This window comes from Lytechinus variegatus, chromosome 15 (genome assembly GCF_018143015.1).
Source record: "Lytechinus variegatus isolate NC3 chromosome 15, Lvar_3.0, whole genome shotgun sequence".
Lineage (NCBI taxonomy): Eukaryota > Metazoa > Echinodermata > Echinoidea > Temnopleuroida > Toxopneustidae > Lytechinus > Lytechinus variegatus.
In genome coordinates, this window is record NC_054754.1 from 31958895 (window position 1) to 32030983 (window position 72089).

The window sequence follows — 72089 nt, forward strand, 5'->3', positions numbered from 1 at the left end:
TCGCCTACCTTGACTTTGTCTGATGTGACAGTTACGCCTACCTTGACTTTGCCCGATGTGACAACTTTGCCTGACGTGACGGTATTGCCTAACCTGACTTTGCCTAACATGTCGCCTGATATGCTACTTGATCGTTGCATTGGTAGCAACCGTGGAGGTATCGTGCTGCCTCATGATCAAAGGTTTGACACTCCTGGATGTGTTGATAGCATGTCCGTTACCGTTACACCATCGGTGTTACCCTTCGTCGCGAGTCACGGCCACAGAGCAAACACTGGGGTAACCGCTATGCCTCTGTGCCCGGCTAACGTCAGCAGCAGTAGCTCTACTTCGCAAGCTATCTATCTTGCAAGGGTACCATTTGTCGTGGAAGGGTTGATTTCGCAGAACTTTCAGTCGTTCACCCTGCAAGCGTCACTTTCAACTGAATGTCCAGACTCGGCCAGCATCTCGATCGCTAGTAAGCAAGTTCAGTCCATCTGGACGGATGTCGCTTGCCATACTCGTCCTCCAGATCAGCCCATTGCTGCCTTAGAGCTTGGCCCTGCTGAACTGTCCACTCCTGAAGGATGTCATCATGCTCGTCCGCCAGATCAGCCCCATGCTATTCCAGGGCATGGTCCTGCTGATCTGTCTGTCCCTGAAGGATGTGCTCGTCCGCCAGATCAGCCCCATGCTAGTCCAGGGCATGGTCCTGCTGGTCTGTCTGCCCTGGTCCCTGGAGGTTGTCGTCACACTCGTCCACCAGACCGGCCCCATGCTAACCTAGGGCATGGTCCTGCTGGTCTGTCTCTCCCAGTGGAAGCTCTTCGCGGTTTAGGCCATCTTCGCCTGAATATCAACGGTTCAAAGACTTGTTACATTAGTCCATTTCCGCTTGGCTAGCCCTCCCAAGAATTGACAGAGTGATGTGTTGGATAATGACCATTACAGATGTGAACAATATGTGTTTATTTTGATTGGACTCCCAATTTTACCATGTGATCATGAGGAATGGACTAACAGGAGTTTTATCGCTTTATTTGGATTTATCTTTTTGAATTGTCAACTGATGCCTAATTGATTTTATATACAGATTACCATGTTGATTTGTTTTATGTTTATTTGCAGGTATATTTCGCTGCGATCAACTGGCTTTAAAATGCTTTTTTTATATTATTGGTAGTGATTTTGATTGTGATTTTATGTCGAAATGTTTCATTTTCAGGTATTTTTATGTTACAGGATTGCATTATGATAAGTGATTTTGGTTGATCACAATAAACAGCTTTATGATGTTTGTCGTTGATTTGTGTGGTGTATTTTGGGTGAGTGATTTTGCCAGTTGTGAGTTTTGTTGATTTCATGAATGTATGTTCTTATGATTTTATGCTGGTGATGATTATTTGACATTTGCTAATATAATCCTTTCATATATACAGTATACATGTGCCTCAGTGATATTTGAGAAAATGATTTCTGTTTCGTTCTGATATTTCTGTACTTTTGTTTTACATAAAGATTTATATGCTTGACAGACATTGTGTATACATATGTGTATCATGCGTTATGCCTAGTAATGTTGAACAATCATAAACTGTGGGTAAGTCGCTGTTTTTTGTATTTGGTTTATCTCCTTTTTTTTGCGAGCTTTTTGAATTCATTGAGATGGTATGAGACTGCTTATAATTTAGTATTTTTTGTCTTTTTGTGCCATCCTTTTTGATGATCCACAAAATAATGTCATTGCTATTAGGGTGAGACTGTCGAACTGTGCACTTAATTGTTATGTGGACATGTTATTCTGAGGTTCCTATATTGCTCTTGTTTCATTACTTGAAGTATGTTTTCTTTTTTTGTGGCAGGATTATGGTCGATTGATTTGTGTATATAATTGTTTTTAGTGCACAACCTTAATTGCGCCTTGTATTTTTGAGTGGATTTGGGTCGGATTTTTGCTGCCTAGATAGGGATGATGTTGTTAGCCACTTTTTCAGCCCATTAATGTGTTTTTCCCCATTCTGGATGATGGAGGGAGATGGGAAGTGGTGATGCCATGTAGTGTTATTTGAATTGTGACCTTTGATCTATTAATATGTTCGTTTAGTATTCAACTCGTTATGATACATTGGTGTCTAGATTTATCAGAGTCTTACACCAACGGAGATCTAACCCTTTTTATTTAATAGTGAGCTAGTTACGAATCATCATGATTTTGTTATACAGATTATATTGTAAAAGAGGAGAGAAAAGTAAAAGGCAGTCACGCCAGTATGTTGTATTAGTAAATAATGATGATTCGATGTTGCAACCGCAAATTGTAAGCGCGCCACCTTGTGTTGGTCTCTTGGCCATGGTCATTAAAGACAGTCACACGTAACCTCAAAGTTGTCTAGTTTATTTACTTAAGTCTTACTATATTAACCCTTGGCGCCAGATCACATTATTGACATCTCAACAACTATAGGGACAGTCGAATGTAAGTTGCTGTATGCGTGATCAAATTATTTCCAAACAACCCCTATACGAGCCCTGAACAAGTTTTTCGCGGGCTTCATTTTGGCACCTAAATAAGTGTCGCCAGAATGACCCCTAAACAAGTTTTGGACCCGAATACCGTTTCAGAAATTAGGAGGAAAAAGCCCCGGCCGTCGGGAAAAAGCTTGGGGGAAAAATTATACCTTAAGCACTTTTGCATGGCTCCCCAAAAAAGCTTTGAAAAAACACCCCTGAATAAGTTTGACCCCGCGATTGATCATTGACAATTTCAAAACACCCCCTTTTTTTGAAAAAAATCGGTGTTTTTTATACCCTTAACAAGTGCACGCGCGGCCCGCGTCCAAAACTGAAAAACACCCCCTTTAAACGCGTTTTTTTTGTCACGCATATTGTACAATAGTATATTCGACCTCCCCCCGGCAACTCTTGAGTGACTTTTCAGGACCTTCTTCATGTTATGTTTGGTGTTATAGGCCTATATTGACCCAACACAAACACCAAAAGGTTAACGCTGAACTTGAAACCGTGCCTTTTATATATAATTATATCTGGCGCAGATAACTCGGGGGGCACTTACATTGGCGAGTACATGCGCTACCCAAAAAACACGTAAAAAGGATGTCTTTTTCACGATAGGGCACGTTACGTACGTTACGTGATAAGGGTGTCAAAAACACAAAAATAATGAAAAAAGGGTATCTATTTCGCTAGGAAAATTACGTGTTTAGGGTCGAATTTGCGAGGATGATAAAACAAAATTAAAATGTTTTATAAAGGATGTCCTTTTACTAGATTGAAGAGCGCCAACTTAACTCCAACACCAACCAACATACCCAGTGAGAACGCTTTTGATTGAATCTCAATAAGTTGCAACATTTAGGCCCGAATTCACAAAGGTGTTTTTTTTAAATCATGGTTTCTAAAACCCACGGTTTCTAAAAACCACGGTTTTAAATGAAACTACCTTTATGAATTCGGGTCATAAGGGCAATTCCACAGGTTCAGGGTGATATTGTTTCACGTACATTTTGCCGAATGAAAATAAAACAAATTAAGATGGCTAATTCATGAATGAATTAAAAAGAATTAGTGTTAATGTCATACTGTGACATAATATTGGCTCCCTCATTTTTCTGTTTTTGCGAAATAATATTCAATGAAATTTTATTTTTTTGCCAATTTTCACTCTCTTTTATCAAATATTGTGCTCATTGGCACATGCAATTTTGCGTTGTAAAGCACAAAATCTCTGTCCGTCCAATCGCTTACTTGATCTTACTCAAGTAATTAGAAAATGATGTTTAACCCCAAATATACGACGTACCTCATGTTAAAGGTTTTGTATAGAAATATAACTGAATATGGTTATAACATATCGCTCCATGGTTATATAAACTACCAGGGGTTGTTTTATATGATATGGCGTTCCAATGATTTTCAACTATTGGTCATTATTACAGTCGATTATTGAGGGGTGGTCCGTATGTGAGGGACGTTCAGGGGTAGTTTGAGCCGCTGTCACCCCATCAAATGCTCCTGCAGGTGACTAAAGCTACACACTCAGTGGCTCCTTGATGCCCGAACTCAGTATCATTTACTGTACACTGAAAAAAAATATAGGGTAAAATATTTACCACCACGAGGGTAATTATGCGTCCAACCAATTTGGGGCAGTATTTTACACAATGCTGGAAGCATATTGCCAAGTAAGGTTAACCCTAAAAGGACTGGGCTATATTTATTGAGGACTGCCGGGGGGCATAATGGCACCCCTTCTGATTTCGGCCGCCGTTCACGCGATCGTGCCGAAATTTGACATGCACATTTGTTTACTACATAAAATACAAGCTAGTATATTAAAAAAATATTCTGAAAATATTTTTTTATTTATTATGAATTAAATATGCAAAGTTGTTCATGAAAAATATCATTTGCATATTTAACACCAAATTTCACTTCAAATTTTCTTCTTTTTTTGCAGATGTCATCTTTGTAATCTAATTTAAAGGTTTCCACAAAGAAAAATGGCGAAAGTCAAAATTTTCATTCATGTATTTTTTTTTAATCTTTTGTTTTTCATTGTTTTTTTTTCAATGGAAATTATTACAGACCATTTAACAACTAAATTAAACCGTAAATTTACTAAGCAGACAAATTAGAACGAAAAAATAATCACCCTTTTATGAATTTCATCTCCCATAGACTTTGTACACAAAGTATAAAAATGAGCCATTTTCGGCATGACATTGTCTCGTAAAAAGTCTTGTGACGTCGCGATGCTATAGCCTTATGTTGCGAATTTGGTCTCAAAAGTTGCGCGAGAAAAGTCATAAAATTTTGCGGCACAATCTTTTTGCGTATCGGAAATATCGTGCAAAGCGTCGAGGGGGGGGGGCATCATGCCCCAGTCCTTTTAGGGTTAAACAATAAGCAGCAATGAGAATGGGCAAAATTTTCATCACACTGGATAATGCCCAAAAGAAATGCCCGATGTTGGTTGGACACATAATTACCCTCATGGAGCACTTTTACCCAATATTTCTTAGAGTGTACGCTCATGCCCTTTCCTTCCTTCATGCAACCCAATACCTCAGGGCTATCAAAATTTCGGTCCCAATCCCCCCCCCCCCTCCTCCCCGCTCTCGACGTTCTATACGCGTGACATTCATCTCTTGCATTTTATTAAACTAGATACGAAATCGTTTTACAGGAAAGCGCGACGAATCGTTATGATCGGATGAATCGAAGCCTTATGTACTGAAAATAATAAAGTAATATAATTTTTATATAACAAAATAACTTGATTGGTGCATATATCCTTCTTTATTAATGAGAGCTCCGTTAATTAAAAACCAATCAACAACAACAACAACAATAACTGTACAGCGTTTTCTTTGGAATATACCACTCGTATTCCTCGAGATAATTCTAATTCATTTATGTGTTTTTTTCCAAAATCATATAATAGGAACACTTGTTCCATGGGAAACACTACGCCAAAAGAAGAGACTGAAAATTTGAACAAACTAGAAGAAAGAAAAGGGACATTTATCAAAAGTAAATAAGGGAATATAATGAACATCGGGTATTTAATTAAAGGCTAAAAGGGGTGAATTTCATTATCGAAAGAAAAATAAGTAGCGAAAGGGATAATCATTTTGAAACTGAGAGAGATTATGCGATTAAAATAAAGCAGAACGAAAATCGGTCATGAAAAAAAATATATAGCGACCTACAAGAGGACCTTGTAGATGTAGATTCCGTAGCTCTCTTTCCTTTCCTTTCTTGAGGATAACACAGGCACTTATGAGAAGGCAAATGGGCTCTCGTTAACACATAAATCGAGTCCTTCTCTTGTGAAAGGAGCACAGCTCATGGTATTTTTTCTTTCCTGAGTAAAAAGGGGCACTAATTCGAGAAAGGTTGCTCGAGAGGGGGCATTTTGGGGGGGTAAACTTGGCACTTGTATATTGAAATCATTTTACCCAATATAAAGGGAACATGCATGCTAATTGCTGGGTTATTTTTCCCCAATTTGGGCAAAATGCATGTTTGGAGGTTTATTTCAATACAAAATTGCGTAAAATTTACAAAATATTCGGTATCTTTTTAGCCATCAAATATGCATGTTCCCATGTGAGTGTACGAGAAGGCACCTGGTAACACATAACACGGGTCCTCTTCATGTAATAGGGGCACACTTTCGTGAAGGGGCACTTTTGCTTGCGTAAAAAGGGCACATTTTCAGTGCTTCATAAAGTGGGTGGGGCACTGTGCCCCCCGTTCCCCAGGATCACCGCCCTTAGGTGTTGACCACTCTACATGAATGCATATGGTCTAAAACTGGTGTTAGGTGCTTATGATAATTATGAAATAATGAAAAAAGAGAAAATTTGAAGAAAAAAAATAATAGTAAGCACTCGAGCAATTCATATGAAATACGATTCGTTGATGATTTAACTCCTCCAGAGCTTATCGCGATCTTTCGCCCTCTTGATTCACACGGAGCCAACATCACGATCTTTCTGGAACCGTAGAAATATCGCGGTCTTTTGAAATCTAGGATCGTATTTGTGTAGTCAGCATGGGTTTCTTCCCCCCTTTCATTTCGACGCCTCCATCAAGTTAAAACCTCAAAGCTTGAAAGTTGGCTGTCTCCCATGTTTTTTATATTAATATTTTAATTTATATCAATATTTTTATTTAAATAATGTTATGTATGTTCATTCATGTTATATGCATTTTGTTATGTCATGTTGAAAAATGATTATACTTTTGTTATTGGACTGAGGAAATAAAAAAAATAATACGCCAGGAACGCCACATTAAAAAATTGCATTGGCTGCTGACCCATGTTCAATCGGAAACTATCATACATTACCAGAATCATGATAATATTTGTGTCTATACGGCTCAAATGAACCGTATTTTCACATTAGACACCAACATTATATTGATTATCTTATTATGGTAATGTGTGTTAATAGTACCGATGGAACATGGGTCAGCAGCCAATTAGAATCACTGGCGCTCAGATGGGATGCAGGGGCTGATTCAGCATTCGCAATAGGGAGGGGGTATTTTATTTTTGCCATAATTTTATTTCGGCCGCTCGAAGAGGATTTTTGTTTACAAGGGGCAGTCCTTACAGTAATTTTTTAGCTTTATTCTTATAAATCAACATAAATATATCATGTCATAATCCTTTTTAAAAAACTTTGATAAAGTTTTTTTTTATTTTTTTTTTATTTCTGGACAAAATATATAATATGTATTTTGTCCTAAAATTTGAACATTCTGTGCAATGTTTGTTATCTTAAAAAAAATGTTTAAGCAACTAGATAATTATTACGAACGCGAAGCGCGATCAGACATTGTTAATGACACGTTTTTAACTCATTGCAGGTACCTACCTGTTAAGGAGTGCTTAATCGAGGAAAAAAATCGAGATTTAGACCTACAAACGGGACACAGTCTCTATTCATGTTTTGTTTATCATGAAAAGGATTAGTAATAGGGGATTTTCCTACATTAATAATGTGAGCACAAAGCGCGAGCAGAATTTTTTATATTGTGATCCGAAACTGAATATGATTTAAATAGAGAAAAGGTTGCGTATCTGATTAAACATGCGCGCGAGCTTAAATATTTGATATTCCGATTCCGATCTGAAAAGGGGGTCAATTTCAGCTCTATATATTTTAAGCACTTTGCAGGAAAATTGTGAGGTTGATAAGGATCGTACTTAATAAAGAACTGATATTTTTTCGTTATTGTTACTTTGATTTTTGACATAGGACTTCCTTTGGAATGTCATCATATGAAAATGGTGTCTATCTTCCTATTCCTCATGCTAAGCGCGAGATGAAACAAAAGGGACAATTTAATTCGTAAATTGATATCTTAGTTGTTAATTTAATATGCCTACTGAGGGTGCGAAATCTGATTTGATTTGATTTTATTTGGCAAGTCACCATAACATATATACAGTAGCATTAAAACATCAGGCTTGCACAGGATGACCCACGAAAGCTCGAAAGCTTATTTCCAGTGGGGTCCTGAATTAAGATAATAAAATGGTTCAATTATACTATTTACATATTAAAAATGAAGGAAAAAAATCAGAATTTAGTATTACCAATAAATAATATATATAGACAATAAATTAGATATATACAAGAATATAACGAAGAAGAAGAAGAAAAGAAGGAGAAGGAGAAGGAAGAGGAGCAACAGAAGAATAATGGGGACGAGGAGTAGAAGGAGACGGAAGAAACTGATAACGAAGGAAAATAAATAAGGAGAAGAACAACAGCAAAAACGTTGACAACAATAACAACACGAAGAGGAGAATAGGAAGAGATAAAAGAAATAGAAATAGAAGAAAGAACATATCGAAGCTTCAATCACACTATGTAAAATACATAATAATACCTGGTAGAGAAGAGAAAAGACCTAGGTCAGTATTCAGGCTTAATCAACCGTATAACATATCATTTGCATCTTCTTTTTGACTCTCAAGTGAAAGATATTCTTTCAATTTCCTCTTAAAATGCAAAAAGTTTCCTATTTCCTTTATATAATTGGGAAGGGAATTCCAATGTTTTATAGCATTGTAATAAAAGGAGTTACCAATACTCCCTATCCTTTCTGGTAAGCAAAAGTTGAAATGGCTGTTTCTTGTATTATAGTTATATGTATTTCGGTAACGAGATTAAAGTTTGATCCAATGTAATGGTTCGATCTATTGTGATAGATTTTATGCACGTGGTGCAAAATAAGCTGCTTTGATCTTTTGTTGACTTCAAGAAAACCTGCTCCAGTGAGTTCGGTATAGCCAACATGGGTTCTGGGACCAGAACAGTTAATGAATCTAACAATTTTATTCTGTATAATTTTCAACTTCTTTTTATCGAGTTCGCTTATGCCACTATACCAAGCAGGGTTAGCATAGTCAAATAAACTCTGAATAAGTGCAAAACAGAGAATACGCCTTGCTTTTTGATCCATACAACTTTGATACCTGTACAAAAATTTCAAACGGGCATTCGCCTTTTTTACGATTGATTCTACTAAAGATGAAAATGAAAGGGAGCTAGTCAACTCAATGCCTAAATACTTTACAGATTCTTTCCTCTGAATTATCTTATTATTGTATGATACTTCAAATTCAAATGAAGTTTTATGATTACTTTTAGAACAAAACAGAATGCTTTCGGTTTTGCCTAAGTGTAACGATAATCTATTATCAGTCATCCAATCGACACATGTAGACAGCTGTTCGCTAAGTTTTTCCTCAACAAATTTTGGGTTGGAATTTGAACAAAGTAGTACGCTATCATCTGCATACAATAATAATTTACAGCCAGCTTTTATACAAATAGACATGTCATTGATATAAGTTGAAAATAGGATTGGGCCTAAAATACTTCCCTGTGGAACTCCACACGTTATAGGCATAATTTTGGAACGAATATCGCGAATAGCCACTACTTGATGTCGATTCGACAAGTAGGATTTGAACCATGCTACAGTAGCCTGGTTAAAACCCAATATTTGTAATTTTTTTAATAAGATGCCGTGATTAACTGTATCAAATGCTTTTTGAAGATCTAGAAGTACCATACCAACGAATTGTCCCGTAGAAATATTTGTTCTCAGATAATCAGTCAAGTGAATAAGGCATGTCTCGGTCGAATAGTCATGTCGAAAACCTGACTGATATTCGTAAATCATATCAGTTTCTTTAAAATATTTTTCGATCTGAACACATACCGCCTTTTCAAGAATTTTGGATACTATGCTTAAAACACTGATAGGTCTATAGTTTTCAACAGCAGTTTTATCTTTCTTCTTATGAATAGGAGTTACTTTTGCAATTTTCATATCCTCTGGGAAAGTGCTAGTAAAGATAGATAGATTTATCAAGAAATTTAATGGTTTGTACAAACTCTTTGCTCCTTCGTTTAGAAATTTAGCAGGTATCAAATCTAAACCAGTGCTTTTTGATACATTTAATTTACGCAACTCATTAAAAATGAATTGATCACTAACAGGTAATAATTCAAATTTATCTTGGCTTATATTTTTTTTTCATAAAATTCACGAATCTTTTCACTGTCTGCACTAAAAATGTCTTTGCAAGATGGAAGTTTATCTACCAACGTAGCTGCGACATTTGTAAAATAGGAATTGAATTCATTGGAAATAGTTATCTTATCATGACATAATTCTCCATCAATTAAAACGACTAATTCTTGGTCCTTTCCATTTTTCTTTTTTAATCCCAAACTTTTTAGATTCTGCCAAAGTCTTTTAGAATCATTTTTATTTTCTTCTATTTTATTTTGAAGGTACTCTAATTTGGCCTTTTTCACCTCTCTTTGAACCATATTTCTTAATTTCTTGTATCTTTTGGAAAGCGTGTCATAATCCTGATCGCTTAGATTTTTCTTCATTTTGCTATACGCCACATTTCTTTCTCGAATAAGAGAAATAATATCTTTAGTCATCCAGTTTTCTGATCTCTGTTTAATTCTAATCCGTTTTTGAGGCGCTATCATATTCAACGTTGAAATAAAAGTATTTTGAAAAATTGACCAAGCCTTATTTACGTCAGTGCATTGGGTTAAATCTGACCAATCAACGGCAGACAATTTAAGATTGAAAGATTCTTCGCTATATTTTTTCAACGATCTATGGTTATGATGATTTATGATGATAAATATGGCCTGAAAACTGGACATTTCAAGCACTTGTGTAATTATGAATCATGTGTTAATATATTCTTAACATTAATGCAAGCGCAACTTTGCGAGTCAATTTTTTTGAATTACTGCCATGATGGATATATAAGTATTGTTGTATAATCAATATTGAGACATATAACTCGCCACTCAAAGTGCGAGCGTGCAGCGCTATACATAGCTGACAAGTGTTGACGATCAGGCGTGAAAAGGGATATTTTGAAAACTTATGGAATACACGAATATAATAGGTACCTGATAAATCAAAATTTGCGAGCCGTGCAGCCCGAGCAGAAAAATGTTAACATTCAGACCATAAAACTGACATTTTCTTTACAGAGCACAAACAAACAAAATAATGAAAGTTCGATTTCCGAAGTGAAATATGTTTTGTATATTGACTTCCAAACTTGATTTTTAAGCTGAATATTGAACAAGATATGTACATGTATATCACCTAACATGCAATGCGAGCGCGAAGAGCGAGCGACAATTTTATGTAGTGACAATTCAAAGTCTTCCTCTCATCTTATTTTCTTATCTTCTTTTCCCCTCCTTTTTTTCCTTTTATTTATTTAGTATTTTGCTACGCCAATAGAGGGGGGGGGGCCCTCGAGTCCCCTGGATCCGCCAATGGGGGTGGGGGCTGGGGACCTTCCCCCCAAAGGAAAAAAAATATGGGGAGAAACGAAAAAATAGGTAAAATATGATAGCACTTGTTAAATTTATATTATATCATATTGTACATGATATATTTATTTTATTTTCTTTTCCTAGATCTCTAGAAACCCTATTTTTATTACAACCTTTAAAGCATGACAAAGGTGAGTTTTCCATATAGGACTTAGAAGACATAACCCTAGCTCTGAGACTAAAAGTTTAACATGAGGACCCGGCATGAGGATCAGGCCCAATTTCTTTTTCAAAACACGTGAAAAAATCCCCTTGGAACAGTCTTGAAAAAACATTAGGAATATCAATACAAAGGTATGAAAATGATAATTATTTCAGTTTAGTTGATCGGATGCAAAGGGGAGTTAAATTATTTACGACCCCTCCGTCGCGGAGATCCGTCACTTCATGATCGCGAAACAACGAACTAGCATAGCAACGGTTGTCAGGACGGTTTGCAGCTTAAACAACTGTTTCAGGTGATATACATGCGCTAGTAAAGTATATTCTACACTTGTAAAAATAGGATTAAGATTTGAAACATGAAATAAATATTATCTCATATACCTTATAATTATGATTGAAGAATATTCAATATATTTAACATGTATTTAATCTATTTTAATGAAAATTAAAAGAGCGGCGGATTACTACAAAAAGGGTTTACTCCAATACATATTCATCAATTATGCAAATTAGCAAAATATCCAAGATGGCTGCCGATCCGGCGCTGCACTGGAGGAGAGACATCACTTGAAAAAATACGAAAAGTGCTAAGAATATGGTGATCTAAAGGCATATTCTTGTGCAAAAAGGCACAAAAGATTGCAGACATCATGCAAGCTTTATCTCCGACAGAAGATTCAGTCAAACAGCCGGTACCGACGACGCTAACATGGAAAGACCCAGTGGAAATAACCCCGCAGTTCAGGGGCTCCAACGGAGTTAGCGGATCGCCGGCTGCTGGGCCGCCGGGAGATATGCGTGGGATGAACCCTAGGAATGGCCCGTCCTTCAACCCGCAGCAGCAGCTGGGGTCGATGAACATCCAGCAAAATACCAGACCCCAGAATGGTCACCAAGAGTTTGGAAATCCATTTATGGAAGCTTCACAGCAAAGTGGGATTCCAGAGAGTGTGATGGTGATGCCAATTATCGATTCAATTTCGATTTCCAAGCATTCTTCCGACTTCAGATCAAATTCAAGTTCTCCTCCTTCATCGAGAAAGGCCGTTCGATCTCGTGCTCGCCCAAGAAAACCAGAAGAGGTAGGCACATGAATATAAAACACAACTGGAATTCAGGAGTTTAACGTATAAATACAGCACAGGAATGTTTCTAAATTTATCACAAATCGTCATGTTGTCTTTGCTGAAAGTGAGACTGAATCTGATTCTGAGTCTGACTGAGTGCTGCTGCCTCACGCCTCGCTTTCCTGATCTTTTCTTGTTTTTTTTAGTTTTTGTTTTATTACAAAATTAGAGTTTTCACTTTTCTCATAATGTTAATTTTGGCCTGTTCCTGAAATAAGTCACCTCTCAAGTCTCTTCTCGTGTGCGTCAGTGTGTGTGTGCTCTTTGTGTACAACGTCAATGGGAGAGGAAAGAAAGAAGTCACCGCTGCTGGAGAAATAAACGGCAGTGAATGGAGTGGTGACTTAAACCAGGAAATGAGGAATGCAGATAATGCCTTAATTTTTGTATTGCTAGACTCCATGATACTTTATGCACTAATTAATGCAAGGTTTGTATACCTCTCTAGCTCCTTGACCTGGTCCATGTCCACTTTATTCACAGTAGTAATGCTTTCTTCTTCTGGAAACAGTACAGTCCACCGTCTGGTGTATTGTCGTACAGGCTTCTTATTCTTTAACCAAGGATATGAATTTCGGCCCAGCTATTTTGCAAATGAATAGGGGATTATGACTTTTATACTGACTACGGCACACCCATCACCCACTGAACAAAGTTATTTTGATAATCTGACAAAGTGTCCAGGACCAATAATTGTTAGTAATTATCAAATTAAATGTTAGATAGAGCTTGGATGCATTGTACATGTATAGATCCTTTTTTTTGGGGGGGGGGGTGTTGAGTCAATTTAAATTCTCTGTTGATTTCTGCGTATGAAATTGGAAATACATGTACAATATACAAAGATGGCTCACACTAGGCTAACTGTAAATGTAGCAAGACTGGTTGTAAATTGTTCTAATCACTATGTCCACAATAGTAATGATTTTAAACATTCAGTAGTCTACAGATCCAAGCTTTTGTGATATGATTGTTTTCTTTTGTTTTTTCTTGCTTTTCAGCCTGCTCCATTTCTTAGTGTTGATACTTTACCAGCTGACAAAATACTGATTGGTAAGTAATTTCTACCTATTTCTACCAATTACCAATGCATCTTAGCATCATGTGTATTGCTTTAAAATCAAAACATCAATATCATTTTTATAATATCCAAGTCCTATTATTATTTCTCCTTTTTCAGTCTGAAAAAATAATTTTGTGATGAGTCATACTTCAAGTACACAATTATTAATTTTTTTATATCATACCATGACAAAACTTGATTCAATTGGTTTTTCTCCATTTTCTAGTAATTGATAAGTTATGAAATTAATATTGGGTACTTAAAAAAATATTGAAAAAATGCCATATTTTTGTTCAGTTGAAAAATCAAGTATATCGTTTAATTTCAGCTACCAACTTTCCAGTCCCAGAGGGGACTTAGTAAACCATTTTAGAACAGACAATATGTTTAGACAACAAAATGCAGAAATTTCAAATTTATTGTGTGGTATTTGAATATAAAATTTTCTTAATCCCTAAATCCATTCTTCTCCAATCTTGTTACACAATCATACAGAAGGAAAGTCAAATTCCAGCAAACAACTCTCCAAAAAGCCAGGTAGATCTGTACCAAAGAGAATCAGTCCAGACTTCATACCACCCACATCTGGGAGGAGATCACAAACTCCTAACCATCCTCCCTTCTCTCCTTATGGAGGAGGAAAGAGTACCCCAAGGGTGCCTTCTAGGGCCGGATCATCACTGCACAACTACAATTCTTTCTTTACTCACAAGTGAGTTGAATAACGAGAGACTAAAATGCTTCATGCTGTTCTCAGGCATATGTTGTTTTGTTGTTCAATACATGCTCATAGTGCAATATTTGATTGCAGGATTTCTACTTGTATTATTTGTGTGAGTGTATTAGACTTGCATAATATGACTTTTTACTTGAAAATTATTGAAAGCACCCCTTTCTATCAAATGTACTAGATTTACAGACCTTTGATTCAGCAATACACAATATGATCGCAGTGGATATGTACCTACTCTGGGATATTTTTTTTATTAAGAAAAGGGAGAGAGAAGCAATAATAATAATTCAAGCATTTAAATGTATACGTATGTGTCACTTACCTTTAATGCTTACATCAAATCATCTTAAGTTTATTTTTTGTCTCTTTGTCTTTTCACTCCTGATAGAAATTCTGCATTTTTGGCTGGTCCTCCATCATTGTGGTCACTAGGAAACCGATTCTGGCCTCACCAGGCAACTCCCAATGAGGGGAGACGTAGGCTTGCTCCTATTCAAGCTCCTTTGCCTCTAGATGCCTCTACACTCAAGGCTAACTACCAAGTCTCGCAGCCATTCAAACACAGTGTGGATAATTCAACACCAATAGTAAGTGAATGATTCAGATTTAATCTATGAACAAATGCTCCATAATTTTGTAATGAAATATTTATATATTGTTATTTTGCTACAGAGGTTTTATGATGGTTGAACCTTATGATTTAAAATTTTTAATGCCAGTTTTGTAAATCAATATGTTGCCAAAGAAGATATTTGATGCTCCAACATAGTAGTTTATCTTTCAGTGACTTAACCATGAGATTACATTACATCAGTCATATATTAATAGAAGAAATCTGATCAAAGACACTTCTGAGGTATGATGTTTATATTTACAAACATAATTTTAATATTTTCTTATCAGGAAAGGCCTTTGTCTCCAAGCCAGGATTTGAAGGAATCTACATTATTAGCCTTGCATGAGGTAACCCAGGCTCTAGCACGGCAACAGGACCCACCTTCAAGTCGCAAAGGAGGCAGGTTGTTAAAGGGAAAGTAAGTATATTGTAATTTCTTTCAGCTTTTATTTGGATAAAATGATTAGCATTCGTAAATATTCATGATTTGTATTTTGTTTGTACACCGTGTACAATTCAAACTTTAATATACAACTCCTCGGGAGATGGTAGTGAAAGCTAATTACATAAGAAATATTTAGTCACCTGACACATTAATTACACTTTATTTGTATCATTTGTTATTTGTTTGCTTGAAATTTATTTCTGCGTTCAACATGTTCAACATAATACAACATAATCAATTATTACATAGATTTTACATATATATACATTTTAGACACACGTATCATTTACAATCTCTTTCTGAATATAAAAAAAAAAGCATATGAAAATATTATTTAACTCAATTTCAGAACGCAGGAGACCGTCGTCATGAGCGACCTGCTTGATGTTGACGACGGCCTCATAATTATTTGTTATGTAACAAACAAATAAAATTACCTGTTTTCCAAAAAAATATTTTTAGCTACTTTACATCATTTTAGTTTGCCCAATGTAATAAATTTACTTTCTATGTCCCTTTATTCCATTTTCATATTAACTACATGTGAAGCCATACATGGGATTGAATGCACATATCAATTCTAATTTTGAATCGTGAAACCTCTAATTTTCTTCACCTAGGCTAAAGCCATTACATACATTTAAGATGGATGGACCAGGAATAGAAGAATGCCAAGGAATACTAACAGGTAAGAAATTGGAAGGGTTTTTGTGTCAATAGAATGCATAATCCTTTTTATTGAAATACTTTATGATACAAATACTAGCAGAAAGTAATATTAAAAATGAGCAGTGGGTCAAGTGGTAGTAAATCAACTTCCTTTTAAATATTTTATGGAATGTCTATCTTTCCAACCATAATAGGCTGAAGCCCAAGTAGAATATTCATGATTACCTGTAGTACTTTTCAGTAAGCGAAAAATTCTAAAATTCTGTAGCAACTCTCAAACAATTTTGATGTCTTTTCCTAATCAGAGGATGGTAATGAAGGCCAAACAGCAGACAAGGCTCGTCTACTGCAACGGAAGAAAGAACTACTTAGTATGCTACCTCCTGATGTCTTCCAGAGGTCATCACCAGGAAGCACAGGACATACCAGACCAGCCACGCAAGGATCTATCCATAGGAACTCTATTGTCTCAGCTCTGTCCTTAGATAGAGAGAACTACCCTGCCAGCCAACCATCCATGTAAGTGTTCATTGATAACAATTCGGCCATGATCTGGCAAAACAACGTATCTCCTTTTTTGCCATTCCGAGATATTCGAGCTTGAATATTTTACATTGCTTCTTTTGCTTATGTTTATCAGGCCTACGTATGTCCTCCGCATGGCAAAGTAATAGAGATACGTAGTTTTGCCTGATAAAACTTTGCCATGCGGAGGACATACGTAGTTTTGCCTGATAAACATTGGCCACGCGGCCGCGTACCTTGTGACATACGTAGTTTTGCCTGATAAAAAGCTTGGAGTGTGTAATCGATTTTATCAGGTAAAGTGCGTATGTTTTAAAAAAGCGACCGGTAAAATGCAGAATTTGGGAGATACGTAGTTTTGCCTGATAAATCACCTTCATTTGTGGCTATTGTTCTGGCAAAACTACATAAGTAGACTTACATAGTTTTGCCTTTTAATTCTCTTCAAAGCTTGAAAAACTACTTTTGTAAGTCGACTTATGTAGTTCTGCCTTTTAAATTCAGTGATTTTTTAGAGAATTTTACAAAAACTGGGTTTCGAATCTCCCAAAATAATTGGAATTAGAATTTGAAATTTTGACAGATGAAAGAGCGTATTCAATATTATAAGAAACACTAAAAAACTGAAAAACGCCAAAAAATGACTTACGTAGTGTTGCCAGATCACGGCCGAATTGTACTGTCCTACTTTGACACAAGGAAGTGTGTGAGATAGGGTTAGTACCATAATACTGAAATTGAACTTTTGATGTGTTTGCAAATTTATTTCTTCTTCCAGGAGAAATTTCATAGAAAAACATCGATCCTGCATTGTGCATCGTGATATGGCTAATAATCCACCATTTTATTATTTGCTTACTAATGTTAAAGTAGGGCATAGTAGCACCGCATTGCTCTGATTAGGTGAAGATTTAGACGGCGAGATATTGTGTGTTAACAATAATTGGATCCTCCAAACCTTTGTTTAGAATGTTCTTTGTAGATTGAGATATTGAAGGAAGTCATCTTTGGTATTAGATTAAGTTTCCCGGAACTTTAGAAGAAGAAAAATTGAGTGGAGAGGGTAATTCAAAGTGAGAAAACTGGATTAAAACAAGTTAGTACAATCACTGACAACTTCCCAATAATCCAAACATAGCCTGAATGCTTGTTGATTCCTGTTAGTGTACAATGCTATTATGGGACTTGTATACCTGTTTTTGTCTCACCTGCGTAGCAGAGTGAGACTATAGGCGCCGCTTTTCCAACGGCAGCGGCGTCAACAACAAATCTTAACCTGAGGTTAAGTTTTTGAAATGACATCATAACTTAGAAAGTATATGGACCTAGTTCATGAAACTTGGCCATAAGGTTAATCAAGTATTACTGAACATGCTATTAGAATTTCATGTCACATGACCAAGGTCAAAGGTCATTTAGGGTCAATGAACTTAGACCATGTTGGAGGAATCAACATCGAAATCTTAACCTGAGGTTAAGTTTTTGAAATGTCATCATAACTTAGAAAATATATGGACCTAGTTCATGAAACTTGGACATAAGGTCAATCAATTATCACTGAACATCCTGCGTGAGTTTTATGTCACATGACCAAGGTCAAAGGTCATTTAGGGTCAATGAACTTTGGCCGAATTGGGGGTATCTGTTGAATTCCAATCATAACTTTGAAAGTTTATGGATCTGATTCATGAAACATGGACATAATAGTAATCAAGCATCACTGAACATTTTGTGCAAGTTTCAGGTCTCATGATTAAGATCAAAGGTCATTTAGGGTCAATGAACTTTGGCCGATTGGGGGTATCTGTTGAATTACCATCATAACTTTGAAAATTTATTGGTCTAGTTCATTAAACTTGGACATTAGAGTAATCAAGTATCACTGAACATCCTGTGCGCATTTCAGGTCACATGATCAAGGTCAAAGGTCATGTAAGGCCAATGAACTTTGGCCATGTTGGGTTTCTTTGTTGAATAACCATCATATCTCTGTAAGTTTATTGGTCTAGTTCATAAAAAGTGGACATAAGAGTAACCATGTATCACTGAACATCTTGTGCGAGTTAGAGTAGTTTTCAAAGTCAGCACTGCTGCTATATTGAACCGCGTGATGCAGGTGAGACGGCCAGAGGCATTCCACTTGTGTAAAGATATTGATGGAAAAAGTTTGTCAGCCAGCTACGATTCAGTGACATCATCGAGTTCTTGTTGACAAGTGAGAGTGATATGAAGCTTCACAAGAGCTAATCGATTAGAGTAGAACATTCTTTATCAGCATTAGTGCTGCCGTATCAAATTTCCTCTTTTAAAGTATAGACATTCCTTTTTCTTTCCATGCTCCAAAATATCAGATTTTTTTCTGAGAAAGATGATTCCGATGAGCTTATAACATCTATTCTGCTGATTGTGTCTTATTCACAAATTTAGCAGATACCACATGTGAGCTGTATTAGATAAACTACATGTATTGTAGCAGCTTTGTGGAACTTTACTTCAGTCTAAACTGCTATGCTTTTCCAATCAGACAATGAATGCTAGCTTGGATATTCATTAGTCTAATAATGTATATATGTTTTATTATTTTTGCGATGACAGGCAACAAGGCCAGCTGAGATCACAAAGTATGGTGGAAGGAAGTGGATCCATAGCTCCATTTAATAGCATGGTGATGATAGTAGATGACAGTGTCATCAACCAAGTTGATATCCCTGCTGTTGACCCAGATGCTAAGGGTCCTGAGACCACAGAGAGTCCAAGAGCCAAGGAAGAGGGCATGGCTATTCCGGATGCAGAGCATCTGACTGCCGGGGGCGATGCAGATAAGCTATCTGATGCTGCTAGTGAGTCCAATATGAGTGACTACCTGAGTGAACTTGGTGGGGGTAGAGCAGAGATCCTTTGTAACATGGTCAAGAAGAACTCTCAGGCCAGAAATGACCTGACACAGGTGGATGATGAACCTTCGGATGCTACTGAACTTGAGAATGGCTATGATGATGAGTACCCTCTGGAGAGTGTCCAACAGAAGGATCTAGCTTTAGATACTGTAGAAATAGGTGATGGCAGCGGTGAAAACAAAAATGTACCTATGGCAATGAAAAGCGAATCCCAGCCCAGTGTTGATAATGAGGTTTCAAATAGCAATAATGTTGAATCAGAAAATGTGCCTAATGATAAAAGTGAGTCCAATGGTGATTACCCTGAACAAAGTGGCTCACCATCCATTCTGAAAGACAGTATTACGCATAGTAATAATGTGGTAGATATCAGTGAACAAAACCAGAGGACTATGCAAAGCGAGATTGTAGAGGAAGCAGTCACTACACAAGAGCATCTTGAACAACTTCCAGTGTCAAATAGAGACAGTGGAGTATCAGAAAAAGCAACAGATGAGAATACAGGGATTGATGTTGTAGAGCCAAATGTACAAAGTGAGCCTAATATGCAGAATGCATCAGATGAGTCAAATGGATCAAAACTTGTAGAAAATACGAAAGAGACAATAGATGAAAGCAATAATAACTCTGTGCCTGGTTTGAATGAATCCCACCAAAAAGAATCTCAAGATCTGAACAATAATCCATCCTTTGATGATTCAGTCAGTGCAGATATAGAGAGCCATAGTGTAAGCAATAATATAGAGACAAACCCTACAAGGGAACAAAGTGCCACAGGGGATATTATCCCATCTGATGATGTCATACCACAAACAAAAAACATTGATCCTGTTAAGACAGGAGGTACTGATTCAATACCAATAATTATCAATGAAAATGATAGTAGTATTACCAGCAGCCAAATAGAACAAAAGACTCTGCCAGCTGAAGATCAGCAGCAAGCTGAAATGTCACCTACAAGTGAGATTGTCTCTAATACCGCAGACCACAAAAGTGATTCTGGTCACGCCACAACCTCTGTATCAGGTGTCACTCAGGATTGTGAAAATAATGAACTCGGAGAGGAGAGTAGTGAAATTTTATCAAGTGCAATGAAGGAAGAAGAGAAGAAAGAAGAGGAAGAAGTGGATGACGATGTAAAGGACACAAAGGAAAAGGATGATGGAGATGACGGTGATAGAGGAACAGGTGGTGGTAGTGGTAATAATGGTGGGGATGGAGCGGGTGGTGGTAGTGGGTCAGGTCAAGGTGGTAACAGCAGCCATTCTAATGGAGATGGGGCTTCAGGAGGTGGAGAAGGAGGAGGAGATGGGAAGGATAAAGATGATAATCCTAAAAACAATCCAAATGGTAATAATCCTACTGAGAACACAGAAGCCAAAAGTGATGAAGAGGACCAGGAGATCGATTTCAAGAGCTTAGAACAATTGCTGAAAGAAATTCAAGCTCAGGCTTTGAACAGGAAAGAGGAGATGTCCTCTTATGATGACATTCCAGAAGTTGATGATCCATTCCTGTTTTGTGATAACTGCGGACTTGATGAGGACACCTGTGTTTGTCCCGATAGCTCTTTACATAGATTACTTGGACAAGATAACATCCAGAATCGTCCAGAGCTTGAGGATGAGGAACTTCTTGATGAATCCAGTCAGCAGCAGAATATTGTTCTGGAGTACAAGATGCTTCTTGGTGACCCTCATCCAGGTACTGGGTGCTATAGTGATGATCTATTGTCACCAAGGGAGGCATGGAATGAAGATAGAGATGACCTTCGGACATCGAGGTCATCAAGAGCAAGACCGAAGTCTGGACTTCCAAATGACATTATGCTAGCTACTGGTGTCTCCATGACACCCATGCAACGTCCTGTCTCCGCAAAGCTCAGACCAGGCTCATCAAGGCTATCTCGTCCATCCAGTCATCGCCGAACAAAAGAAGGAAGAGAAGCCAAGATCATCTCTGAGGATGTTGATACAATGAGTGATAGTGGATGTGGAAGTGAGATGTCTGAAGCAGTGACTCAAGCCAGTCAACTCTTCTCAGATGAGATGGAAGAAGATTATAACTTGGATGATGATTTGGATCAAAAAGCTCAGGTAGGTGTACCTTATTTCTTCAAATATATCTTTTCACTTTTTGATATGGACTTTTGGGCAAAGGTAGCAAAGGTGTGTGCAATTATCACACATTTATCTTATTTGTAATATCTCACTGAAAATGTATCAGTATTGTAAAACAAAGCTTCATGAGAAAATAGATCTGAACAGTGATTTTGACAGAAATCATTGAAAATTATGTTCAACTTGAATTAGAAAAGTTACATACATGTACTTAAGCCCCTCATGCTTTTGTTTCTTTAAATAAGAAGACTGAAGATACAACAATTTATTGATTCATTGTTTGTTCTTCAAAAGATATTCCTTGCAAAATAAAATGATGTAAACTTGTCAATTGCTGAACTTTTGATATGTAAAATACTGATCAATGATCCCTTACATGTAGATTTCATTTTAGTAAAATTCCATATGGTAGCATTTTTCTAACAGCTTAGGTATTCACATGAATCTACATACAGACATATATCACATGAAGAAAGTACATACATGGCTTTAAATTGATTATCCAGGCTTCCTACATTTGTCTTTTCCATTATTTGAAATTACTCTCTCTTCTACAAATTTGTAAAGACTTTTATAGTTCAGTATGGAGGGAATGCTATCTCTTTGAATATGGATTTGTGCCTAAACTGTTCAATGTTTTTGGAGTATGTGTCTACAGGGTATGTATTATTCATTATATTTTAATGTATTTACAATAAGTTTGCAACATTCAGTTGAAATGGTATAGTCTATTTTAATTTTGTTTTCATTGGTTATACATGTATAATTACCACCTGAATATTACATTATTCCTTATCTAAATTCAGCAACAAGAACAATTTGGAACTGAAATAACAGAAAATGAGTGAGTATTGCTTGTTTTATATGACTTTATATACATGTGTGTGGATCTTGTGCATACTGTGTAGGCATTTAAAGGTCAAGTCCACCCCAGAAAAATAATGATTTGAAGAAATAGAGAAAAATGAAACTAGCAAAATGCTGAAAATTTCATCAAAATCGGATGTAAAATAAGATATGCACAAATCAAATGAGACAGTCGATGATGTCCCTCACTCACTATTTCTTTTGTTTTTTTATTGTTTGAATTATACAATATTATTTTTTTAGATTTGACAATAAGGACCAACTTGACTAAATCATATAGTATTAAACAGTGCCAATTCCACATGTTCAGGGAGAAATTAATCGTCGTTTCACTCGACAATGAGGAGAAAAATGAAATATTCCCTATTTTATGTAATAAAATACAGAAGAAATAGTGAATGGATGATGTCATCAGTCTCCTCATTTGCATACCAACGAGGATGTGAATAGAACTGTTTTGTGAAATTTAGCAAAAGCATAACTTTCTTATTTTACATCCGATTTTGATGAAATTTTTTGTGTTATGCTTGTTGGATTTTTATCTTTTTATTCAAATGAACTGTTTGTTGGGGTAGATTTGTCCTTAAAAAAAAAATCAATTTTTGTGCAACATTCCATTATTTAGTAATTGTTCCATGGTATCAAATAATGGTTATATGAATGTATTTGCTGTGATATAATTTTTATTTGCAGATGATTGTATACTGGAAGAAAATAAAATCATTTAAAAGTGTTCAAACTCATCATTTTTTAAATATCCAGTTTCCCCCTTGATAGGCAATGTGGAATATATTTAATATATTTCGATATCCTGATAGATAGATTTTCTCAGCTGTTAGAACTGAATAAATCCATGTCAGTGAAATGCTCCCTATTCTATGCAAAGTACATAATATGGTGTAGACTGAGAAAACTCATTTCCATAGATGAGAGTGTTGTTGCTAGGCAACCCAAGCTGTGCCATGTGACTCCAGAGTAGAATCCACCTGTTGCTTTGCAACCAGAGGAAATGGAGACAAAGACCGTGTCTATAAAGAACAAATTGCTTAGCTCCAACATACCCAAGGCCTCTTTATTAGCTTTTTGTCAATTAATAATTTACCCCATAGTCAGGCATTCAAAATCGTTTAGAAGAGCAATGTTAAACTGCACTCCTAGGCAGTATCTCATTGGAGAGTATTTGACAGTAGAGGCAGGGGGCTGATCTGCCTCCAATGTTTGCTTCCCACTCCTTGACCTTTGTAAGAGATACGGCTCTATGAATTCTCTTACATTGTATCTCATTATTAAGAACTCCTGATTAATCATTTCTCTCATAAATGGACAAAAGTGCCTTCAGTCATTTCATTAGAGACTTTGCCATCAGAAATGGTTTGTCAGTCAAACAGTGAGAGATGCACCATTGGCTTCTTTAAGCTTTTGTCAGTCTCATCAGCATAAGAAAAACAGGATTCTGGATAAACAGCTGTAAACTTTCCTTTAAAAAAAAAAGTCTTCGGAGAGTCGAGTTGGTTTTTGCTTTTGAGAAATACAGTGTGGATGAAATGATTTGATTACTCTCCTCAATGTTGTAATGTGGCACTACCGACGAAGGTAATTATCTTGAAATTAATCAAACCTCAATTCTTCTTGCATTGAAGTACACCGGTACTCCAAACTCTTATTAATTGAATTTATGTGGTCAAATGTAGTTAAGGTATCTCTTTTTACTCAAGGTGAAAGCATTATTTATATGCATTTTTTTCCCTTAAACTTTTTTAGTTTAACTGTATATCCAGTTACTTTTCTTCTGTTACATCTGTTTTATTTTCAACATTTTACGTGTACATGTATGTATTTTTTTATTCCTGTATACTTAGTTTTAAAGATATTCATCAAGGTTATTAAAACACTTATATTCATGTCTTGCAGGAGTAAATCAGCTAATCTTGAGGTTGTTGCAAGTTCAAAACCCAGGTATGAATTAAAACCTTTAAAGTACATGTATATTACAAAGATAAAACAACATTACTGATATGAAATTATTGTCCATTATTTTGATTTATATCTCATTCGGTTTCCTAAATGATTTTATCTTCAGTAATGTCAGGAAATATTTTGCAGTTTTTCAATGTGGTATTAAATTTTTGACAAATAAGTAAAAAATATTCCAAGTAATATGAAAATTGATCATAGACCCATAAAAAGTATCAGCAAGGAAGATTGGGGGGGGGGCTGGCCCATTAATTGTTTTATTTGAATTGATTTACCCTTTGGTGTATTGTTTTATTAGGTTTTGATCTGTTGTTTTTGTGCTGAAAATATTATAGTGAATGATGTTCTTAGAAGATAATGATTTCTGCTGTAAAGTTCTGTTTTATCTGGCTTTTCACTGCAGATAAGTATAGGCACATGGAACTAGAAAAACAGTGCCCGGCACAAATGCAAAACATGTGCCTTTTCCAACATCATGCTGAAGTTATCTCCATTGCATTATCGAAGCAATTAATTTTCTATTCATCTCTTCAAAAATATCTCTCTTTCTTTCGGTGTGCGTTCTTGTTTTCTTTCCCCATCCTTACTTTTACCTTTTTGTGGCTCCTAGAAGTGCACCCAAAGGTACTGAATATGGACCAAAGTGTGCTTGAATTGAATATACAATTACATGTATTGACCTTTTATCCTTTCTAGGCATGCCAAGACTAAGACTGATGATGCTCCTGTTCTGGCCCCATTCCCACCCCTCTGCTTTAAGATCAATGCCCGCCCCCCTCCAGGGAAGCTTTACTATTTCTCATATGGACCAACCATGAACCCAAATAGGTAAGAAATGGATTAGAATAGAGTATGACAGTACCGTATGGCCACTAGTATTCAACCCGGCATAATTCAAAGATTTGGACTAATTCCCGTAAATACATTTGTATTTAGAAATAGGGAATTTATCTTACTTTCATACCTTTGTTATTTCCAGGGTAATCTGTTGTCAGTATTTTCTTTATCAATCTGTCGACTGTATATGCGGAGGATCGAATTATGCAGTGATGACTTTTTGCACTGAATTGCACTAGTATTCAACCTAGTGAGGATAGATAGCAAATCTCAAAATGGTTTAGATTGCTAAACTAGATCTATGCAAATCTCTGGCTTTGACTAATCCCTGTTTGGTCTTATCTCAAATGGTCTAGTCCAGGGGTTCTCAAACTTTTTCTTTGAAGGGCCTGATGAGACTCCAAGTAAACCTGATTTCAAAATACAGTGAGAGTCAATATTAATGATAACAAAATTTATTGTAGTGCTATGTTAAAAGGAATCTAGATTGTACCTATACATACCTTGTATTGATGAGACAGATAATGTCTTGAAGTATCAATATTTTTTGTAGTCAAAGTAGATTTCGTAATAAAGCATGTCTGTTGTAGACCCAAATAAGGGTGTCGGTCTCCTAATCACTTTCAATATGGGAAAAGTGACACTGTCTGTCAGCAACAAGTTGCTCGAACCTTGACACAAAAGGTGAAATTGCCAGAGGAAGGCACTGGTGCAAATGTCGAGGTGCTTCGATATGAGTTAGTTCTTTAAAATGTTCATTGTGGAAAATGCACTTTCGCACCTGTATGAATATCCAAACATGGCGAGAACAGCGCTGGTCATCTATTTTTATAAGAAACTAGACTCTAGATCACAGAACAGACAGAGAAGTCTCCACTAAACTTAGTTTAAAAGTCAAATTTATTTGACTGTCATTACTTTTATTACGGTTAGGTCTACTTGGATACACAATGTAATCATATTGAGCTATGTTTCATATTGTGACTGAAAAGTAATTTTTAAAAACCCAGCAGAGTCTCGTGGGCCGGATTGAGAAGCTCCAAGGGCCGGATCCGGCCCGCGGGCCGTAGTTTGAGAACCCCTGGTCTAGTCCATAGTCGGATGGGACAAGGGCAAATTGAGAGACAGAGTCATCTTTCATTGATAGGTTGAATACTAGTGCCAAAAACCATCGCCTTATAATTCGATCGCCTGTGCACACAGTCGACGGGTTGAAGAAGAAAATAACGCAAAAAGAATAACCAGCATTTGCTCTTGGAAATAAGACAGGTCTGAAATTAAGGTGAATTCCATATTTCTATATATTTGAGGAAACCCTCCAAACAGGTTGAATGCTAGTGCCCTTACGGTATATGTAATTTATTGTCTTGTTCCCCCCCCCCCAAAAAAAAGGGAAAATTATGCCATCCAGGTGTACAAAGTACAGTATACATGTAGTTATAGCACAAGAATATCAAATACATTCATATATGTATAGCTTTTATGATACCAATTATCTAATTGTCCATTTAATGATGCACTTCATATCATTCTGACTTAAGTAGGAACAGTGATTGTTTTAAAACAATAATCTTTCTGTTTCCGGAAACTAATTTCAAACTTGATTTAAAATGCAGATTCTGTTATGTTGCAGAAAATGTACACATCAAAAGCATGAATTCTATTTTGCAAAGGTAAATTCAATGAATTTTCACATGAAAAGTAAATACCATATACTAAATTTTGATTTACCAGTAGAAAGAAAACAACCGTCCCTACCCAAGTCACAGCTGATTAAAGGTGCTCATTGTTCAATAAAGCTGTTTGTAAGTTGCACACAACAATATGAATTTAAGATTGGAACTTGAAAATGAAAAGCATTTTATGTCTAATATCTCTTATACCAAATGTAATTATTTTGTGTTATCTTTTCAATTATAGACGAGTCACGAATAATATTTTTCCACTGCATGTGTTTTACATTAACAGGTTGTCTATGTATATTGGATCACAAGCCGAGCAGAGGCTTTGGGGTATTCTGTTCGGCTTTGCTCTCAAATTCAATAAGAAAGGTAATTTTACATCACATGTATAATTAAATATGTAAAAGCTTTTAAATAACTTAAATGTAAAATGTTTCTTAGATGTAATTGGCTGTTTACCAGCTTGGCATTATACAAGCAAAAAGCTGTCCTGCTGAGTTCATGCGGGAGTTATCATAACAGAAATAAATACTTGCTCTTTTCTTGTCACCTTGATGTCTGTCCTTTTCCAATGAGATATTTCTTGTTTACTGAGTTATTTTGTTTATGCTCATGATCATATGGATTATACTTCCACTACAAGTTTCATGACTTTTATGTAAGATTTATGTATATATATACATTTATATTTGTTTTACTTGACTTAAAACACTTATGAAATATTGAATTAATTAGGAGGAAACTGGGGGGGGGAGTATATGAATGAAATCATTGAATATTAATTCAAGAAATATTTTGGGTGTTTTTCTTTAAAATGTCCAGGTGAAGACTTAGAAGCTGGAGGTTTTGCTAATATTGAGTTTTCTCCTGAGAGTTCTGTTGAGGGTTGTGTATACTGTATGAATCCATCTCAGCTAGAATCACTTGACAAGTTTATGGGCTGTCCAGAGGTAAGAGGAGTTTTTCTAATGTCTTGTATCACATTATGCCTATGTCATCAGAAGTTATTTGCTGGAGGGGTTATGTTTTCGGGCCATCTGTTCTCATCATTTCTGTTCTCATTATGACAGGTCACATAACTTCAAAATTGGATCAAGCTTGTATAAATTAAAAGGAGTTACGATGATCTGAATATTTTTTTTGAGGGGGGCAGCATCAAGCTAAAAGGTCAAATGTCAAATGAATCATTGAGTTCATTATATACCTGAAAATGTCTCTTCGTCTTGCAGTGAGTAGAGAACCATTTAGGATTAATCTTCAAACTTGGCTCATCTTCAAACGCATTGGAGTGACGATGAATGAAGTTGGATATCTTATTTTATTTGAAATTGCTAAAAGTATTTACATGTTGCTCATCTCTTTCAGTTCTACACCAAGATTGTCCTACCAGTGTGGATGGTGAACTGCCCGGACCCCAATCAGCTTGGAGTAGCCCAGTACTGTATACCAGCTGTTATGTACATTGCACAGGACAAATGGACACATACAGGTATTATTGTCTAGAGATTTCTTTATAACCACAAGGTCCGGGGTTCAAATCCCATCACAGCAGTAGCGTCCTTTGGCAAGGCGTTTATCTACATTTGCCACTCTCAACCCAGGTGTAGTAAATGGGTACCCGGTAGGAAGGAATTCCTTTAATGCTTGATGCGACCGATCAGGGTAGCCGTGCTAAAGCCGGGGTAATAGTATGCAGCGCTTAGAAACATTTGTATTAAGCGCTATATAAGAAATTGCATATTATTATTATAACAAATTCAAGCTCGTATTGTGATTGTACAGTTTATTGTTGTTTTATTCACTCTGAAGCCATGTTTGAAGTTTCATGAAAAAACTCTTCACAGAAGTAATAAAATCACAAATGAAGCCTAATTTTGCTTTTAACATTTTGATTTCTTCTCTCATATACATTGTGTATATGGGTGCATAGGTTTAAGAGTAAGTAACCCCTTATTCATTATGGTGGGACTTTCATGCAAAAATGTCTTTGGCAATATCATTTGGCAGTGATGTTTATCAACCTATGGGCAGAATTCTGAGCAAAAATGAAATTGATTTATGGATGAGTGAGCATGCATTAAATAAAGGGAGAAAAACCTCGTTTTCAAAGTCACCAGACTCATTTTGAGGGATTTAAAAAATGATAATTGGGGGCTAATGATGGATTGATGATGGATTATGAAACGGTATAAGCACCATAAAAAGTCATATTTTGCCCAACTCTGTTACACTACCCCCTGAATGACTATTGAGACTTTAAATAATTGTCATTTTTGCTTTAATCTTTGATAACTCATGCATGACTCAACCAATAAATCTAATTTTTTCCACAGAAAATGAGTGACAAAAACTACCTGCGAATTTCTATATCTCAGAATTATCCGATTGGGAAGTTACAACATTTTGATCAAGGGGGGACTTTATATTTTTTGTTGAGTATAGATCACTTGTTCTAACTTCCTCTCGGTGATGGTCAATAACTTAATATATCTGTTTAATTTCCCATTCAGATGAATCAAGTCCTCTTGCCAGTGGATACAGCGTCCGACAGTGCATGACCGGTGCAGACCTGCTCTCTCCAGCCTACAAGCAACATATTCAGACCCTGGTATGCTGACCTCTGACCTAATAACTTACCTGGGAATATAACTAGATGATCTCTCCAGCAAGGTGTCCTTGGGATCTAAACTGGTGGCGCAGTACAAAGTAAGATACCCTGCATGCACGGACTCTGTTCGATACTACAGTATAATAAACAAGTCTAGCTCAAGTTCCTGCCTGAACTTGTTCCTTGTGAACTTGCAAGGCAAGCCGTCATAGGGATATAATCTTGTGACGTGGGCCCCTGTTACATAAAGCTTAGCGATTGATTTTAAGGCTGATTACTATGATTGATTGTATTGATTATTGTGTATGATCAATCATAAAGAACCTCACAATTAATCACTAAGCTTCATGTTACAAGGTTCAATCATCCTCACTGGGAAAGCTGATGCACAGAGGATCACACTACAATTTAAAAAAAATCCACATGCAATGAGAATAGGGTTTGAGTTTTTAGACTAATCTGTTAAACATTGATCATTCCCTCAACTTGAAATTAAAGCTGTGCTGTTGAGAAAAAACAAAACACATTTGAATCTATATGATTTACGGTATCACAAGGGTTGCATAAAAATTACAGTTAGAGTCAAGTACACAGGCTTTTTAGAGTTATGTTGCATCCAACTTGCATTAGGATTATAATTACTTCAAAAGGAAACAATTTAACAAATCTGATAACAGAGGTTCCTTCCCACCCCATTCAAATACCATTGTGGAACCATATAATTCTGAAATCTCTGAATGAATCTTTTGATTTTGTTGTAGAATAACTGTTTTCAAGGGTTAAGTCACATCATTTGACGACAGATGATGTTAAATTACAAACCACTTTTGTGAATTGAAAACCTAAACATGGGGGTGTATTCTCATAGCCATGGTTTTGCTAAACCTGGGTTAACTTATACCACACTTTTATGGAGTGCCACTTGTCAACTCATTAACAAATCAAAATTTTATTTATTTTGCTGCAAAAAGCCAGAAAATTGATTATTTGAGACATAAAACTAGAAGAATGAAAAATACAAAAATATGAATTTTAATGAATTGATACATTATAATTGCCATGAATATGAAAAGAGTATTATGAAGCTCAGCATTTCTTAGAAGTGTGGTTTAAAATTCTAGTTTAAATTTTGGTTAACCCTTGATTTAATTATCAGAATACAACCTGGGGGGGGGGGTTAATTCTTCTTGTTACTTTATCATGTAATTTAACATAGGGATTGAAGCTTCATGAATTCTGGCTGAAATGGTATTAAAAAAAAGGGAAAAAATATGAAACACCAAGATAAAAGTTAAAACTTTCATTTCGAATATTTTTTGTTTTAAATTTAGATAAGGCAGATGAATGGATTGAAATTAATCAAAACAATAATGCACAAAAAGTGGCACTTTGTTCTTTTAATATTTGCTTTGATATATGCACCCTGATCCACCTTGCTGATCATTACTTTCTTTCATCCCATCTTCGAATTGGCAGCACTTTCATTAGTACAATTATACAAGTTACAATGTAGTTTGAATGTGAGTGATGGTTTTAAAAATTATTTTTTTTAATCAGAAGGAAGAAGATACATTTTCAGTGGAAAATCAGTTAATAGTTTCACCTGGATTTTGATATTTTCACTGCTTTTGTGTTCTTTTCAAAATGGATTAATTGTTGAGAAAGTGGTTACTTTTAATGATGCATGTATGATTCTGATGAAAGTACATGTATTGCCAATTTGAAGAAGTACACTTTTTCAAAATTGACGATAAGATATTTTGCCAAATCACCAGACCTGTTTCCATATTGTGTGTAAAAAGTCAACAAGATTACCTTTAAACGATTGTATTTAAATCACATTGAATCCAAAAACATTGTAATTGATTTAATTGTAGGCATCTACATGTACATGTATATAGACAACAAATTAAAATAGATACATATATACAACATGGTCAGTGAGATCTCCAGCTGAAAGGATTAGTTTTAAAAATTGAGATCCCTGATGCCTTGAGTTAATAATACTTGTATAGTTCCATTTTTTTTTAAATTATTCAACTATACTGTGAAAATATTTTTGGTATAATTAATTGCCGTAGTGAACTCTGAAGGAAGCTGTGAATGAGCACTAAAGCAATCTTAAGAATTATTGGAAAAGATGAAAAGATGATGAGATTTTTATGATACATTTCTCGTAATATGGATGCCTCTTAAGAAAAAATATTTTAAATCAAAATGTTTGCATGATATCACTGTGGACTCCTCTTTAGGGGAGACCGGGTTAGTTGAAACATTGTAATTTTCTTTAAAGCCTGTAAAATAAATTTATGCAATACTGCCCTCAATTATTGCTATTAATAATACAACAGTGTTGAATCATTATTGCAATAAATTGAGGGCAGTATTGCATAAATTTATTTTACAGGCATTTTAGAAAAGTACAATGTTTCAACTTACCCCATGTTCCAACTAACCCCGGTCTCCCCTACACCATTTGCCTCCAAATTAACGATGATTATACTTCTACTGAAACAAATGTCTTTCACTCATTTATGTACAGAAAAGAGTGGTTTATATATATACGTGAGTGGACTTTTAGATTTGAATCCTAACGTCTTCAGCGTTGTTATTTACAGTACTGCTTAAAAAAAATCTTATTTATCTTCATTTACGTTTGGGTGTTGTGTTAGAGTTTGCTGCTGTTTTCTGATATTTTTGAAATCGTGTCAAAGGTCATGAAGGTATGATTAATCACAAAATTCTGTATTCGCATTGTATATTAAACTCTTGAATTATTTTGACTGCACATTTTTTAAATCAAGTTTTTGTCTAAAATGATTTGAACACATTCATTCTATTTACATAAATCTGTATTCAATGAAGATTAGCGCTACCGGTATTCAAATCACAATCTTATGCAGTCTTATGCATTCACATATTTTACATTAAAATCTGAAGTGATTTCTTTTAAGTGTTAAACTCTCATTACAATGTTTGCCTCAGAAATAGTAAAAAAAATGTTTTTATTGATTATTTGAAGTATGATGTTGTTTTGCCTAATTATGCCAAGCAAGTGTACACTGTCTTAAAAGAACTGCTGTAGATAAAATTTGTATATGTTAGGTAAATATGTATGTATATGTATTCTTTGAATGGGCTGTGTGTGCATTATGTTAGTCAAATTATTAATTTGTGTGCATCATAGATGTGATATTCACTGCTAAGGACATTGTTGTATCTCAACCATATATGGAAGCTTGTAAAAGGATTTCATCATATGAAGAGCTCACTTGCAAAAGGGGTTAGGTCCATTTTTCATCAAATTTAATGTTTATGTCTCAAGGTATAGATTTTTAGTAGCTCTGTAAGATAATACCAAAGAAAAGTTGAAATTCCTATTAAAAAGTGAACTAAAATGGCAAAGAAAATATGAAATTCAAATGAAAACGTGAATGAAAGTGGCAAAGAAAAATCACTTTTTTAATCAAAAGAAATTGGATTCATTGTAGTTTACTTGCAAAAGGGGTTAGGTCCACAATGATATTTTTTTAAATATATAGAAAAGAAATGAAGACAGGTAGATTTCTTTTATATCCAATTTTATAATCACATGATAAGGTAGTACATCATGACAATTTAGTTTCTCATAAGAATATTGCAATAAGTGAGAATAAAAAACATGTTTTTTCTCGGAATGGTCCAAAGTGGACCTAACCCCTTTTGCAACTAAACTCTTCATAGATATTTGTAGATTAAACCAATGTCATGTAGACTTGTATTCTGCACTCTGGTTTTATTTAAACCCTGGTACCAAGTTGTGGTTAAACTATGGATAGCCAATCGCAATATAGATCTATTACAGCACCGGTTCAATTGAATTTGACACTGAAATCATTCATGAATGTCTGGGAATAACATTTTAAATAGTATTCTTCACCATGACAAGCACAAGTAAAGAGCCTATCAAAAAAAAATATGTCATCTTTGACATATTGGCTTTCCATAAGTGTAGCACATCATTGAACCATGGCCTATTAAAGGTAAACCAGACTTGGCCAGTATTGGCCAGTGCCTTTGTTGAGGCTCAGTATTGCAGCTTTTGTACATATTTTGATTTATTTACATTTGTTGCTTTACTTTTGACTTTGGGATATATTCCCATTTTTTGATGAACCTTACAGCTTTATGTCAGTGGTAGACCCACATAAGTATATGCTGGATGGGCTAAATTACACATTCTGTTTTTAAATTAAGTATGTGCTGTCTTCTTTCCATCTCAATTCCATATTAAGTTTATGCTCATTTGTTCACTTTTATCAATCTAAATTTGTATGTATATTTTTCATAAGTGATGATGATGATCCACAGCATTGATATTGTGCCATATTTCTGTTCAAAACATTCATAGGCACATTCTCACCCACTTAAGCTAATTACTACACATCTGCTGAAATAAGTGACCGATTTCTCTTTATAAATTAATTGAACAAATATGCTGAATAGAATTTTATACAACAACTTAGCAAAATCATTTTGAAATTTGCTAATTTACTTTTCAATTTGCTAGGCATAAAGTATCACTCATAATTCATATTTCATAAGATATTGTGAAATATTGGATTTATGTAAAAAGAAAATGAGTTTAAATGTGAAATTAAAGTGGCATAATTGAGGGAAATTTCTATTTATTTTAGACTAAATAATTAGAACTTATATGATGAGAACCTATTAGTCGCATGTTTTGCCAGTTTTTAAAAGAAACAAATAGATGCTGGAGACAGACCACATATTGCACAGAGAAACTATTGACAAATTAATTTGCAACATGAAAATGGTTTGAATTTTTTTTTTTTGGCCGAGGGGGGGGGGTCAATTTCTATCTTAATATCAACCACTGATTATTTTTTTATAAGATATGCCATACAGTCTCCTGTGATTTATCACAACTTGAGACACCTCATAGACCGGTAGCTTTTAAACAGATTATGTATTGAATGATTTTTTTTATTTGTTATTGCAATAACAACTTAGCATTTTGTTATTCATGCAATAGCGCATTACTTGATGTTTTTTTTAATTCTTCTGAAATTCTACCAAACTCTTTCTCATGGAACCTGTAGTATCAATGAAAGAAATTTTTAAATTATAATTAAAAAAAAGCACTATATACCTTGATCAATTTATAAAATTTAAATATATGTAAAAGGTTTGTATGCATTTGCACATATTCTATAGAAAAAAAGAGCAATAAAGTGTATTCCGTCCTGAGTGAAAAATTATATGATATTGAGTCTTTCATGTTTTTGTTGTCATTTGTAATCTTGACACTGCTCTGTTAGAAGGGTATATACAATGATAGTTTCTGAATGAGTGTGTTTGTTTAGATATTAATAACCTCACTAGTGAGCGTCCTAAACTGCTTGGAAAAACTACTAAAAACCTTGTAATATACAATGCACCTGATCATTTCTCTTCTCTAAGAAGTAAATGTACTCAACAATCTATCATTTCATATAAAGTTATTTTTTATTGTCTAATACTAAATCTGTTTTGGATGTATTCCAAAATGGCAGTGAACCTAGTGAAGGGTGAATAACTTCTAAATATTTTATTTCTGAATACAAAAATCTAATGAGATGGGTTACAAAACGAATATCCAATTACATTTTTAAACATATATACGTAAAACATTGAAATATTCTATTTTACAAACTGGAAACATCATGACGATATTAAATTGATCAAAAAATTGATCCCTTTGAAGAATTGTAGTGATTGAAGAAAGTAAATATTTAAGCAGATCGACTGCACGCTTTGTTGGGTTCCCGTTTTGCATTCCGTGTGCTGTGTCCAAAAGTTGTCCCATAACGGAACTTTTGGCCTAGAGATGAAAAAATATGAAAAGACGAAAGCAGGTTTTAGTTTCCTTAATGACATGCATGTAAGCATGGAAATCTATTTCAAATCATAGACTTTTAACAAGTTAAAATATCTGCCAATACTCTAAAACTTGAACAATGAATGACAGTATTAAATGAAGTATTTATGAGGTTATGTACACGATATTGATATTTTTTCAATATAGAGATGATACTGGATAGTTAAAAAACAAAATAAATGCTTAAAAAGGTTGAAGGGAGTAGACGTACGAGAAGATGTATAAAAAAGAATATAGAGAAAGAAAAATGGGAGAATATTGGGATAAAGACTAAAACATGAGGATGGGAGATAAGGAAGGGTTTTACAAATCATTTTTTCAGGGAAATTCTAACAGAGTCTGACCAACTTCACTCTTCTGCTAAAATGTTTGTATTGGTGTTATTTTACGATGGAACTGCAAGCTTACCTGGAATATGTCCAGTGTAATGCGGTACCAAGCCGGACTCAATCGGATAGATGACCGGAAGCTGCCGGCCACAAAGTCGTCTCATCTCATCAACTATCTTTTCCTGCATCGGGGGCAGTTTACCCGCGGTAGGACCGGTACGAACCGGAGGACCAACAGGTACCTTACCGGTTGCATCCGTGTTACAACATTCCTCATCAGGAGGGACCATACGGTGATTCGGGTCATTGGTGAATTTGACTAGAGCTCGGTTGGTTAGGACCGGATATCCGGCGCCAATTACATCCCTTGCGTTAGGTACATCACCCGTGTAGCCTGTTTATCAAAATAACAAAAAATGATATATGAGAGTATATATTTCATTATTATAGTCATCATCGAAATGACGTTATAAAAAAGTGTTGACAACCTTTTTTAACGGGGGGGTCCTAATTTTGCTCATGATGCCATGTGTATTGTCCATATTATCTAATGCTGGGGGGGGGGGGGGTAGCGGGGACTTATATACAAATTCGGTAAAGTTTTATCTGAAGTAACAATTATTATTATTATATTTTAAGAAAGTTAGCATTCATTTTGCATAAAACTGCTTAAATGTTTATGACACTGTTAAGTGTTGGGTTTGTTAAATAAAATTCTTAAGTTCTTCTTCAACCTCTTTTCCTCTTAATTTCGTCTCATTCATCAACATTACCACCACCATCAGTATCATCACCATCACCAATATCATCATCTCCATCACCATCCTCCTCCTCATCATCATCACCATCATCATCATCCTCCTCCTTATCATCATCATCACCATCATCATCATCCTCCTCATCATCATCGTAAACATCTTCACCATCATCATCGCACCACCACCATCAGCATCATCACCATCATCATCATCACCATCATCATCATCACCATCATTATCATCACCATTACCATCATCATCATCACCATCATCATCGTCATCATCATTCTTCCCCCCTCCTTCCTCTTTCTTCTCATTCCTTTTGTGAAGATAACTTACCAGACATGAACCATTTTTGTGGGTTATCATCTTTCATGTAGTAAGGTGACATAGAATGTTGTTTCTCATTTGCAGAAACGTAGTTGAACCGACCAGGTTTGTTGTCTGGTAGCTGGCGTAGAGGGCAAGAGCGACAAACTTTTGTTCCCTTTATATCAAAATAAAGGAAAAGGAGAGAAAATCATCAACAAAAGTAGGATATTTTTGTGATTTTGTTTTACACTTCTATTCCATCATGTGTAAAGCTAAAGTAAAATTAAAAATTACAACACAAAACATAAAAACTAAAAAGAATACAAAAGAAATAAAGAACGATCACGATCATTGTTTCCAATAAAAAAAACACATAAATGTCATATTGCATGAATTCAGTAAACATAACCATTTCAGTTTTATTTTTTTTCTCATTTCCAACAAAACAGTAGACAAAATCCATCATAAATACAGTTATAACAATTGAAATGTAATAATTTAAAAGAAACATGTAACACAATATATTCATCTAAATTATACATTTGAAACTTAATATGGATCATTTGATATTTGTGGCTGAAAATAACATGCTGGAAATGGAGAGGTCCACTGTGAAGGTCCACCATATCATATAATTGCCGATCAATGAAGATATACAGCTTTGTGATTTCTAGGAACGAAAATGACTTAAGTCTGACCGCTGGTATTCTATAAAAAAAATACGTAATAATTTTCTGATCGGTCTGTACTCGACTCGTTGTCGTGAATGATTTTCCTTTAATATAAAGTTTGCTATAAAACAGTTTAAAAGAAACTGTACAAATAAAAAAGGATTTAACTCTCTACCTCTGGTAATGTTGAAGGCTTCAGTTTTCCAGACTGGACCTGTTGAACTGTTTTCATGTTATCTCTCTTCTTCTTTTCTCCTTGTTGATCTTGTTCAAATGAAGCGATAGCATCCCGGCATCCTTCAGCATAACGGTTGCCATAGTAATGCTGGGATTTGGGTATATAACCTGCAGTTTAAAGTAAATATCGATTTTCAATAATGATAAGAAATAATTTCCATTATTAATAACCATCCTCCAAAACACTGGCGATGTGAATAGACCAAGAGATCACCCAATTTTAAAACATTAAAAAACATTACCCCCACTAAATGATATTCTAATGTACTCATTCTTTCCAATTAATCTATATTCCCTTGTTTTAGGGATACAACTTATCAAAGTACTTGAAAGTTGAAATGTATAAATTAAATGCTATTCCTCGCTTGGCATTTTATTCAAAATGTCGACTCTCAACACATGCTTACAAAATTACTCGTAGAAAATTATTTCAAGATACAAAATCACGTGACGTACTGTATTCGTTCTATATATCTAATACAAAAATAAATAAGGTCAATTGGTGAAGCGGTTGAGTCTAATCTTGTCTTTACAGGGGCCGCGGAAGCGGAAATGGAGGGGGATGGCTGCCAAACACCTTTTTTTTCCAAAACCGTGTACAAAAACGTGAAAATGACCATAGGATTGTGATTTTTTTATGCATAATCAGCCCCCCCCTACTCTGAAAACAGTTCCGCTGCCCCTTCTGTATATGAGTTTTTATAGTGAAATAGGAAAGAATTGAGAAATTTAAACATTATATTGAGAGGGAATTATAAAATGACAAAATCATGAAGTATTTCTAAGGCAATCAATGAAATGAACATCATTCATTCTTTGATTTTTATTTCTCCCCAAGCTACGGGTTAGACTCTTCCCTCTTATACCATAATATGATATTGGAACCTTTGAATATTTAGTTTAACGTTATTTATATTAACAATTCAAAAGTAATTGTGCACTGTTTGTACCTGTATAACCCGGGACCATCTGGCCAGTAAATTTCTGGTCCCCGAAGCTGGCTTTACGAGATTGGAAGAGAAGTTCTTTCCCGGCTGGAGTGTTCCGATCTGAAAGACATCAGGATTAAAAATTTGATTGCAAATGATATCCCAGGGGCCAGGGGCGGATCCAGGATTTTCCAAAGGGGGGGGGGGCAAATTTTTGGAGGAAAATTTTGACAGGCCCCCCCCCCCAAAAAAAAAAGGTTTTCAACCACTAATGAAGGATATTTCGTGCCAAAAATAAAATTGGACAAGCGAAAAAATGAAGGCCTTCAACTTCAAAGGGGGGGGGGGAGGCTCCCTGGATCCGAGCCCGTCAGGGGCGAAACCAGTATTGAACAAGGAGCAGTGATGTGAATATTCTGCCTAATGGGAATGAAAATAAAAACAAAAACAAAGAAAAAAAATCAAAGGTCACCATTGGAAAAGCAGTTAGTCAAAGATAAATGCTTTAAATTATTGACAAGTCCCAAAAGGAGAATCGGGGTGCAAAGGGCCTTTCGCCCCCGGATCCGCCCTTCTATAGCTAATGCTCAATAAAACGGAAATATCAAATGAAATAATGACATTGGTTAAACACTCGTTGGGTCTTCTCAATCGGTGATAAGCAAGCGAAAGAAACGACCAAGGGGCTAGCAGTACACTGCAAAAACTCCGGTGTTGATTTAATACCAGCCCGGAATCTATGCAGAGAAGTATTGAAACAACACCAGTTTGGAAACAAACCGACTCGTGTTTTGATACTAATTGGTGTTGTATAAACACCTATCTGGTGTTAGACCAAAACCAAACTGGTGTTGTTTCACACCTCTGTGGTGTGGACATACACTCTAAAAATTCGGATGTTAAATCAACATTGACCTGGAATTGAGCCTGGAATCTATACACTCTAAAACAAGAAATGCTAACTTACCATTTGAAAGATTGGAGGAGTGACAACCTTTTCCAAATGTTACATCCAACCTTGTATAAAGCTGAATCCAACATTTTAAGTGTTGGGTAGAACCATTTGTGGTAAATGCAACATTTAGAAAATGTTGTCACTCCTCCAATCTTTCAAATGTTAAGTTAACGTTTCTTGTTGTTAGTGTATAGATTCCAGGCTGGTGTTTAATCAACATCGGAGATTTTGCAGTGTATAAATCTAGAGTAACAGTAAACCACAGGGGGATATCAATTATTAAACTAAAAAAAAATCATCCATTAAACATACATTTCATTTCTTTTGCATAATAACAGACATTTAGGGCATAATTAACAATAATTAACGTATGAATAAGAGAAATGGTGAAAAAAGTATTTTGGGGAGTTTCGCAGACTTATAAGACAAGGTTCGAAAATAAGGCATACATTGGTATTTCCGACGATCATTATTCACGACGGAAAAGTTTATGCTATATCATTCTTATTTTTATGCAATAAAGCTCAGTAGCTCATGAAATCATTACATTAATGCTTCGTTTACTCACATAACAATATTTTGTCAATATCATCTCAACATATTTATTTTATGCATCTGTCTTTGTCTATTTCTTTTTATTTCATCTCTCCCTTATTAAACGTTATTTTCCCTTTCTTAACTTTTGCTCACTGATCTATATTTTCAGCCATCCTTTCCGCTTACCATTGTTTATCTTAGTCTGAAACATTGCATCTAAACATATTTATTAATACCTGGATATCCTGGTGAAATTGGTTTGATATTAGCCAGAAGAGTCCTGTCTGATTTGGGTACGTGTGGGTCCTTTAATAGTCGGGTCGTTGTCCGACCAAAAGTCTCCCCGATTTGGAATTTGAATTGAGGGCAGAAACCACAATATCTGGAAAAATGAGAAGACAGAAAAGTAAAACATAATTTATTTTCATAACCGATTTGAAACGCGGTGCATATCATCATCCGTCCGTTTGCTTTCAATAAGCCTGCAATAATATTGTTGACGTATTGGTGTCCTTTTATAAAAATTCCTCCTCGAAAAATCAGTCACGGGGAAGGGGATTGACAAGTTTGATTTGGTAAGGCCCCGGGGTAAGGCCTAGTATAAAACGCACAGGGTTCCTATTTCCTTGCTGAAAAAAGGACTACATAATCTAGACCTGTAAATTTATTTTGGAAGTTGATACATGAACTTTTTCCGATATTATTTTCAATTTTTAGTTTTGACTGATAGAAAAAACAGATGCTAGACACTGTCATAATCAGAAACAAAATGCACATTCGTTGGAATACCATTTGCCGCTCCAGTCGGTAAACAATATTTATATTTAATATTAATCATCATCATCATCTGTAAGGGAGGGTAGGTATAGTCCTGCAGATCTCCGGGTCGTATACATCTGATGCATAATTAAAAGTCTAACAAGTACAATGCGGGCTTGGATGTCAGACAATTTCAAAATGTTTGCTGGTTCTTATTATAGCCAAGATAGGTTTTGTTCGAAAAGCTTCATAGTTTTACGAGAATAATCGCCTTTTTAATGTTTATAAATATGAAGAGCAATCAAACATGGACGTGTAATTATACCCAGTTGTTTGTGTGTCCGGACAGGTTGTGTGTCCGGACAATCAATTTTAGGAAGTCATTTGAAAAATTTTACAGGCGAAGTTTCATCAAATTTTAGTACAAAATGTAGGAAATATTATAGAGAACAAAATAGAAGATGATTACAACTATTGAATTCATATTTTAGGGTAATCCAAAGACAAACAAGAAGGCTTCAAAAATATAAATTGTCCGGACACCTGACCCCCAGCCTACAAATCAAATTTGAACTTACCCTGGGGTATGATAAGGCTCTCGGTTAGTCAGAATACTCTTCCCTGGAATCATACTCTGATTGGTTTGTACAGCCACTGTCTTGGATTCACTCCGAGTTGCCATTATTTTCCGTTCTTAAAGCCACAGCAGTCTAACATTTGCACTATAATTTCTCTTTTGTTATCTTGTACTGTAGATTTATAATACCAAGACTATACAATGTTCGTTTCAATTCAGTGTCTTGGTGATAATAGGTGAGTGGGTAAATATGCGTGTAAACGATGCGACTTAGTTCTTCAACATGAAGCTGAAAATTAATGTAAACATATCCCTGCGCGCGCATCCTATTGTTGACGTCATAACGCTCCGCGCGTTGTACGGTGTTTCAGAAAATTGAACTGAAATGATAAGATATTTGTGAACGACTATCATATCCTAGTTCTGTCAGGCTAATGATTAGTGACAATTTTTCATCGATTATTAGTTTTTTATGCAAATTTTCTATTATCAGTTTAACTCAGTTGATTGGATGTTGAGCAGTATGATAGTGTATTGCCACTTATCATTATCACGACAGAAGAAAGGGAGGAAGAAAGAAATACAGATATCTTAATACCGAATTAATAGAAGATATAGTAAAAACAATTAGTTTAAAGGACAAGTCCACCCCTAACAAAAGATTGACTTGAATAAAAGGAGCAAAATCCGATGAGCATAACTTCTGAAAATTTCATCAAAATTGGATGTAAAATAAGAAAGTTATGGCATTAATTCGCTTAATAATATTTTACAAAACAGTTATGCGCATCCTGGTCGGTGTGCAAATGAGCAAAATGATGGTGTCATCGACTCACTAATTCTTTTGTATCTTATTATATGAAATATGAATAATTCTAATTTTCATTAATTCTCCTCATTGTCATGTGGAACTATATTTTGTTCACCCCTGAACATGCGGAATACCATTATTTTAACAGTTCATAGTTAAGTCAAGTTGGTCCTTAATTATTGTTAGATCTGTAAAGATTGAAATATGGTACAATTCAAACAATAAAAAAACAAATAGTGAGGGACTACATCATCGACTTTCTCATTTGTATATCACTGAGTTGTGCATATAACTGTTTTGTGAGAAATAAGCGAAACTTAAAAATGTCATAACTTTTACATCCGATTTTGATGAAATTTTCAGCGTTATGCTTGTTGGACTTTTCCCTATTGATTCAAATCATTAATTATCTTGGGTGGACTTCACCCTTAAGGGAGTTTTATGGGCGCGCTATAATGGGAAAGGCACACAGCAAAAACTGTGGTGTTAACCGGTGTACATAGAGGACCACACCAGTTATTTTACACAGGTATTACATTCGTGGTGTTAGTTTTACACCTATAGGTGTTATTACAACATCTTTTGTTGTTACATTTACACTCTTTTGTGTTACGTTTAATCTCTAGGGTGTAATTTTAACACCTCAGGGTATGGTACTCTATTAACACCAATTTGTGTCAGTTTTAACACCGCAGTTTTACAGTGCAGGGGGGGGGATCGTCCTAATGGAAACCAAAATTGAGAGAAAAAAAGCGCATGGAAGATAGAATGAAGAGCATAAAAAGGAGATTGAGAAAAAATGTCGTCTTGTCCCCCCCCTTAAAAATATTCTGGCCTCTAATTTGATGTCAGGAGAAGCATATAAAAATATCCGCTTTAAAAAAAAAAGATTAAAAAAAATCAGTGGTCCTATTAAAAATGACGAGATAAAAGCAGAGAAGGAGATAAAGGTAAGTTTGTTAATGTACACCGGAATTTCATAGGTCATGTCATGGTGATATAGGACAAGGACCGATTTCCTAATTTCTTTCATGTCTTAACAAGAAAAATGCGATCTATTGCAGGGGCCGCGGAACCGGGGTGCTTCAGCCCCCCCCCCCCCCCACTTTTTTCCAAAACCGTGTACAAAAAACGCAAAAATGACCATACGATTGTGATTTTTAGCATGGTCAGCCCCCCACTTTTGGCTCATCCCCCCACTTTGAAAACCGTTCCGCGGCCCCTGTATTGCAGTCGGGTCGGTTAGGAATAGAACAATTATATTTTCTTTCTTTTCTTTTCAGGTGTCGATATAACAAAGATACAGTCAATCGTAAGTTAGTCTAACTAGGTCATCCAATAGATTTAAGCTTTTATATCTTTCAGTTTTTTTTTGTTAAAAGTCACTACCCCAGCATTTCACATAAATGTAGTTATTATCAGGGGATGGAGCCGAGGACAGGAGGTCGAGTCATGAGGCCGGCCGGCGCGAAGAAAACCTTATCCCATATAGCCACTTTGTATACACGTGACTCGGGCAAAGGCCGAGGGTGGCAAACTGTGGTCTAGACGCCATCCCTGAGGCTCGTTGTTGAAAGAGTTACGTCTAATTGCGCTGAAAAATCAAGGGCGAGTTCTAAATACACGCGTCCTATTGGCACAGAATTAAGTTGCGATCGATTGCAACACTTTCTGCAACGAGCCCGGTAAGTTAGATATGGACAGTTCTCAGTATCCCCACAGCCTGATTTGCATGCAGTAATATTCCACACTCAAAACAACGATACAAAGAGACAATAATTATATGAATGATAATGGTTTTATTTCTGAAACAGTTTATAGATCGCACTAATTTCAAAACGATTGAAGAAACCTAGCAGGGTTAATATCAATATATTTTCAGGAGCTAAATAACCAATATAAAACGAATAATTAAGTATTTGTCACTTTTAGCTTGCTTTAATTCTCTTCTGCCTCATCTCATACCATCGTCTTCTATTCAGGTATTTTCACCTGTATCCATTCAATATCCAATAACATTCAATCATCAAAAGGCTATAAATTGCGCAAAGAAATTGATTTCTTCGAGTACGAATAATGAACAGAATTTGACAAAATATCCGCGAAAATTTGTTTTCTAATTCCATACATACAAAAATAGAAAAAAAGAATATATACATGGAAGTTGGTTTTCAAAATATTTGTCACAGGGGAAACTGGGCGGCGGCGGGGGGGGGGGGGGTTGCATTTTTTTGGTAAACAAAAAGACGTTAAAATTACTATCAATTTAATTTTGGATCAATGCTCAGCCTCAAATTTTCAAAACCGTTCACGGCCACTCTTTCGTGTTCTATCAATAAAGAATAAATAGAATATTTTCCCAGATAAAAAAATAAACATCTCTAAATCTTAAGCTAGGTATCATAGTCAAGCAGCAACAATTTGTTTTAATGGCATATCTTTAAACAACAATTATTGCTTTACTCTTGCTACCGTCAATTACCCATTTACATACTTCTTTGCCAATTGCACCATATGGGGAGCGTTTCATCAACATTTTTGTCCGATAAGTTGTCGGATCTGTCATTGATTTTGAATGGCAGAGAGGCACTTTTACTCTTGCAACCGTCAGATTCGTCGGATGAACCTCTCCCCAGATGTAGTCAGTTTTCCAAATTATCTGTCAATAATCCTGTCTCGGGAAGACTGTGTCATGACAACACATATGTCATAACGTATCTAATTGTCAGCTCATGACAGTTTAGATAAAATCCCTTCTTTGATTGGTTGAGAAGCAAAATTCTTATTATGCCATGTGAGCCGTTACAGAACATGCAGAACATTAACATGTCACTACTGAGCTTCATCATTACTGGTGCAGCCTTCCCTTATATCTCGTCATTTACGATCAGACGCGATGATCAACTTTTTCTCGACGTCGACGATACCTAGCCATAAGAACAAACACTCCTGATGCCTCATTAATATTTTAGTTTTATTAATCAAACAATTACTTGAAATCCCAGAACAATGCTAGGTATGTGAACTGACCAAATAGTCATAACAATCTTATTCATCCATTATATCGTTAGACCACGTGACCGATCAAGGCATATGCCAGCGTCACGCGCCTCCTAAGTTTTGGCGGCATATTAAACTTTGATCGCAGTTCCCGGATTTGCACATTGACACATGTTTTTTTCAAACCCATTTGCACATTAACGGCGACGGGCAAAGTTCCTACAGGGAGACAAGAAAGTCCAATCAGGATAATTTGTGCGACTAATCTTGAAGTCTTAAATGTTTTGGTAATGAGAAGTTTAACTCGGATCTTCTTTCCGGTTGCGTTGTTTCTTTCTCCTCATTCGTGTGACTACAGACAAGGTCAGATTGATTGCAGCTCCGAACAGAAGGATGTCAGCAGAAGTGTAAAATGACATGGAATAACTTCCGGTCAGGTCAGTCAACCATCCTGCAAGAAAAGAAGAAATACATCATCTTTGATATTGAACCATGCATACATTGCATAAGTATTAAAGAACGTATAAGATGTAGGAGATTATTACGAAGGAAGTCGAATTGGCTGGGGAAAAAAAGAAGATCCGTCTGTTCTTGTTCTTGTTAATATTAATTTCGTTTTCTTACTCTTCTCCCACCCCGGGATGTTCGCCCTGCCTCAGGTGTAAGTCTGTTTATATACGAATAGATTTGCAAATTATTTTGGTTAATCATGATAATAAAATCACTTTCATTGACAGAACTTTCAGCAAGGGCAACAGAATATCCCATTTTCATGTAATCCTGGAATCTTGTGAAAGATATTATTTGAAGCAAAAATGTGATATATTTCAAGAAATATTTCAGTAATACCATAAACTATGAGTCTTTTGTTGAAGTTTTTCACAAATTGATTTGCTAGACCTCGAGTCCAGACTTCGTGATCACGACTAGGTTAAAGATGTGAAACAACCATGTGACTGATCATGGTCATTAAAAGAAAAATGGGGCTTGCAAGAAACTTTCGTTCAACTCAAAATCTAGCGCAATTCCTTTGACTAAATAAAAATAAAATATGTAGCTGATTTCGAGCTCAATTCCAACTTCCTTGCAACGCCAGATTATACTTCATTCTGGGACTCACGCTTGACTTGCAGTTGAATATAAGGTTCTTGCAACGCCTAATTAGACATCATAATTTGTAACATCAATACCTGATACAACAGCACCGATGGTCATACCAAATCCCGTTGACATCACGACAATGCGCACGTTATCGCTCATGAAGGGCGGCGAGACGACCTTCTTAGCTTGGACGATACGGATGACGATCGTTGATCCGATCCCGAGGCCAGTGAAGAAGATGGTTGCGGCGGCATGAGGAAAGTTAGAGGCAACGAGCGGTAGGATGGCAATGGGAACGGCAGTTAGGACGTTGAGTAGGCTCATATAGGAGTGGGGACCTGGTTACAAAAACGAATAAAAAATATGCAAATCTTCAAAAACAAGTTTTAATTTGCCCCCAATAACTTAATACTTCGACCCCCCCCCCTCCTCACAGTTTTTGCTGTGTAAATCAAACGTTCTAAATGAAACCATTATTTCGACACTGCTGTCTTTGATTCTATTCAGCTACGTCCCAATTAACAATTCGAGAGAAAATTCGAGTTTGAGATTCCAGATCTCACATCTTAATCAGTAATTATCAACAAACAGGTATTGACTGACTTCCAACATTGGAGTGAAAATCGTGGGTTTCATGCAAATGTAGCATGACACAATCGAAACTATATTTCAACAGGACCTACAAGAAAAGAAAGTACCAGTACAGCAAGAAAAGGAACCGCAGTACACCTTGAACATTTTTAATCACCTGTATGATCACGGACCTACCTATTAGTTTCTTGTCCACGATGACACCAGATAAAATGCGTCCAGCCGTTCCACCGACTCCGAGCACGGATAGAAGAGCAGCAGCATTGCTGGCTGACATACCACGATTCGTTGCCATGGCCATGACATGAGCTACGGGCATGAATGTCGCTATCATGACTACCGTAGATGATATGTTCTGCAAGATTGAAAGGGGTTCGTTCCTGAAGAGAGTTATTCCAAACATGTCTGCAAGGGTTTTGCAAAGATGACCCGAACAACCTTTTCTTTCGGCCTCATCGTCTGCGTTACTTCCTGTTTTATCATTCGTGGTATCCTCTTTTCCATATTTCCCAAACTTGTCAGACGTAGTAACTGTTTTATCAAAATCGTCAACTCTGATCTTAGGAATATTGGCAGGAACATGATCAGAATTAAGGTCACGGTTGTCCTTCTGTGTGGATGGCAGTGTCAACTTTTCTAAACGTCGCTCCAGTTCTAGTGGGGATGCTTTCAGCTGGTGCCCAAGGTTGTCAGGTTTCATCAACAAACCCTTTCCTCGTATACTACCATTTCTATTCACTCCATCGAGATCATCATCGACAATGATCTTGCGTCGTCGTTGGATAACGGGTGTGCCTAACGGCGTCGAGAGTGACGGCAGTGCCTCAAGTTCAACAACTTCGTTAGTCTCAAAGGCTTTGTTGTCGCACTCTCCAGACTCAGACTTCACCATGCACTTTTTCTTTGGCGGTGTTTTGAGTGGTCTAAGGAGACAAGAGGCAGCGATGCTGTGGCACATAATAGCACTGGTGATCTGCAAGGTACCTCGCCAGCCGTACTGGGACACCAGGAAACGGGTAAGGGGTGGAACCCCGATCTGGCTCAGACTGGTTCCGATGAACATAATGCCGTTGGCCACACCGAATCGCTTGTTGAAGTAGACCGCTACCATGTTCACTGCCGAGATGAAACATAGACCAACTCCTAGACCTGAATGCAAGATGGAAATAATTGATTAGAGATTCCCTATTAAGAAAAAGCATAGATAAAAGATAAAGTTGACATTGTTATAAAGATGTATTTTATCACTCTCAGATCGAGGGCTAAAGAATATCGCCCTAGTGTCCTGTCGACCATCTTCTCCGTATAACATTTCAATGTCCACTCAAATATTGGCATTTTTTTTACGTATTGACTTATCAAAATGACAAAATTTTCTTCATTCTTTGCACGAAATGAAGGAGTGACTGCTTTAACTTTTACAGCTTTATTTATCATAGTCATTATAATCCATGGAATCATATTTTATTCAAAATGCTAAGTCACAGCAAATAACGACTTCATCGAAACCGAACACCCTCTCGAACCCCTTTGTATTGGTAAGAGAAAATGTCAGATCACTGCAGAAATTGAGATCGAACGTTGTATGACAGACGGTTGAGAATTTGATATTATTCCCATGTTGACAAGAACTGATTCATTAATGGGATAAAGGTGACCGTTTTATGTACACTGTAAAAACTGTGGTGTTAAAACTGACACCAATTGGTGTTAATAGAGGACCACACCCTGAGGTGTTAAAATTACACCCTAGAGATTGAACATAACAACCAAAGGTGTTGTAATAACACCTATAGGTGTATACTAACACCACCAATAATTTAACACTGGTGTAAAATAACTGCTGTGGTCCTCTATGTACATCAGTTAACCCCACAGTTTTTGCTGTGTACAACTTGCAAGAAAGCTGCAATTTAGGTAGACAAGACAAAAGGGCTTTATCACAGTCGAACATAAAATAATGTCAGCTTAATGACAGGCTCTTCATGAAAGAGGTTTATATCTATTCTTCCCATCTTCTTCCACCTACCTGATACCAATCCAATACTGATTGCTATATGGAATGGTTTTGTGGAAAATGCCCCTCCTAAACATCCCGCTGAGGCCAGAATGGATCCTGTAATCGCAGCGCTCCGGACTCCGAAAGTAGTCCAAATCTTTCCAATGACAATACCTGCATAATGGAACGACGAATGAGATATAGAAATGGAAATACATGAATATGACATCTTTAGAAAAAAAAAATCCGAAATAGAATTGTGACGACAGTCACCGGGGAGGGGGTGGTGTCACTTAAACCAAATATGACAAGAAATAAAAAAAAGGTTATCAACACTCATCACGGGGAGAATTTTCCCAAATTTTGAAAAGTAAAAAAAAAGGGGGTCTTGAAAGGAGAATACGTACCCCTTTGCTCCCCCAGAGGATATTAAAACACTACTATGACATTGGTGGTAGTGATGATGAGAGACATTAAGACGAGTTGGACATTGGATAATAAAGATGTTGAAGATGATCCTGTAATTACGTTATGTTTTGATAGGCGAGAAGCGATCGGAGAGCATCAAAAGTCGAATGTCTCCGTCCGAAAGACGCAATTTGAAAGTGGCAGGACCAGAGAGGACTTTAAAAAACACCAATAGAAACATGAGTTAGAATATCTGACCACCACCCCCAGGCGTCAAAGGGGAGGGGGAGGTTTGGGGAAAGACTTAAGTGATCTTATAAAAATGGAAAATTTGCCCCTTTGGAGCTCCCTCCTCGAATAAAATCTGGATCCACAATTGCTTTTTGTTTTTGTTTTTTTTAAACAAGTGCACACCCGGTTACCAAGAATGCGTAAGCATTTCTATTTAAATACAGGATTAAAGTGCATATACGTGCCGTGGCCAGGAATCGAACCCCGGACTTTCCCTGTATAGCCTGGCGCCTTATAGACCACTCAGCCACGGCCGAAGTGACGATATTACCGAAAATTATATTACCCTGAAGTCGGGGGATAGTAGATGATGACAAAAAGCACTAAATCTACTTTGTCATGTCAGTGGTTTTCTCTGTTTTGAAGACTGATTTTTAAAAAAAAAATTCATCAGTGATATACTTTTGAAGAATTGAAGTAAGATGGAAGCATTATTTCATAAAAGAATTACATTTCCCCCGTAAGTTTTGATATCACATGACAATTAAAAAAAAGACAAATGCATTATTATGTTTACCAAAATCCCTATATTCACCTTTCTAACAACAAAGTCACATTCTGAATGATATAATATAGATAAAGCTATGCGGATGTCTTATCTGCTTCAAACATCTTTCCCGAGACTCCATATATCACTTCTACCATTGAATTCTTTCCTTTTTCAAAATTGTCACGCGTATTTTAATTCAGTATATCATGAGTCTTGAAAGAAATCAAATTTTGCATTATCATACGATACATATATTATTTCATGTTATTCTCTCTTCCACCCTACATCTCCCATCATGATTATGTGAAGTTTCGTTGTTTCGATTTTTTGTTTTTGAATCAGGGATCAGCTTTTCACAAGCTGCCTTTCATTTACGATGTTAACCATTTATTATTCATCTATCATGTCTATTGTATGATATGCCCATTGTTGTTCATCTTGATTAATATTTTGCGGGATATTTTGTTTCAAGAAAAAACCCAGAATATGAAAAATATTAACATTGAATCTTAAATTGGTTCGTATCATAAACTGTTAATAAAATATGTTAGAATACAATACACAAATTTAGAACACGCACACTGTAAAAACTGTGGTGTTAAAACTGACACAAATTAGTGTTAATAGAGGACCACACCCTGAGGTTTTCAAATTACACTCTAAAGATTGAACATAACACCAAAGAGTGTAAATGTAATTACAACCATAGGTGTTGAAATAACACCTATAGGTGTAATACTAACACCACCAATTTAACACCGGTGTAAAATAACTGGTGTGGTCCTCTACACCGGTTAACACCACAATTTTTGCTGTGCATGTATAACCAATATGAAAATAACAATCTTCTGTGTGTCTTTCACTCAATTACCTTTGACCAATATTCCTGCAATGCCTATTTCCAATCTATCTTGTTTTGTTATCATTCTCTTGAGATTTAATTATAATACCAAGTCAGTTCCGCTTCCTGGCGCTATATTTCAGAAGAAAAAAAACATGTCAGGAATCCTCTTCTTCCTCTGTTAGATCCCATCCTGCCCCCCCCCCCCCCGAAAAAGGGAGAGAAATACCCTGGGTAGGATGAACCATGGACCTATTACAAATGGATGAACTATGGCGAATTAATGTATAATAATGATTTACTTGGGACAAAAAATTCACCACATTATTGAGATTTTTGGGTCTTCAAGGACTCCACCTCCAAGCCTTAAAAAAAAAAATGCGCTTAAGTCAAAAAGTAGCGAGTACTCTGTAATACAAGACGGTTTCATTACATTTGCTCCGGCGACAATAATTTGCTCCGCTATAAATTCCACACACTTACTGTATTGAATGATGACTAACTTCGACCCTCAGGCTGAACCTAACATAGGAACGTTCAGACAAAATAAACCCCGGAGCAATTGTCGCAGAAGCAAATGTCGCAGGAGACAAGATGCTTAATGCTTCACTCGATATGTTTTTCTATATTTTTTTTGATGAATGACACAAATATTAACAAGTTATCTATTGTCAACTTTGTGAACTTTTATGTTAAACTTTCCAAGACCTGTAAGCTTTTGAGATTTTTTGAGTGGACATTTGAATTATAATATTTGTGCTTTGATGCCAAGAGACTACGTCATTAATTAGTTTCTCAATAGAGTTGTGTATATTTTTCAGGTAAAAAAAAGGACTGGGCTATTTGAGATTTATTGAGGACGGGGGGGGGGGGTATGATGGCCCCCTTCTGATCTCGACCACCGTTCGCGCAATCGCGCCAAAATTTGGCAAGCTTATTCTTCTTCACCATACATGCCAGTATATGAATAAAATTCTGAAAATAATTGTTTTATATATATCTATTATGAATAAAATATGCAAATTTATTCGTGAAAAAATATTTGCATATTTAACACTGAATTTCACTTCAAATTTTCTTCTTCTTTTTCAGATTTCATCTTTATAATCTAATTTAAAGGTTTCCACAAAGAAAATTGCAAAAGTCAATTTTTTTTCTTATGTATTTCTTTGTTTTTAGAATTTCTTATGTATTACGTTGCTTTTCATCTTTTGTTTTTCATTATTTTTCAATGGAAATTATTAAAGACCACTTAACTAAATTAAACCCTAAATTAATTAAGCAGACTAATTAGAACGAAAAATAATCACCCTTTCATGAATATCATCTACCTTAGACTTTAGGCCATTTTCGGCATGACATTGTCTCGTACAAAGTCATGTGACGTCACGATGCTGTACCTGTATGTCGCGAATTTGGTCTCAAAAATTGAGTGAGATTTTTTTTTTAAAGTCATAAGATATTGCGAGGCTATCTTTTTGCGTTCCGGAAATATCGCGCGAAGGGTCGAGGAGGTATCATGCCCCGCCCCAGTCCTTCTCGGGTTAATCATTTTCTATAGACATAAGAAGACTTGTAAACGGGTATTCCCATTCCTTTATACTTTATACAAGCAACTTTAAGAGATATGTAGCAAGGGAACCTTATATTTTATCACTTTGTATTATATTTTCTGGTCCCATTCGTGAATTTTGTATTGTTATAATGCCAAATAAATTATGATAAACGACACTATCGTGTGTCATATATATTGCATTGTGAGCAAAAACTCAGGGGGGGAATATAAAACTTGCTCAGGACAGGGAATAGTACACCCAGAACTGAAGTAGGCCAAGGAGAGTTATGGAAGAATGAAAACACAATTGTCCTGTAACCGTTACACGAACATTGGCAATTGATCATAAGCTTCAAATTATGACCAATTACACTGATCATTATTGTGCATTTAATCATAGGAATCAACTGGACGAAGCATCTTTGTTTTGTGTAGCTGGGGTCTCCTCACCACGGCAGAGAATAGATGTAGATCGGTTCAACAGGTGTGGAGGTGAACAAAAATGAACTTGTCAGTTATGGGGGAATATCATTGCCATGGAAACTGGAGTCTAGTTCGCGTTCAGGTAGGCCAAGCACTGAATGAGACATTCCTGGTCATATACTTTTTTTTCATTGACAAACGGTTCGAACTTCGAAGGGGAGAGACGGGTAAACTCCCTGTGCTTCGAAGTTTCAGGTGTTTTTTAATTCTTCTTGACTTCATGTCTGTTAATGTGGGGGTCCCTTTGGAAGATCGAAGTTAAGGATTCACGGATAAATGCTATGTTGAGATTCCATGTGATGCATGGTTATAGTCGGGGGGGGGGGAACCTCCCAAATTGCTGATTGTTTATGAAAATACGAGTGCCCCTCCCCCTCTTCACACAAGGATCTCTCATGTGTGTGCACGGTCTGTGAAGAAAAGCATGTGACCGGGAACTCAAGGATTTGAAGTGCTGAACACTACACACTAAGTACGCATTCTCTCCCATGCACGCTGGGGCTGCGCTACAGGGAGCAGGGGCAACTGCCCTCCATGTCTTCTCAAGAAGTGAAAGAAAAGGGAGATATATTAGATAAAAGGGGAGAGAGGGAGAGAGGAAGAAAGGATGAAAAAAAGACAAAAGATCATAAAAGAAGCAAATGTCTGAGTCAGATACCAAGGTTCACATAATAAGATTGTATTGACGCCCCTTCACCCTCCATATCAAAATACACTTGCACTACCTCTGCTCCGAAGAGCTATCACAAGACACCAATTCCCAGCACCGTTTCTATATATATGCCACTTTGATAATCAAATTCAAATGCATTTATTTCATTTTAGATAATCAGCAAATAACAAAAACAAACAGAAAGAAAAATCATGGAAATGGGATTTTTTAGTATAAGAACTGAAACACAAAATGTGGGTCAATAAAGAGAGCAGGTCTTAGATAATGGAATGAGGGTCTTTGAATAAAATTATTTAATAAATAATCTCCAAAGTGTCTCCTAATGCGACCCTCACTATCTAAAATAAAATGCATTTTGGGAAACATTAGGTTCACAAAATGATCGCATTCGGATACCATCAACTTCTACATCATGGAATTCTGGGGGGCGTTTCATGAAATGACTTGTGGGCGTTTTATCCGACAAATCTCATTTTATCCGACAGTTACCATAGGAACAATGCCTCTCAGCCAATAAAAAATCAGGAAACGATGTCAGATCTGACAACTTGTCGGATGAAAATGTTGATGAAACGCTCTCCAGGTCTACCATGTCTACAGTTTCACTCCCCGCCTTTCACCGACCTTGAATTGACTTCATTGCCAAGGATGAGGAAAAAACAAGGAAATCATTTTGCTATTATATGCGTTAATGAGTCCATGTACAAGATCTGGTCTATTGTGTTGTATAAACAGAAACCAGATTTATGGTACTACTACAAAACATTTTCTTGTAACTGATTCAGGAAATAATTTGTCTATGGTAATCATCCGGAAAAATAATATTTCACATGATTGAACAATAGGCTATATGTTATACATTTCGCTTGTCATAGTGCATGACTGTTCAAAAGGCGCGGAAGTTTAGGAGCTACATTTTGTGAAGAAACAAAAATACAAGCAATCAAGGTGTCATCTGTTTTTGACAAGCGAGCCCAAAAATGAAAATAAAAAGGTCATCATCCACCACCACCAAGACATGTAAAACTATTTTTACTTTATAGTATTACAAGATTGTTGGAACGGTTTCTGGATGTGATAACTACACCGGAACTCGACAGCTAGGAAAGTTTTTTTTGCTGGTATAACTTAAAGCTGGCCAATTTATGGACCAATTTATAGAGAACATTTTACGTCAATGTTAATCAGGCATAGTGGCCGACCTTATAGATGTCAGAAATTACTCTCAGGGCTTTTTATGATAATGGCATGCAGAGCCCCCCCCCCCCGAGGGGGAGGGGCATTTCCACTGACGAGCGAATACCAGGCACGACCATGGAGTTTCGAAAAGCATTTCGTTCAGGAGAACAAGTATTTTTCACATTCTGAAAATGCACCCCTTAACAAGACTTGGCGTGTGAAAGAATTAGCTACAAAACCTTGACAAGTATTCCCTGAATTGATTCCCTAAACAAGTACAACGATATTATCATTGTTATATCATGCTATGGTTATCACGGACGTCGGCTCCCCGGGAACCCGGGAAGGGGGGGGGGGGCAGTCATATGTATTGCTGCACACATGCGTAACCAAATGATTTCCAAATTGTTACCTTTGGATTTTAGTCCCGCATCACCTCACTCAAATCGGCCTCTGAACAAGTAGTGTTGGGCATGCATGTCGGGGGCAAAGAGTACATCCTTTTATAAAGAAATTTCATTTTTTTATACCCTTGCAAGTTTGTTTGTAAACGTGTAGCTTTTCTATGTAGCAAAATATATAGACCCTTTTTCAGTATTTTGGTGTTTTTGACACTCTTATTAGTATTACGTTACGTACATTGCGGTATATACGTACGTAACGTGCCTATCTTGAAAGAGATTCTTTTAGAAGCGTTTCTTTGGTCAGCAGCGCCTGGTATTTACTCTTCAAATGGAAGAGCCTCTACCCCTCCAAATTAAAAAAAAAGTGAAATGGGTAAACATAGATGTATATAGAATCAAAGCATACAGGCCTCCAGGTTAAAAAAAAATCCAAAATAGCATAATGATAGACGGTCATTACGAAGAACAAAACTGTGAAAAGGAGAATGATCAAACAAGGAATAGACCAAATAGGGCCAATTCTACATGATTAATAAAATGTGTCAGACCTGGTCAAAGGGGATATTGTACAAAACAAAACAATAAAAACTCGAGAAATGGCTTACTGACAAAACCAGCTGTCCCGGGGAACAGAAACCCAATCCAGCTCAACTCGCCTGCACTAACATCAAAATACTTGATCCATTCTACGTACAAGACACTGATCAGAGACGTGAATCCTGCCGACACTAGGCCGTTGATAAACGCTCCCAATACCACCATCCATCCCCACCCTCCATCGGGAGCTTCTGGGTTCGTATCTCGTATCGAGAGTAGATTAGCTCCGCCATCTTCCTTTTCACGACTTTGTGAAGATTCCTTTGTATTTTCTCTGATATTCCCTTGTTGTTGAGTGTCAGCATTTGATGCCTCCATTTTTAAACGACAGCTTATTCCCTTGCCATGGCAGTGGCAGTGAAAGTGGACTTCTATTCAAGTTCCGGTACAGTTCTTTTATTCAACGACGTTCGCTTTTCTTGGTACGTGTAGTGCATTGTGTGTATACAGTATATTGTTCCTGCAACTTGCAAGCGCAATGCGGCGACCTTCTGAACTCCCCAAGGTTTTCTTTTAAGTGTTTAACCCATTCCTAAAGAAATTTGGCTTACATTTTTAACAGAATAAACAAAGATCGGTAAAATTTAGAACCAACCGAAGAAAGGAACAATATCAAAGAAAGATACTGCTGAAATGAATAAGGAGTAGATATAAAGCTCGATCATCTTAAAGGAAGTATAACGATGAGAACATTAATGGCACAATTCATCGAATGTTCTTACAATGCGAGTTCTTCATAAACTCCCCAAATTTTCTCTGATTTGAAAGAAGTTCCTATGACTATAATAAAAAAAAAAAATTAGTTCAATTTTCACCCTCTGTAATGAATATGAGTTATCGACATCTAAAAGCTATCCCCAGATCGGGATGCAAGCCCGATCGTCAACGCATCAAGGAAGGCATTCTAGATTTCGTGCACACCCCTCTCTCGTTTCATGCATAATTCATGAGGCCCGTTTTCTGTACCTCTTTGCCTCCAACATACCTGCCTCATGAATATTCATCGTGCGTAGGGTGACGTCCGGGGTGACGTCAACATTATTCATGTATCTTGCATTGTTATGCTAATGACACTATTGTGCACCTAGAATGACTTCCTTTCTGGCTATGGAACCAGGACACGATTGGTGCATATCGAGGGTGAAGGGGTTTTATTGCCTCCATATCTGACAAATTAAGGCCAATTAATTATTGATATAATCATGATTAGGCCTATCTTGATTATTTCTAATTTAGAGCTCAGGGGTAGGCCTATTTAGTTCCAGGGACAGGCGATTTTATTCAGATCACAGCGATGATGAACCCATGAACCTGGGCGATCCGCGGGGAGATGTAAAAATAAATTATGACCGCGTTTTGATACGGGGCACTAATTTATATCGACTAACATTTTGCGAGAAAACTAAGAGAGTGGGTCAAAGATCTTTATTTTTATTGGTTCAGCGTGATAATTAATTGAAGTTATTATAAAATTAAATTTTCATGAAAGCAATGTAATATTTCATTGAAAACTTTTTTTTTTGGGGGGGGGGTTCTGGGGGTGGGGATGGAGGGGTCATCAGTTGCCAACCCCACGCTCCGTGCCGTCTGCAGAGACCACCATCCGGCTGTTGGGCCTATTTGAATCGAATTATATCGATGGATCTATTATGATAGTATCTCATTTCATGTAGCTTGGCTGGTATACTACTATCCCAATAATGTCAGAACAACACCAACCACGTTGAACACAAGGGAGTTGATATACCAAAAAAACATTTTAGAAGAATCCAAGGGGTCGAAAAGTACAGGTGCATGATTCACTACGGTCATGTTTTTGTGGGCCTTTTCAATGTTTTTAGACATATTTATAAATATACCCATGAACTGAACATTTCGTATGTTGAAAAAATAATCTCCGGGGCGCATGTTTACACAAAAGGACGATTCCATAATCGTACGGAACATTTCGAAAACAATTTCTAGTCTCTTAGCTGATTAATTGAGCAATAATAATTCACTTTTTTCAATGATGAGGTATAGTGGGTAAGTCATGTGAAAAACTGATTACCAACAGAAAATATATGTTTGATTGTGGGTGAATTAGAGGTGAAAATGTTGTGTGTCGTACACGGGACTCAGAAATGCTCCGTACGACAACGTTTTCATCTCTACTTAACCTGGTTCTCATCTTTTTACATGGATACTAAGTAGTACTTCAATATTACCACAACACAAATTGAAGTTCCTCGTTTGTTTGGACAGTAGGTTGAAACATGTTGCGAAAATGGCCAATTTTATAGTATTGAAGATCGTACAATACTTTTTTTTCTCGAAGATCGATTTTGGTAGCAGCTGTGTACGGGAGATTGTTGTCCAACCTAGGATAAAAACTTTTTTTAATGAAATCGCCGCGCATACTTGCAATTCAAGAAATTCATATAGCGAGACTTCACTCTTTTATCTCCCCGATCAAGGCAAGTAATAAGGTCATTATACTCTTGACCCTGCCAAACAGTACTTCATCAGTCTATAAATCAGATTATAGGATTTGCATTATCCATGCTGCCATATGAAACAAATAAATGATCAAATTAGTTAACATTGTGTGGGTTTCATTGTATCCTATATGACTTTATTCCAAAGAAAGATTTAATCATTTACGTTGAATATCATTCTCGCCTCCTTCATGAATAACCGCAGCATAATTATAACAAATTCATTTAATCAAATCAAGTTTTTGTTGGGGTGGACTTGTCCTTTAAAAAATCAAGATCGAAGAAAATTTGAATAAAGTGAGTTATTATACGAACGTTGTTTTAGTCAGAATTAAGAACAACTTGGAGACATGCTTGAAGGATGCAGTGAGGATGATCGCTCTAAGTTGATTGAGAAACTAATCGTTCGTTGGAGGTAGGATGCGAAAGATATTGTATGTTTGATTTTGCCAGCGCCATAATGAGGCTGCGATGAATGCAAGGAATGCTCCCCAGGGAGTGGAAATTGTGCACTTTTCGTGCGGGATTGAAATGAATCCAATGACCGGGGTAATAATATGCTGTAACGCGCTTTGAGCCATTTTGGGAAAAGCGCTTTATAAAAATTGGCTATTATTATTATTATAATTAGGCTAAGTTAGTAAAAACTTCTGGTTCATGAAATATGAAATGATACAGTTCGCACGCAAGCTCGTGTTGTGTGTGTGTGTGTGTGTGTATTTGAGATTTGTCAGACGTGTATCAATCAGATATGATTATTTACGTCTGGGACCGACCTTTAACGTCACCATCCGGAAGACGTGACCAGGGCTCGAACCTCAAACCTCTGCATCAATTTGTAACTTCCCCACAGCTTGGATTACAGGCGCACGCCCAGTGTTGAAAACTGAAAAAAAAATCATTGTGAGGGCGCAGTTCACAAACTGATGTGAAGCCACTTAACCCTTTGAAGACGAACTCGACATTTCGTTTGTACATTATGCATAATGCTATATCTTAACTGAACCAATTTTTAAATATTACTAAAAAAGAAATCTTCGGAATCTTACGAATTGATGCGATTCTCTACCAACATAATTAATCTGACTAAAATATGACAGGTCATAAGTATTGTTTTCAAATATTTTTTTTGTGTGTTTCTTGTTAATAATCATGCTACTATTAATTAATTATTATACTACCTATTATTATCTCTGATGGAGGGGTCTTACATGTGAACCTCTCTTTCTTTTAAATCTACATACATCTTATCAATTGTGTGTGTGTGGGCATAGACCTACAAGTATGAACCGTTTGTGTGAGTGGCTTTTTGTGTTTTGGTGTCTGTTTAATAGCATGTACGTTTGTATGGTAGATCAACTCTGAGTAGTATCATAACAGATTCATATATGTACAAAATATTTAATGTGTTATCGATTTTCTTTAATAATTACTAGTGGATTCCATTGATGAAGAAGATGTAAACATAATATTAAGAAGTTGTGATTATATTAATTGTGAGGTATTTGATCAGAATATTAAAAGAGGGGAAATTTGATCTTATGCATTTGAATGCCAGAAGTTTATGTAAAAATTATGATGATCTGTTACATTTACTGTCATGCTTGAAACATGATTTCTCAGTAATAGGCGTTACAGAAACTTGGTTTAAAGATGCTACTGATATCCGACTGTTTTAGATACCTGGCTATTCTTGTGTTCATAAATGTAGGGCAGGAAAAAATGGGGGTGGGACATGCTTGTACGTAAAAGATGACTTAGATTTTGAATTACGTGAAGATTTGTCTGGTTCTAAGACAGGGTATGAAGTAGTCTTTGTTGAAACAACAATTCACTCTAAGGTCATTATTGGTTGTGTATATAGGGCACCAAACTATGATAGTATGTCTTTTATTGAGGATTTTGAACATCAGCTACAGGTTGTGAGTAGAGAGAACAAGGAGATCTATTTGATGGGTGATTTTAACATAAATTTATTGAATTATGGTAGTGATCAATGTGTTAAAAGTTTTGTTGATTTTATGTACTCCTTTGGAATGTTCTCTCTTATCACAAAACCTACTCGTGTAACAGAAAACAGTGCAACCCTGATAGATACTATTTTCACAAATTGCATTCAAAATGAGTTTTGCTCTGGTGTAATTCACTCAGATATTTCAGATCATATGCCCATATTTTGTATAAGAAAGGATTCCTTAGTAACTCCTGTTAAGAAAAGTGAGAAAGATATGAAACGGCTTATTAATGATGTAAGAATCACAAGGTTCAAACAACACTTAGCTGAAATTAATTGGCAGGCTCTTCCCTCAGTGGAAGGCGTTAATGATTTTTACGAAGTTTTTCTACAAAAGTTTCTCGGCCTATACAACTTTTGTTTCCCACTAGTTAAGGCAGCAACAAGGAGCAAATGTAAAAAGCCCTGGGTAACTCAGTTTACTGAAGTTGATAAATCGTAAACATAAGCTTTATGGTACTTACATCAAGAGACCTACAGCTGAAAGTAAAAAGAAGTATATTGATTATAAGAATGTATTGATTAATGTTCTTCGCTCAGCCAAGAAAGATTATTACAATGATTTGTTCAATGATGTTAAAGGTGATATCAGAAAAACTTGGACTCACTGAATTGCTTGGACGCTCAAATAAGCATTCTATTTCACAAGAGATGAATTTTAATGGTATACTTTTATCATCGGCCAAGGATAAGGCTGAAAGCTTTAACAAATATTTTATTGGATTGCCCCAGAAAAAACTACAGAAATTCCTCAAGTACCACAATCTCATCGTGATTATATGAAACAATGTAAAGATAATGCTTCTCTGTTTTTAAACCCTGCTACAAAAGCTGAGATAATTAATATTGTATCATCTTTAAAACCTTCTAAATCGAGTGGTTCTGATGATATTTCACCTCGAATTATAAAGGAGAGTATTCACATTTTTGTTGAACCTTTATGTAAAATCATCAATATGTCATTATCTCAGGGGGTCGTTCCAGATAAATTAAAGGTAGCTAAAGTTGTGCCGGTGTATAAAAAATCTGATCGTAAGAATGTCGTAAATTATAGGCCGATAGCATTGTTACCAATATTTTCAAAGATTCTAGAGAAAATAATTTATAAACGTTTAAATGACTTTTTATCTAAAAAGAACATCTTGATTCCTCAGCAGTGCGGTTTTCGTAGAAACTTCTCCACACAAATGGGTGTTTTTAACTTATTGAGTAATATCATAAAGGCTATTGATGAAAACAAATATTGTCTGGGGATATTTTTAGATCTGTCAAAGGCATTTGATACCATTGACCATGATATCCTTCTCAAGAAACTTGAACACTATGGAATTCGTGGTGTAGCATTGTCATGGTTCCGAAGCTATCTGTGTGATAGAACACAATTTGTTATGATAGATAGATCTAGATCCAAACATGCTACGATCAACTATGGTGTACCTCAGGGTTCTGTTCTTGGTCCCCTGTTGTTTCTGATATATATAAACGATATAGATGTTGTTTGAAGGTTTGCATGGTGGCATGTACAATTGCTGATGTGGTTTACGGTACACCATGGGGAGTGTTATAGAAACAGTGGATAGAAGAAGAGAAGAAGTGGATAGGCGAGAAAGTGGAGATTTGAGAGTAGAGTATTCTTTCTTGAAAATAGTCCTGAAAAGGACTGTAAACCAGAAGGAATGATGAGTGAGAACAGCTTGAGTAGTAGAGCTGATGAGGAGATGCTGGCTTGAGTCGGCGAGTAGAGATGATGAGTAGTAGAGAGACTCGACGTTTCGGACAGGTTGACTGTCCGTCTTCAGGAGTGAACGATAGGAGTAAACGATATAATACATTCATCAACATTATTCTCATACTCCCTGTTTGCCGATGATACCAGTCTGATGCTATCTGATAAGTCAATAGAAAATTTGTTACTGGTTGCAAATCAAGAAATCAAGAAGCTGTATTCATGGTTTTGTTGTAATAAGCTATTGTTGAATATTCAAAAAACCAAATGCATAATTTTCCGCTCTAAGGGTAAAAAGCTACCAGGGCGTATAACTTGTCTTCATATAGGTGGTCATGATGTTGAACCAAGTGCAAATATTTTGTTTCTTGGGTTATACATCGATGAGCACCTATCCTGGAAAAATCATCTAGATGCTGTCTGCACAAAGGTGTCTCGCAGTGTAGGCGTTATTTATAGGTTAAAATCAATTTTACCGGAAATGATACTCATAACAATATACAATAGTATTGTTCTACCTTATTTGACATATTGTAATGTCGCCTGGGGAAACACTTTCAAGTCTTATCTTGATAAATTGAGAATATTGCAGAAAAGGGCAATACGACTGATAATAAATTCTAATTATAGACATCCAAGTACTCCATTATTTCTTCGTCTGAAAATGCTACCACTTAGTAAACTTGTGTCGTTTAATTGTGCATTGTTCATGTTCAAACTACAATCAATGCCCCAAGAATGTACCTTAAAAAAATTATTTCTTCAGAATTCAAAAATACATAATTATAATACACGTCAAAAGGATCTGATTCGTCAGCCATTTGCGAGAACAAATGTCACTCTGACCTCCTTTCATATATCATGTATTAAAGAGTGGAACAATTTACCTGTTGATATAAAAAAATAGTAAAACTCTTTTCATGTTCAAAAGATTATCCAAAACTTATTTTCTTGACAGATTGTGATTATTTTCCTTCAATATGTGTTTAAGTTAATGTATTTGCATTTAAGTTGATGACCTACTCAGAATCTATGTTTAACATGTATATTTGTGGGTGGATGTGGTTGTGTGTGTGTGGGTTTGTGTATATATGTGTGTTTTTAATAGTTTTTTCCATTCTATTTTTAGCATCTTAACCTTATACATTTTTTTTTCTCTCTCTCTGTATCTTGTAGATTAGTATAACCTATGTTTCATGTTAATAATCATAAGTATTCCAGGGCCCTACTCACAAGCTTTGCTTTTAAAGGGGTCCTAAAACCAATTCCTATGTGCTATAGTCTGATTGATGTATGTTCATGTAGTCATTTACGTTGTATGTACATCTATTTTGATTATGATGTGATGTTTTTGGTTTTGAATAAATAAACTTGAACTTGAACTACAATAACAATAATAGGCATTTATATGGTGCCACCTATCTAGACATATTTAGCTCAAGAAGCCTTCCAGCTCTCAGTGCATTTCAAGGAATTAATCCTACTGGGTGCCCATTTACCTCACCTCATTATGCCTTGGTCAGTTGATCTTTCATAAAACTAAACGATAAATTATCAATTTGTGTAATGCTTCATCTTCTCTCAGATTGGTCTCATTCATAATCCAGTTCACCTGCAACCTGTTTTTCTGCTAACAATTTGGACTATTTTTTTTAAAGCCCATTGACCATTTTGTCTAATTTCCAATATAGGCTAAACCCATTTGGTCTAATACCGCTAAGTCCATAATGCTCAGATGTACTGTTTTTTTAAACCAAAATTTCATTTGACAAATAACTGAAAGGGTCAGTATATAGACGAAGTTGACCATCAGGGTCCGTAACACAAAAGTTAGCGATTAATCGTAAAAAAATGTGTTTTATACGATGGTAGCTGTTTGTTTTGGGTCAGGCTAAATGACATTCAGACCGAATGAGTATTATTATTGATCCGCAATGATGGGTAGGTCAATAACTATACCAATAGAAAATATGATAGTGAATTAAGTGGGTTTAGCCATGATGGTGAACTGACCATCTATAATCAACCAATTGAATACAAACCTAAGGCCCGATCCCACAGCAAAGCAGATGTAAAACGGAAAAAATCTTGCCATCCGTTGGAATACGCTATGCATCAGTTGTGTACCCATTGCATACGTGCTTCATACACTCTATCCTTCGAGCATCCGTTTAAAAAAGTTTTGCGCTACAAACTAGTTATTCGGAGCTGATAATCAAATCAGAATGCTGCCACCTATCATCGGATGTGTGTAAAAAAAAAACATTGATAATAAAATTGATATAAAAAACATAATCATATAGCATGTGTCTGGAAAGATTGAAGAGCGCCATCATATTCAAACACTACTTCTGCTACTTTACTACTTGGCACACTTCAAAATATATGTATAGATTTTTTAAAAATCAAAATGTAAAAAATAAAATAGTATTTTAAGCCATCGAATGGCTCACTGATAGGATCATGGGCTCGAAACTGAAATTATCCGGGAAATCGTCTATAACTCATGTTTATAAGACATGTTTATTTATTTATTTATTCACGTTTTCTTTAAAAAAAGACAATAGGTCTGTTTTTCAAAGGAGCCCTGTCAAATGTACAATCATCATAAACATGAATTATACAGAAATAAAAACATTGCTAGAAAATAAACAATAACAAAGATTTTCATAGAAAAGTCACATGAAATGAGTATAAAACATGGAAAATGATATATTAACAATAAGACAAAGCGTAATGGACAAATATCTTAACAAGTAAGGAATAATGAAAAAAGAACATGATAAGACAGTGCTCATTTTTGTGAATTCGAACGCAATAATATATATTTTTTTCTTATGAAAGGTCCAATGTTATCACTATCTGTATATTGAATGAAGCGGGCATTAAATTGTCGGTCCCAACATTCAAAAACATCAACGAATTCTTATTGTCATGGTTGTGATAAGGCGAAGTGATTTTTTTAATCATCACAATGGTTAGTTAGTATCGGTATATACACACTGTAAAACAAATAAAGGGTTTTTTAAACTAGACAGGTTTGTGTAATGCAATGACTATACAAGGGTTTTTTAAACTAGACAGGTTTGTGTAATGCAATGACTATACACCAAGCATGTTACACCAGTGTTCACGACAAGGTGTTAGTTTGTTCAACACCCAATGACGGTATTACAGTATTTGACATATTTGGTGCTGCTTTTCCAATCAGAACACAGTCTAGTGTCTCCTTTTAAACCGTAGCTTTTACAGTATGACAAATTGGAAAAATAAGATAGACGAGATAGCACATTCTTACTCAATAATGTTTGGACCAAATATCAATTAAAAACGAATTGGGAGTACAGGGGCCCATTTCATAAAGAGTTACAACTATTGTAACTTTGCCATTATAGCAACTACCATGGTAACCTTGATTATGATTGGCTGCTGAGTCCTGTTGCCATGGTAGTTGCTATAATTTAAAAGTTACATTATTTTGTAAGTCCTTTTTGAAACGGGCTCCAGATCAGCCATATCTGGACGGTCAATATTTAGACCAAGCGGTTATATACTCAAACGTTGAATGTTGATTATTTTCATTATTCTAGAGTGTATTCAGTGGCGTAGCTAGGATGCGGATCCGATTTTCGCAAATAGGTGATGGGGTCCGAAACTATCTTCACCTATATTTTCCCAGATCAGTCACTTCCCAGCGCAGTGGCGTAGCTACTGGGGGGGCCTGAGATTTGATGTGCCCCACCAGGTGCCCCCCCCAGAAAAAAAATGGCAGAGCAAAAAAAAAAGGGAGAAAGAAGGAAGGAAAAAAGGAAAAGAAGAAGAAAGACAGAAGAAAAAAAGAGAAAATTAAGAGGAGGAAGACGAGTGAATGAAATAATGTGAGGGGAAGACTTGCAACAACAACAACAAAAATCTTTCATGTTACTATACAAAATTTTTGCTTGCGCTTCGCGCCACAATTGCCTGTTCGATGAGATTCATATCTTGCTCAATAGGCAGATATGGAGCAAACATATTTCAGCTCGGATATCGAGCTTTCATTATTTTTTTCATTTACAAATTTAAGTGCTCTGTAAAATGTCCGTTTTATGGTCTACATAACATAATTTTAAGCTCACGCTGCGTTATCACATTGTTTGATTTGCCAAGTTCATATTGTCTACGTGTATTCCATAATGTTCCATTAAACAATTGTATTCAGAATGCCCAGATTCTAGGTCTAAATCTAAAACATGCGCGATAGCCTGCATGTTGTTTATTCAAAATGTCCTTAAATTATCAAGTTTCACATCAGAATATCAATAATTGTCTGCTCACGCTTCACGATCGCATTATTAATGATACCCAATTAACTATATCCTATTAATGATTTACAAAAATATGAATAGAGTGTCCTGCTTTTAGGTCTAAAATCTCAATTTCCTTCCTCTCGCGCTTCGCGCTCTCAATTGTTTAGTTACATACCTATCCGATTTATTAATACAAAAAGTGCTTAGAATGACCATTTTTAAGTCGGAATGTCAAAAAAATTTGCTCGCGCTTTGCGCTCGCATTATTGAAATATATACCGTCTTCGTGGGTAACTGTAAGCAGTCTGATTGCTTGTCTGATTTTTCTCTGTTGATTCAAATCAACATTTTTCTGAGGTGGACTTGACATTAAACAGGTCCCTTTTAGATAATGCTAAAACAGTTAATACAAATATCTGCTCGTGCTTGGCGTTCGCAGTAACCATCTATTTAAATACGAATCTTGTTCAGGATCACACATAACATTGCCCAGAATATCAAATTTTCGGGACAAAGTACATGAAAGTAAAAAAAAAATCGCTCGCGCTTCGCGCTCGCACTTTTTTTTTTAGGCTAATGAGATTATTTAATGGTAATGCTGCAATAAGAATAAAACTAAGAAGTGACTGATCGGGGAAAATATAGGTGAAGATAATTTCGGGCCCGGTCCCCTATTGGCGAAAGTCGGATCCGCCCTTGTGACACATACACACACATCAGAAAAAATGGCCGGTACCCCCCCCCCTGAAATAATGAAAGCTCGATATCCGAGCTAAAATATGTTTTGTATATTGACTTCAAACTTGCTCCATATCAGCCTATTGAGCAAGATATGAATCTCATCGAACAGGCAATTCTGGCGCAAGCAAAATTTTATATAGTAACATGAAAGATTTTGTTGTTGTTGCAAGTCTTCCCCCTCACATTATTTCATTCACTCGTCTTCTCTTATTTTTCTCTTCTTTTTTTCTTCTGTCTTTCTTCTTCTTTTCCTTTTTTTCCTTTCTTCTTTCTCCCTTTTTTTTTAGCTCTGCCTATTTTTTTCTGGGGGCACCGGGGGGGGGGGCACACTAAATCTCAGGGGGGCATGTGCCCCCAGGCCCCCCTCCCCGTAGCTATGCCACTGGTACTCAACAATCAAAATGCGAGCGCACACCGCTAACTTATGGGCCAACGTTTTGACAATCCATCTGAAAATTGATATTTTGACAACTTTATTGGACACAAGAGGTCAACTGAAAAATCATGCGACCACGCAGCGTGAGCTTAAAATGTTGATATGTAAACCATAAAACGGGCATTTTACAGAGCACTTAAATTTGTAAATGAAAGCTCGATGTCCGAGCTGAAATATGTTTTGTATGTTCTTCAGGAGCTGAAGAACTCAAACTCTGCAACATCCTTTAAGGGCAACCTAAAATTGCTTTTGTTCACCAGCAGGTACTAGGTTTGAAGACAGTTATTTTTCCTCATTTTTAAATTTGCCCTTTTTTGTACTTCTCTTCGTTCTCTTTACTTTTATATCTTACTCCCCTCAAAGCGCCTTGAGCATTTAATCAAAATGGAAAAGACGCTATATAAATCATATGTATTTATTTATTGTATATTGACTTTAATAAAAACTTGATATTTTAAGCTCCATATCAGCCTATTGCGCAAGTATTGAATCTCATCGTACAGGTGATAAAATTTTATATTCAAGCCTCCCCATCACATTATTTAATTCACTCGTCTTCCTCTTCTCTTATTTTCCTCTTCTTTTTTCTGCCTTTCCCCTTCTTTTTTCTTTTTCTTCTTTCTCCCTTTTTTCCTTTTTTTTGCTCCGCTATTTTTTTTCAGGGGGAGGGGGCATGTGCCCCCAAGCCCCCGTAGCTACGCCATTGAGTGTATTCCATTTGGAAGGCAGTAATCAATACTGATTTTTTTTACCATTGATGTTTCAGCGAATCGACACAGTATAAATCGCTACACGGCTTTCCAACTTTTCAAAGCGGGAGCAACCGCTGAAATCATGTTTCATATATACAAAGCTTCCGGCAAAGTTTTGACTTACCTTGACTTTTGTTATTGTACGTCGGATAAATAAACCTTATAGTGGGCCCCCCTTAAGATTGATGTCGCCATCTATGGTGCACAATGAAGGCCTTAATACTCAAGGCCCGAGCGAAGCCACTGATTTTTATCATAATTTGATGTTCTTTTGATGATATGCGACTAAATAAGGAGAAATTGTTTTGTTATGCATACAAACACCTGACAGCAACCATTGCAAATAATGGTGTTCACGTAAGCAAAGTCGAAAGGTCGTTTGTTCAAGTTCCTATCCAGGGACCTGAAAAGATATTCCTCGAATTTTCCATTCACAGACCGATAATAGTAGGATAAGGAATGAATCATTATGAAGTAATGTTTTGGTGAATGCTTTTCGTAGAAATAGTACGTCATGTTCATCTGCATGGAACTTAACAATTTTCCATGTGTTTTTTTTTCCATTCATGTTTTTAGACGAGCAAACAATAGTGCATGTATCGTCACATCCGATCTCACAAGTTGAATTGAATAAATGCGAATAACGCAACAAGGAAAACAGTGTTTTGCTTGTTCAATTAATGCAGGAGTCAAATACAGACGCATTTTCGATTTTCTCCTATTCTCACAAAAAGCTATAAGCACAATAAATGCTTTATATGCAGTTGATGATGTATCTTCGGGAGATATTTATCATTTATTACATGTATGTTTGACAATTATTATAGTTCTGATGATAAAATAGTTCACCATCGAATCACAATCATCAACGATAAAATACAATCATCAACGATTTCAATTATACACTGTAAAAAAATAGTTCATGCATGGCGTTATAACAACAACCATTGGTGTTATTACAACACTCTTTGTTTGCTATATTCAAACTACATAATATGCTTTACCACCTCTGGATACTGCCGTCTATAACTTCAGCACCGACTGTTAAGTCCACCTCAACAAAAAGTTGATTTAAATGTAATAAAAAAATTCAAAAATTCAAACAAGCATAACACTGGAAATTTTTATCAAAATAGGATATAAAAGAACAAAGTTATGACATTTTAAATTGCCGCTTAATTTTCACAATACATTTTATATGCACATCCTGGACGGAATGCAAACGAGGGGACATATTGAGATAGCGCTTCTCAAACGGTGCACGGCCTGCAACCCAATGGTGGGCCGCGAAGCTCTCCCAGGTGGGCCGCGAGAAGCTCCAGTGAATGAAAAAATGGAGGACTCGAAAACTATAGTATGTTTCATAGACCTGGGTCCCGTAACACAAAGGTTAGCAATTAACCGTACACTTGATTTTCACGAGTGATTGTAAATTGTAGTCAACATGGTCAATGCAATCAACGTAGAAAAATGTTCTACGATCAATGTTAAGTTTTGTGTTACGGGCTACTGGACCTGTCCGACAGCCCGAATGTTTGATCGGTCTACGTGGGTCAAACAAAGCTAAAGCATGCTTTATGCATGTTGCAACATTTTATGCATACACATTATGATTGTTTCGATCTAACTTTGATGTGAACCTCAACATGTAGGCTTATGCTTTATGCATATATATAGGATTTAATTAATTGTCGCCCATTTACCGGACCTTTGCGAATGCAGTTAGGTCTTGAACTGTTTGTTTCGAACCTGCTTCAGGGCCTGTGTTCAAATTTCACGAAAACATATACTTTCATCAAAATGGACCTTTTTTAAAAGCGATTTAAAAAGGCGAGGGAGGAAACAAATTCTCCGAAAATTCTCCGAAAGAAATTGTAAGAAAATATGACCCTGAATGCATTAAATTTGGATTCATCATGATTGGCAGTGATGTAAAATCATAAGCAATGTGTGTCGAATATTGAAGGTATTCAGCATTCTTGTTATTACGTCGTTATTTTGTCATGGTTGTATATGTTTGGAGGAGGGGCTCAAAGGCCGGGCTACTGCAAGTATACGCACAAATATTATTGTCTATCTTTGAGTTTTTCTTAAAATTTTGGTATAGGTGCATGGGCCTAAAAAAATTGACAGCCAAAGTGGTCTTCGAGTAAAAAGGTTGAGAAGCGCTCGACCTAATGTGGTATGACACATGGTTTATACATACATAATGAGTAATAACAAGTTAAAAAAATACATTAAAAAAAATACATGGCATGTTAGTGCTTCCAAAAGAAATAACAAAATGTTATATGTATCTACTTTCCTTTATAACAAAGAAGTGGAGTTATTAACAATAAAAATCATCACTTAATACAAAAACATTTCTGATTGATTGATGTATGTATTTTATTGATGTTTTGGAGCACTTTGTGTAACAACGATCTTGATTGGCCAATAAACCTTTTAAATTTGTCCAAACATTAATTTTGTGTATCTGCGCCCTGATAAATTGAATTTATCGACTGTGTGAAATAATGTTTAGAATTTCTGAAATACGCTATCTCATATAAATATGGATTTATTCCTTCATTATGTTTATATTTTATAGCAAATGAACTCATTTCAAATGCAAATGTGCCACTTTTTGCAAATATTTCATTTACTTTTCTCTCCTCCAAATATTTCCATTAACATAAATTGTATACAAAGCTCTATTTTGATTTGACATTGAACAAGTTATCACGACATATTTTAAACTATAACTATAATACCCTGAAACATGTTGAGTCCTCAAACCATTACTTGTCATGGGGAAAAAGTACACCTAGCTATCAATACTAGTAATGCATAGAGCATTTCTATTTAGTTGAATGCAAGATTACACTAAAAGCGCCTTGCTCACCGGCATGGATACCGCGACCGGGGTTCGAAACCCAGACTTTCCATGCATATAGTCAGGCGCCTTAGACCACTCGGCCACGGCACGCTCACAATTTTCTCTCTGATTGAACGAGTGGCGATATAACTCTATAAGCTGTACATGTTGAAAATCGTCATTATCATATCAAATCCATGTCATTTTCGCAAAATTTTGCATAGAGTTACTCTAGCACCTAAATATGTCATATATGCAAAAAAAAAAAATTACATGGGTTGATGTTATTTTTCTCCACCAAAGGCCCCCTCCCAGATGACCGAGTTCATAAAGGACATTTGTCCGAATGATTTCATCCAACTGAATAATCCTGTCATTGACGACTCTGATCAGGACAAATAATGTGTCTCCACTATTATGGAATAAGTTACAGCTGAGCAAGAAATAACCGCATACATTCGTAATTCCGAAGCTTCGTTATTCCGAAGGTTCGGTTATTTCGAAGGTTCGGTTATTTCGAAGGTTCGTTATTCCGAAGGTTAGTATTTCCGAAGGTTCGTAATTCCGGAGGTTCGTTAGTACAAAAACGAAGTGAGGTTCGTAATTCCGAAGGTTCGTTAATCAGAAAACGAAATGAGGTTCGTT

General features: G+C 36.1%; 3 protein-coding genes across 3 annotated transcripts; 1 reads left to right on the forward strand and 2 right to left on the reverse strand.

Annotated features, from left to right (window-relative positions):
* Positions 1-12079: 12079 nt before the first annotated feature.
* Positions 12080-31100, forward strand: LOC121428316. Its single transcript, XM_041624872.1, has 15 exons — positions 12080-12664; positions 13711-13762; positions 14268-14484; positions 14894-15092; positions 15409-15539; positions 16187-16254; positions 16541-16754; positions 19356-21753; positions 22584-22621; positions 24556-24600; positions 25315-25446; positions 27424-27506; positions 27960-28087; positions 28503-28626; positions 29648-31100. Exons 1-15 carry the CDS (start codon positions 12233-12235, stop codon positions 29752-29754), a joined length of 4368 nt encoding a protein of 1455 aa, XP_041480806.1. The 5' UTR covers positions 12080-12232; the 3' UTR covers positions 29755-31100.
* Positions 31101-34481: 3381 nt separating this feature from the next.
* Positions 34482-41827, reverse strand: LOC121428857 (protein FAM166B-like). The gene is made up of 7 exons (XM_041625722.1): positions 41731-41827; positions 40630-40775; positions 38923-39021; positions 37911-38080; positions 37092-37239; positions 36074-36388; positions 34482-35608 (listed from the first exon to the last, which is right to left on the reverse strand). The coding sequence occupies exons 1-7, from the start codon at positions 41781-41783 to the stop codon at positions 35520-35522; spliced, it is 1020 nt and encodes a 339-aa protein (XP_041481656.1). The 5' UTR covers positions 41784-41827; the 3' UTR covers positions 34482-35519.
* Positions 41828-44147: 2320 nt separating this feature from the next.
* On the reverse strand, positions 44148-56615 carry LOC121428843 (monocarboxylate transporter 13-like). Its single transcript, XM_041625708.1, has 5 exons — positions 56161-56615; positions 49262-49405; positions 47410-48381; positions 46731-46979; positions 44148-45991 (listed from the first exon to the last, which is right to left on the reverse strand). Exons 1-5 carry the CDS (start codon positions 56468-56470, stop codon positions 45840-45842), a joined length of 1827 nt encoding a protein of 608 aa, XP_041481642.1. The 5' UTR covers positions 56471-56615; the 3' UTR covers positions 44148-45839.
* Positions 56616-72089: the final 15474 nt, after the last annotated feature.

Bases quoted from the DNA above. Each gene is read 5' to 3' on its own strand.
- LOC121428316 (XM_041624872.1), top strand. From the start codon at position 12,233: ATGCAAGCTTTATCTCCGACAGAAGATTCAGTCAAACAGCCGGTACCG. The intron at 21,754-22,583 runs GTAGGTGTACCT...ATCTAAATTCAG, and splicing joins ATTTGGATCAAAAAGCTCAG to CAACAAGAACAATTTGGAAC. The intron at 27,507-27,959 runs GTAATTTTACAT...TAAAATGTCCAG, and splicing joins TCTCAAATTCAATAAGAAAG to GTGAAGACTTAGAAGCTGGA.
- LOC121428857 (XM_041625722.1), bottom strand. From the start codon at position 41,783: ATGATTCCAGGGAAGAGTATTCTGACTAACCGAGAGCCTTATCATACC. The intron at 38,081-38,922 runs GTACAAACAGTG...TTTAAACTGCAG, and splicing joins GATGGTCCCGGGTTATACAG to GTTATATACCCAAATCCCAG. The intron at 37,240-37,910 runs GTAGAGAGTTAA...TTTGATATAAAG, and splicing joins AGCCTTCAACATTACCAGAG to GGAACAAAAGTTTGTCGCTC.
- LOC121428843 (XM_041625708.1), bottom strand. From the start codon at position 56,470: ATGGAGGCATCAAATGCTGACACTCAACAACAAGGGAATATCAGAGAA. The intron at 46,980-47,409 runs GTAGGTCCGTGA...TTTTGTAACCAG, and splicing joins CGTGGACAAGAAACTAATAG to GTCCCCACTCCTATATGAGC. The intron at 45,992-46,730 runs GTATTGATGTTA...CTTTTCTTGCAG, and splicing joins CATCGGTGCTGTTGTATCAG to GATGGTTGACTGACCTGACC.